Source organism: Poecile atricapillus, chromosome 2 (genome assembly GCF_030490865.1).
Source record: "Poecile atricapillus isolate bPoeAtr1 chromosome 2, bPoeAtr1.hap1, whole genome shotgun sequence".
Lineage (NCBI taxonomy): Eukaryota > Metazoa > Chordata > Aves > Passeriformes > Paridae > Poecile > Poecile atricapillus.
In genome coordinates this window covers 107,078,152-107,139,755 of record NC_081250.1, presented here as the reverse complement: position 1 = coordinate 107,139,755, position 61,604 = coordinate 107,078,152, and the positions used below count along the sequence as shown (strand labels likewise).

General features: G+C 39.4%; 1 protein-coding gene across 5 annotated transcripts; it reads left to right on the top strand.

The window, feature by feature from the left end:
- The first annotated feature begins 3,364 nt into the window (after nucleotides 1-3,364).
- Nucleotides 3,365-60,966, top strand: TMEM241 (transmembrane protein 241). Of its 5 annotated transcripts, XR_009276961.1 has the most exons (16): nucleotides 3,366-4,398; nucleotides 7,893-7,939; nucleotides 9,689-9,766; nucleotides 14,680-14,761; nucleotides 17,939-18,016; nucleotides 19,389-19,414; nucleotides 21,106-21,157; nucleotides 22,301-22,349; nucleotides 24,374-24,419; nucleotides 25,396-25,431; nucleotides 31,651-31,685; nucleotides 32,919-32,988; nucleotides 35,664-35,757; nucleotides 56,178-56,242; nucleotides 57,076-57,172; nucleotides 59,612-59,726. XR_009276961.1 is itself a non-coding variant. In XM_058832952.1 (15 exons), the coding sequence occupies exons 1-15, from the start codon at nucleotides 4,327-4,329 to the stop codon at nucleotides 59,670-59,672; spliced, it is 888 nt and encodes a 295-aa protein (XP_058688935.1). In that variant the 5' UTR covers nucleotides 3,803-4,326; the 3' UTR covers nucleotides 59,673-60,966. The 5 variants fall into 5 exon arrangements, 3 of the variants coding, with proteins under 3 accessions (XP_058688935.1, XP_058688937.1, XP_058688934.1); XR_009276962.1 differs by lacking the exons at nucleotides 57,076-57,172; nucleotides 59,612-59,726 and adding an exon at nucleotides 34,227-34,356 and having other exon boundaries at nucleotides 3,365-4,398; nucleotides 56,178-56,210; XM_058832952.1 differs by lacking the exon at nucleotides 57,076-57,172 and having other exon boundaries at nucleotides 3,803-4,398; nucleotides 19,392-19,414; nucleotides 59,612-60,966.
- The last annotated feature ends 638 nt before the right edge of the window (nucleotides 60,967-61,604 follow it).

Genomic DNA, 61,604 nt, shown 5'->3' with positions numbered 1-61,604 from the left:
AGGGAGGTGGTGGAGTCACCATTCCTGGAGGTGTTTAAGGAAAGACTGGATGTGGCGCTCGGTGCCATGGTCTAATCGACTTGGTGTTTGGTCATAGATTGGACTCAGTTTCAGAGGTCTTTTCCAATCTAATTAATTCTCTGAAATGAAACAGTTGGCATTTGTATTTATTTGAGAAAATAACTGAGAGAACAGGAAAAAACCACAACAAATTAACCAAACCATAAGCAAACAAATTTATTTTATCCCAATCCTCTAAGTCACTGTAGATAGAAATTTAAATACTTTGTATGTGACCTACCTTTTACATCTCAATTTTATATGTAGTGTTTATCTAGAAAATAGTATTTTGACTAAAATGCCCTATTTCCAGGACAGCAGCAACAGGATAGTGTTTTGCTACGGCACATTAGGTCTACTTCGGCAAGTTTCCTTAAAGGAAGGAAGCAATGCCTAGAAATCTCCCTTGGTCTGGCTCATCACCAGCTGTTGAAGGTATCTGTCTGCAGCCAGACAAATGCACTGTCACAGTCACTGCTGATAATCTGAAAACCAGCCTAGGAAAGCTGGGTGGCTGCAAGGGCAGAAGTAATAAGGGATTCTGTAGCCTCTCTGGCATCCCCCAGCCTGCTCGAAGTTCCCTGTTTTACATTTAGCAAAGCCCTGCTGCCAGGCAGGCCCAGTAAAGGCCATTCATATCAATCTCAGCCATGCAAGAATCAGCTTCATCGTCCAAAGTTCCTCTTATTTGTCCTTAGCAACCTGCAATGATGTAACACATTACAATCTCCTAAGACTCTGTTCCGGAGTTCATTATCCCAGAAAGTTCCCAACTAAAAGACAAACCATTTGGAAGAGGGCAGGGACCAGGTTGTAACACACAACCAGCAGGCATGACACAGGCTTTGCCACAAAGGCATTATAGGACCATAGAATCAGATGGCAAAAGACCTTTAAAATCATCAGGTTCAATGGTTACCACAGCACTGGCAAATGCTGGTGAGAGTGGCTTGGTCTGGGGATGCAGTACCAGCATGTTTCTTACCCCCTCCCTACTTAGCTCTGGTGAAGAGACATTATTTCTTTCCCTTTGCAGCTGCCTTTTGGGTATGAAGATTACTGCCATGCTCCTGTCTATCTTCTTTGTCTAAAATTAACAGTTTTATATATGAGCAGAATATCAAAGCAATGTCCTGCTGCCCTGGGAAAAATTGTTTTCCTTGCACAGCTGTACAAGCACTGATTAAGAAAATGAGTTTTGGTAGGTTTTGATTCAAAAAGACATGAATAGTGACTAAATATTCCTATGTCTTATTATTAACTTTTTAATTTTCAAAAATAAGTGTTCTGTTTTAGTCTCTTAAATATTTCCTGATTGTGTATTGCTCCTATGACCTCTTATATGAATGAATCAATCTTTGAACTGAATTGTGTTAAAAAGAAATGTTCTGTGAAATGATGTGTAAACAAAATCATTTGGAACACATTCATACCTCCCAATAGAAATAGTTAAAAATCTAGATAGAGCAGAAACTTCCCTTCATATTATCAAAAGAATTCCAAAGCTGCATAGTGATTGCTTTGTATGTAATTCAAGTCAGTTCTGATAAATAACATTAGCAGAAATTTGCATCTTCATTCTTAATCCCTCACTGTAAGCAGCCTACAAGAATCCAAACCTACCTCTGTATTTGGCTGTAAGAAAGCATATCATCTTTGGCCAAGTCTCCCACTTGCACTAAGAAATACTACCAAAAGCTCAGAGATATCACTGTAATATTTTGCATGAAAAATAATAATAAATGTATAAAAATGTAATACATGTAAACATGTAAAAACTAATAAAAATGTCAAAAGTACTCTTACTGCATGCTTACATTAGTCTTTGTAGATATCTGTAAACTTTACTTACTCTCTTTCAAAGCTTTACGGGCTGAATTTGTGGCGCAATGCAAAGTGTGCTTTTCTTTGCCAAATACGCATTTGACATTTGTACATAAACAGGTGCTCTGCAAAGCAGAAATGCTGTGTCACCCTGCCATCTATAACACATCCATTACAGTGGCTCATCAGTGATCTCTGTGGGTCTGGATGGACCAAACATTTCAGCACTGGAAATGGATGTCTGTGTTGGGCCATCGACTTACAAACCATATAGGATGATATCTGATGCACCAAAATACTTGAATTTATCTTGGTGGAGGTCAGCTGTTCAGCTGTTGCGCACTGTTGACCTCGGCTTTTGAGGCTAAATGTAGCATGTTAGACAAGTTCATTTTATGGCCTGGATTTGACCACTTAGTGCCTCCCTCCCTCCCTGGTTTAAGCCATGTTCATAAATAATGTTCCTTATTTATACTGGTTTGCTCTGTCCTCTAAAAAGAGGGTGTACATGTACAGAGAGGGCCCTGTACTTTGTGTTACCTGAGCAAAGTCAAGGTAAGAACTGCAAAGATAGGGCCTTGCTAATACCAGGTCTGGGAAAAACAAGGCTTACCTAGGCCATAATAGAAGATCACCCAGTAACCATGACCTGACAGGGCGTGTCTTTCACTGCTTCTCACCTGCCTGGGATATTTATAGTTCACAGGTCATCAGTGAATCATAGGAACATAGAATAGTTGGTTGGAAGGGGCCTTTAAAGTTAGCCATCTAGTCCAGCCCCCTGCAATAAGCAGGGGCTCTTGTCATGGGTGGGAGCAGGAGCTTCAGACAAAGCTTATTGGAGAAGCCTGTCATTGAGCCATGAGGTACAGAAAGGATCCCCTTGCTTTCTATGTTCCTTCTCAGAGAGAAGCCAAGGTGCATCTGGATTCAATCTTAGCCTCAGACTGTCAATGGTTTAAGAAATTATAGAGGTGTGATTGAACCTTTGCACAACTCTGTGCTGTAGGATACATGATGGCAAAGCAGATCTATTTATATGAAAATGAATGATTCATTATGTTAAATTATTAGACAAAGAGATCTTAATCAGAATTATTTACTACACACTATAGAAGATAAAACTGCTAGGATAGGATGGTACAGTGCACTTTATCAAAGCAACTATATTAAAGCAATTCTATTAAAACTAGCAAAAAGAAATAGTTCTTAAAGCAGAGATTGACTGATGTTACTCACCCATACCAATGACCATGGGCAAAATCTCTTTCACTCAGCCTTAAGGACTAACTTTAAGAGGTGTCCCCACCCAGTGGAGGAATCTTCATACACACTCCAAGAAGCGATATGTTAGAAGAACCTAACCACATGAAAATGGACTGGACTTTTATAGTGTAAAGTGACTGACTGCCAGTCATATTATCTCCAGGTCAGCTTAGCAACTTGTCTGCCAAACTTTTACCTCAGTGTCAGGATGTTAATTTGGGGTTGATGTGTCAGACTGGTGTTATCGTAACTCAACACCAAAACCAGCTTGATGCCCTCTCAGACCACCACTGGACTAATAGCCTTGTAAATAGGTCATTGTCCAAGTTGCTTGACCACATTCCAGGGCAGAGCATCCTGCTAGACATCTTCAACTAGATCAGGTTGCTTTGAGCCCTGTCCAGCCTGGTCTTGAACACTTCTGGAGATGGTGTATCCACCAACTGTTCCAGCATCTCACCAGTGCACCGTAAAATATCTTTCTTACATCTAGTCTAAATCTGTCCTCTTTCAGTTAAAAGCTATTCCCCCTACAAACACATGCACATGTAAAAAGTCCCTTTGCAGGTCTCTTGCAGGTCCCTTTGTCACTTAAAGGCTGGTGTAAGGTCCCTCCACAGAGTTCTCCGAGCTCTCTCAGCCTGTCTTCACAGAAGAGGAGCTTCAGCCCTCTGATGATCTTTGCGTCCCTCCTCAGGACTCGCTTCAACAGGTCTTTCCCCCGCCGAGTGCCTCGGAGCTGGACGCAGCACTCCAGGCGGGGTCTCACAAGGGCGGAGGAGAGGGGACAATGTCCTCTCTCCCCTGCCGGTCACGGTTCGGCCGCTGCCGCCCGGGCTCCGGCTGTGCCCGGCCTGAGGCGCTGCCGGCCGCTTCGAGCCCAGTACAGCCGCCCTGAGCCTGCTCCGGCCTCCCCGAGCCCGGCACGGCCTCTCCGGGTCCCGCACTGCCGCCCTGAGCCCGGCACGGCCGCTCCCGGTCCCGCACTGCCGCCCTGAGCCCGGCACGGCCGCTCCCGGTCCCGCACTGCCGCCCTGAGCCCGGCACGGCCGCTCCGGGCCCGGCCCGGCCGCCGGGCGGCAGCAGCGGCCCCGCAGAGGCGGCGCCCGCTGAGGCGACGTGTCCCCTCCACGGCCGATGGCCGCCGCCCGCCGCGCTCCGCGCCCGCGCTGACTGATGTATTTGAAGAGGCCGGCGGGCGGCCTCGCCTTCTGCCTCTTCTACCTGGCCTCCAGCTTCACCAACAAGGTGAGCGCGGGCGCGGGGCCGCCCCGGGCTCGGACGGGGCGCAGGGAGGTGCGGGGGCGCTGGCTGCCGGTCCGCAGCTGCGGGAGCGGGGGGCGAGGGAAGTGCAGGGATCCAGGAGCAGGAGGAGGAAGAGGAGAGACTGTGCCCTCTGCTTTCCGTGCTTGCCCTGCTCAGGGAGAGCCGGAGGACCAGCCCTTCCTGGACGGGACTACCCCACGAGTGAAAAAGTCCATGGCACTTCCAGCCCGCCGCCCATCCCAGTGTGCTCCCGAAACTGCGGATAGGGTGCAGGTTTCGTTTTGCTCAGTGTGTGACAACTTTACCTTTCCACGACAGAGAAGTTCCATTATTGTCTTGTTTAGGAGAGCAACGGGGTTGCCATCACGTCATTCCAATGAATGAAGTGTTATAGACCCAGAAGTTATGCTGCACTGAAAGTATCGCTGATGCTGTATATATTTCATTATTGGATGCCTGGCAACTGCACTCATTCCCAAAAGAAAATCTGTTAACTGGAACAATAATATCAACTATCCAAGGGGAAAATGTGAAATATTCAAAGTATTATTTTAGTATGAAACAATTAACTTCCATGGAAACTTTGTTCCTTTGTGAACTTAATTAACATACGAATCAACAATTGTTTTCCACTGTGTAACAATTTCTTATTAATGTTGCTGAAGTTTCTAAGTAGAAGAAATAGGCTGAAGATGGCCACATTGTGAATAAAATCATTTAAGTATTGCTTGAAAGTAGTTTTTTTCACTCTGGGAGGAGATAGAGCTCCGTGCTATCCTATTTGTCAGACAGCATGTCTGTATTTCTATTGCAGATTTCTGAAAGAAAATCATATTGGTGAAGCAATCAGGCTATGAATATTCTGAAGGAGGATTAGAGAAAAACAGCATTTTAGAGGTGAAAATGAAATATTTTCTGGGCTTTGGCCAGCGGTTTCTGTCCCATGATACATTTGCCATTAAGGATGCCCAGAAGTAGACTAAAGTCCAGACATGAGGCAAAGCTGTAGGGAGAGATAATGAACTTGATTTGACAGACTGCTGGGAGCAGTGATTAGTTAAACAAAGGGACTAAAAGAGCTGCCATGTTGCATCATGGATTGGGAAGCGTATTCATCTGGCTTAGCTGTGCTTGAGAAGTCATAAGGGACATAGACACAGGGCCTCCATTTTCAAACCTGAATGTAGGTTTTAGTGTAAAAATAACCAGAATGTAGACCTTTCAGTTGCTGCAGGTGGTGTACAAATGCAAGCAGGAGCATAGGCATGTAGGTAGATTGTCCTGATTTAAAATGCATATGGCAGTTCTGACAGGTGTATGTGTAAAAGGACCTGTTGTGAATCAACATGCCTTGTCTCTGTAAACAGATGCCAGCCTCTTAGCGACACCCCATAAATCTGAAAACTGGACCTTGCAAGGTGTTTAGCACAGTTTTCTCTCTGCTGAAAGGTTTCAGCTTCTCCTTTTGCCCTTGACAGCTTCTGCTGGCTCCTGGAAGGAGCAGCAACTACTTTCCATTTCCTCTGAGGAACCTTCAATCATTCTTCTCCTTTGCAGAAGTGGTATTTGTATATTTCATTATGGGAAATTGTTAGACCTGGAAGATATGTATTTATGCCTCACATTTGCATATATACATATATATGTGAAGAGACACTAGCAGCCATAGATGCAGGCCCAGACAAAGCAGGCTAAAGCAATGACACAGATTTTGCTTTTTACCCTGATCTATCTGATGGGTTTTATGGGCTGCTTAATATTTTACACAAAATAGTGTGTAAGCAGAATGTTAAGTCTGTAAGACACATTAATCATAGGGAGAAAATTATGTTAAGATTATTGCTCTTGGTTCTGCTAAAGTTTGCCTTTTTGGTACAATACAATTTTAATTGACTGGTGCTTATGGCTTTTTGTTCCTTTTAATCCTTTTCCATTCAGTGTGACGTATGGACTGTGTTCAGAAAGTGAAAGCACAATTCAGATGACAGCCTTCTCCATTGTTCAGTGTGTTCATTCTTCATTCCATGCTTCACTCCACTCATGTACTTTAGTGTCTGTTACCTTCCACAGTGATTGAGGCAGCATCTAGCAGTTCTGGTGTGGGAAGTGTCCTGAATGAGTGGTTTAGGTTACTCAGAGAAACACCAGCAAAGGGATGGGCAAAAACAGATTTAATATTAAGGTAAAATCATGATAAAGTTTGTTGGCAAGGTTCACTCTGCTGCCATCAATTACTACATTATTACATCATTAGATCATTATTACATTACTACAACACTACATCATTACATCTATGACATCTTTATTCGATGGTTAAAGCAGACAGAGAAAAATCAGACTAAAATCCATCAATCTAAAAACCAATCAACCTAAAATTATCTACATGGAAGTAAGAACAGGAAAGGGTAAGGATAAAAGGGAGTAAGACACTCATACTGAGTCACAGCACTCATAGTGGACCCGCTTGCCAAACTTAACCCCAGATTTGATCAATGGTTTAGTCTAAAGGTTTTAACAACACTTAAACATAGCAGCTAGCTCTTAATCAAAAGTTTAATTTAAACAATATAACTAAAGATTAATACAGAATTTAATATAGGCGTGACAGTGACTTACAGGCCTATCTTACTCACAAACCTAATGTACTTAAGAATCAAAGAGAGCAATACTTATTATGAATTTGCTACAGCACATCCACATTCACACACACTCAGACCTAAAGGAACATCTGTAAAGGTATATCAAGGAAAAATTTCCCTCACATTCAGTGAAGTACTCTCACTTTGAATGTCCTTGCACCTTCTTCATGGGAAAAGGGTTGAGTCTTGAGTGGATACTATCAGCCCAGGATCCATCACCATCCTTCAGAGATCTTCCAAGTGTAGTGAACTTGGGAGTTTGCTGGCTCTGAGAGGTGTCCCATGCAAAGGGAGGTTGCTGGTTGCACCCTGCTGTGGTCCAGGAGAACTCAAAGGGTCTCACTCAGGACTGCTGTTTATAGGATCACAAGAGAGCTGGGTTTAGACAAAGTAATTTTCCTTCCTGGCCTCAATGTGGGTTGGTAACTTTCAAAGAAAGTTCAATAACAAAAATGTTATTCCACTTGGGTTATTACACAGGCAAGAAAAATAAGTCTTCAAGGCTGTTAAAAAGCAGGAACTCAATGGACAGCATTAAGTTTCTTAGAGCAGACAGTGTTTCTGATAAGCTCAAGTGGAACTTAGCCCAGATGCTGTTCATCAAGATTGAGGCCTATAAAGGATTTCAGGGATCATAGTGCAGCCTGATGAGGGAAGGGGGAGGAAATACACAAAACTAGTGAAATAATTAAACACTTTTTTGGCTTTTCTACCAAACTAAAGCAAAATGAAACATACTTACTGTGTATGTTTTGTTTCTTGTGATTTTTTGTTAATATTATGAACTGTAGGTGTTTGATGTCCATTAATTAATTATTTTTTTTTAATGTTTTCCAGTATGTCCTGTCTGTCCTGCAATTTACCTACCCTACCCTTTTTCAAGGGTAAGTATGGTTTTAAGAATTGTTGTTTAAAAAATGACTTTAACATCTTGTTGTTCTGTGCTGAAGCTAATTTTACTAGCTCTTGTCCTTACTGGCTTTTGCTGTCTAGAGAACATGCTTCATGAAGCTTTAATAAAGCATTCATTAATGTGTCTTGGTTAATTTTTAAACATCATTCAGGTGATGTAATTGAGATATATAGAGTCCATAATTTCTCATTTTCCTTAAAGTCTTAGGCTTCAGCATAGAAAAATAGCAATTACAGTACAACCTCTCTTCTCTGGAAGAGAGGAAAATGTGGAAAATGTGTAGTTATGGTACATTCTTTTGCTGTGCTAGAGAAAATCAACCTTAAACGCATCTTTAGGCATTTGCAAATATCATGTTTCTTTTCATGCTTAGCCTTGTTTATAAGTCTGCATCACAAGTCACTATTATAGCTTAATGACTGTAATGAGAAATTTAATGTTTTGATAAGTGTCCTATATATCATCAATGCTGTTGATGCTAGTGAAAATCTGGCCTCTTAGAGCCAAGATTTCATCCATTTTTGAGATTATGTTAAAAGCTGCAGACACTGGGTGTCCTTACTTACTTTTCTGCTGCTTAGCATGGCTTACATTTTTGCCTGACTTGCAGTCTCAGGACTGCAATCAACTCTAGGAATAATTGCCTTGGGAATCTCCACTTCCAATGTATTCAGCTCAATTAGATATGCAGTGGATACTTTCTTCAGTTTCGGCACACACACACAGAGATTGTCTCTTGCAGAAGGCTTTTGTCATATGGGGAGAGGGCTTTGAGTGATTTGTGTAAACTAGACATGGTAAATGAACAGAAAAGCGTATTTCAATGGCAAGCAACTGCCTTACAGCATCTGTTTTACCACTGTTATTTCCTTTATCTATTATTTGAAAATGCATTTCAGCATCTTAATATTTTTCCATAAGTTCTGGCTTTTAAAAGTGACCTTTCCTTGAATTGTTATAAGTGGTTCAGATGCACTTTCATTTTCATATGATAGATGAGCAAAGAGGAAAACAAAGTAATTCTCAGTTCATGCTGTCACTGTTCATTGGAACTTGGTTTGGTTCCCTGCATAATCTAAGACTATTCTGCATAGTCCTAAGCATCTGAAACTCTCACAAACTTCTGTCCTTAAAACCTGAGACAAGAGGAAACTCTTCACAATAAAGTTGATGGGATTTCACTACTGGCTTGGATAGAGCATAGTCAAACCTGCAGCAAATGTCAGGGAAACCTGCCTTTTAACCTCTCATATGCTCTTCATCCAAAAAAAGGTGAAGTAAGCTGTGATAGTAGCATTGAATATTCACCACATCCCTGTGGAAAATGACCTCACTCTTCTCTGACAGTGTCCAACTGCGCTAGTACTGCACAGAGTGAATATTTATTTATGCATGTGTGAGAAAAATTTTAAATAATTGCTTAATACGTTGCAATGAATGGGAATGATAAATAAGCCCACTTCTAGACCTGTTATGGATGTTAATGTCATTTAACATTGTAATACAATATCTCTGTCTGAACTGTGCTAGATGTTCAAGGATTTTCACCCAAGAAACATGGAACACCTCTCTGAAAACCAGTAGCTTAAGGAAGAAGAAAGCTGATAATTCATTTTAAAGTGTAAAAGAAACCAGTGTGCATTATTTGTTACTTATTCTAAGTTATCTACACATATTCCCTAGGCCTCACATATTACTTCCTAGTGTCGTTCTATTTCAGATGGCAAACACTGGTGGGTGGACTTCTGCTTCACATCTCCTGGAAGCTGGGCTGGGTGGAGATAAACCTGTGCTCAAGGTACTGTAGGGTTTTTTGTATCTGCCAAACATTTATTTTCTGTAGCTGGATTACAACATAGTTAAGTTGGTCATGGATGTTACTAACTGGCTAAAATAGAGTTTGATGTGTGTGGGGATGTGGGTGTTCTGCTTCACAGATGTAGAAGAGAACTCACATTTTAGTTAAATGGGTGTTCAGTGACACACACTTAAACCAACTACTGATATAAAGTGAATTAAATTTAACCTTGTAAGACAACCAAAAAGCCCTTACTAAAAACAATAAGGATGTCTTAACCAAATATCTGTCCATGTATCTTCCCTTGATTGCTTCTTAGTATTGTAAGAGAAACCTTGGTAATGATAATTAAAAGTACTGACACAACCTTCTGCAAAACCCTCGGGGCTGTGAAGTCTACAAATGTGATCTGCCTTTTTTCTGAGAGCTGTGTCTCATAAATGGGGATCATTTACCTTTTCCTAACTGATGTTAACAATAAAACTCCAAATTAAATGGTGCTTTGTAGACAAAGATCATCTGCTTAAACTGAGTGCAACATCACAATTCAGAAGAGTAGTCATGCTGTACTCTGCTCAGGTGGATCCATTCTGCAGTATGGAATGCAGCATCGTTTTTACTGTGCAAAATGGTATCATTTAGACGATGTATGCCCACCACAATCATTGGATCTTCTTGGAGATACTAAAAACCTTCCTGGGCAACAACCTGAATAAAGTGACTTGACTCTGAAACTGGGAGAGTTTGGACTACATGACTGCCAGATATCCCTTTTAATGTAACTTTTTCTCAGTGATTCTCAGAATTCACAGAATTCACAGGATGACTAGGCTGGAATAGACCTTCAAGATCATTGAGTCCAACCCATGCCCCAACACCTTAACTAGATCATGGTACTGAGTGTCATATCCAGTCTTTTTTTAAACACATCCAGGGATGGTGACTCCACCTCCCTGGGCAGATCATTCCAGTACTTTATCACTCTTTCTGTGAAAAACTTTTTCCTAATATTCAACCTATATTTCCCTTGGTGCAGCTTGAGACTGTGTCCTCTCATTCTGTCAGTTGCTGCCTGCAGAAAGAGACGAATCGCACCTGCCTGCAGCCGCCTTTCAGGGAGTTGTAGAGAGTGATAAGGTCACTCTGAGTCTCCTTTTCTCCAGGTAAAGAACCCCAGCTCCCTCAGCCATTCCTCACAGGGCTTGTGTTCCAAGCCCCTCACCAGCCTCATTGCCTCCTCTGGATGCTCTCAAGCATCTCAACATCCTTCCCAAACTGAGGGGCCCAGAACTGGACACAGCACTGCAGGTGTGGCCTCACCAGTGCTGAGCACAGGGGGAGAATGACCTCCCTGTTCCTGCTGGCCACACTATTCCTGATACAGGCCAGGATGCCTCTCTCTATTAGCAAGTGACAACTGATGAAATTTCTGTTTGAGATTCAAACAGTTGGCTTGAAAAATTGAATTTCCTTACTTGGAATGAAATCCTCTGAATATGTCAGAAAAAAACAGGCTGTCTTCTGTTTTCATGTCCATACAAGCGATTACATCACCACAGAAATATAAGTGAGATTGTAAATAAAAACAGAATTCAGTTTCCTATTTTATAGCTGCAATAAACTGAGGATATGTTAAAAGCTGACAATGACTTTGGCAGAGACAGGATTAGGGTCCAAACCTTGCTTTACTAGCAGTTACTGATACATACATATATTATTATCAAATTTATATTTTTAATTCAGATTTTGTCTTCACAAAACAGTCTAGAAGAATACAGCCATCAGTAATGTCCTTTTATAGTTCAGCTTTTCATCACTAATGATTACTGCTGCTTCAAATAATGAAATTGAAGAAGTTGAATATTTTTTTCCCTGCTTGGAAAAGACTTTTGTCTTTTCAAAACTTGGGAAGATATTAAAGAAAATAGAGGACAAGAACCACTTGCTGATGTTGAAGAGGTTGTTTTTATCTAAGAAAGGCTAGGATGAAAAATTAGTTCATATTTTGACCCTGGAGACTTGAGGCCACTAGATGTCAGCACACTGTAGGGAAAGGGGTTGAAATCCTTCTTAAGAAACCTCTTCATTAACTTAGTTAATACAGAATACCTGTTCTACAATAGGCTGAATGGAACAACCAGAATTAATTGACATGCTTTGGCTATAATTCATCCAGCTATTTAAGCATGAGTTTAAACCTGCCTTTCTTCACAATGGTTAGGTACATGCTTTAATGCTTTGCAGAGGTGGATTTGTAACATTTATCTCCTGTATTAAAAAAACCAAATCAAAGCCAAAACAAAAAAACAGCCTGAAAACCCAAACATGTAAACACTCTAAACCTCCAAAGCACTACCAACCAAAAAACTCACCAGCAAACAAACAAGCAAACAAATAAACACAATGTGCAAAGGTGATTTTAATGTTACCATTGGGATATGGACATTTCCATCCCCTCTTACAAAATATCTGTCTCTGAATCTATCTGTTGGTTTGAGAGGGGGGTTTTGTCTTTGTGTAGGATCCTTAGGAATATCATAGCCAGTCTTCAGTCTTGTCATGCTTCAAATAATAAACTGCCATCCATTTGTTTATGTCCACAAAGTCTCGATTTTTGTCACTTGGACTGACCTAATGTACTTGCTGAGCCTGTTCATGTTATCCCAAAGTGTCTCAGCTGAATTGAATTATTACATAGAGATCATTGCCCTTTGTCTAAAGTCCAGAATACCAACCTCACTATAAGACCAAATAAAAATGTAATATTATGAATAATCTCACTCACGTTTTATGGCTAACCTGCTCTGACTCTGCTTCCCCGCAATACATCCTGTAAGAAGCTCTCTATCATTGCTTTTAAATAGCAAATGTTGACGGTCTGCAAAGCTTTTATCCGAAACAAGGGCTCTGTGGAGCACAGAGGAACATACAGCATCTGCATAATGCTTCCAGTCTGCTGCCCAGCTTCTCCCTAACCCTTATAGGCACATAAGTGTTCAATGATTGGCATTTCTTATAATGCTGCATTTCACCCACAGCTAATGTGCTGTAGCTCTAAGCAGCATCTCAGAGCCTTTTTTTAAGTGTTGATTGTCTATCATGGGATTTGGATTTAGCCCTACAACAAGCACAAACTCATCAGTTCTTTTCTAATTTTGCATGTACATCACTGTATTGCCAACATGAGAAGCTGCTAATTGGTTTACATACAAGACAGATTGTTGATGCTGACACGTTACATCAAACATCCGTGCATTCTTTTTCAGTCCTGAAATTCCCACTTGGCAGCATAAAATTCTACCCTTACATCATGGAAAAAGCATTGAAGTCCTTTTCCATTGCACTTCGCAGAATTGCATTAGAAATGAAGACATATTTGGGATTCCTACAATTTAGTGGTGGGGAACATGAAAGAGTGATTTTCTTATGTTCTAAATGAAAATTTGGTTTTCATCGTGTGTTCCTTTTATCTTCCCAGACCCACTTTCTTTTCTTGCCTCCCCCTTTCTTCAATTTGTTGTTGTTCCAATAGTGCGGTAGTATTTTTGTTGGTGTCTGATGTGAATTCATTGGTAATGAGGTATGACAGTATTAGATCTTGGTCTTGATGAAATTCCAGTTGAAGTCAATAACCTCAAAAGAAACAGTGTTTTTATAAAAATTTATGGTGGTTAGTCAAGAAAACCCAGAACAAATATTTATGCCAATGAAAGAATCTAAAGATTATTTTTGTGACCCTGGGATTTTGATTATCTTGGAAAATTACATACATATAATAGAGGAAAAGTGGCATTTATGGTTTTTTCCTTGTCTGTGATTACATGAATCTTTGCGCATGTTTTATCTTCCTTCATACTGTTCTGATTTTGTTGTTTAGTGGTCTGCTTTCTTGTGTTCCATGAAGTGTGATGATCTACCAGTATCTGTAATTACATTCCATGTCTTACATGTTAATTGGAAGTGTGATGCAAACTAAGGAACTAGAAGTAATATGGTTTTGTTTTGAGAACCAGCACTGCCCACTAATGTTTTCTCCACTTTAATTCAAAGCTTGGGAAGAGTGAATGGGGCAGCCATGTCTTCAGTCCTGGGAAGCCCTTGATTCAGACCTTTACCTCATGGCTATTCCTTTCTTTTCTTGCCCAAAATCTTACATTATTCTCTCTGAAATTTTCCACCTACCTGATCCCTTTCTTCCTTTAGGTAACAAGATCAAAAACAGAAAAAGTGCAAGTTCTGAAGCCCCTTCTCAGAACTGAAACCTGACCCTACTGCAGTAACCATGGCTAAAAAAAAATTAATCTGATCAATCTGATGACTTCATTCCTCCATTAGTTGTCAAACTGCCTCTAGGAGTTTGGCTTAGTCAAAGGAATATCATTAGGAAATCTCAAGAGATAGGCTTCCACAGAGACAATCTGATCTTTAGGAAGAATCTCTTTGTAAATCTGGCTGAGAAATGAATGTGTGGGTGGCCAAGTGTATTTGTACATAGTGAAAATGTGTGCTGTCTGTGCAAGTGAGCCATTTTATGCCTTCATTTGTCAGGTTTCGTTCCTTTTACAGAACATCAAGGAAACTAGTTGAAATATCTCTCCTTTAATAATAATGGGAGTAATTTCTAAGGGAGATTAAAAAAAAAAAAAGTTATTTTGGAGGGAGAAGAGCCAGGGAAAGAATAAAACAAAGAAAATATATCTGCAGTTAGGTCCTCACTTGGATTAGACAAAATGTATAATTTCTGACTTGGATTCCTTAGTAAATGGAGGAATACTGAACAATCAGATACTGACTTTAATACACATACGTCTGAAATTAATTTACATATATATATATTATCACATTCCTTTCAAGCAACTTTCTGTATGTAAACTGAATGTGGTGAAACAATGGGATTTTAATTGTTTTCACAGGTCTGAAATTCTGTCATGGCTCCCTGCATCAGTACTTTTTGTGGGCACTATTTATGCCGGCTCCAGGGCACTGTCTAGATTGGTAAGAAATGAATAAGTAGAAGTCAGTTCTTTATTACCTCTACTTTATAAAAAAAGAGCATTCCCTTCATACATGGTGTTTAATGCTGTTCCTGGGTTGAGGGAGAAGGAGGGAGGAGAGGTTTAAATAATAGATCCATTGTTAATGCAGCGGTCCAATCCTACTAAGTATCAAAAAGCATCTCTGTGACAGTCTGAAACACTCAGCATGTCTCTAGAGTAGGGAGAGATGGATCTCTCAGTGTTTTGCTTAACAGATCCTCAGTGGTCTGAACTGTACAAGTAGGGAAGAAGCTGAAGAAATCAGTAGCTGTAACTTTGCAATAGGTGGAATGGGGTTGTGGGATCTGTGGGAAATCCTTCCAGGAAATTGATGAAGACCATGTCAGTGAGAAGGTTTTGATTCTTCGCAGAATTTGAAAAAATAAATAGAAAGTTGGAAAGAGATTATGGGAAGGGCTAGATTACTCCATTTTATGATTCATTTACATCACAGTAACTTACCAATGTTTTCAGAATGTCAAATCTGCTTTCATGAAACTTGAATGCTTTATGCTTAAATTATACAGTCTTCCTTAAAAAAAATTAAATAAATTGGTGGAGTTTTAAATACCAATGTTTTGATGCTGTTATTTGGTCTGTAAGTTCAGATCCTGCACTATTTCCCTTCTGCATTCTGTCAATACATCTTAATGGATCTCCAGAGCCAGCTTGCTCCTGTTACCTCCTCAGCCCCAAGGAGGATCAAAAGGGACTGTTTTTACCAGATTCTGATTGTAGTGATCCCTTGAAAATACAAGTAGAGAGAGCAGAAAAGAACAGGAGGTCTCTGTCCTTGTAAGCAAGGTTTGGGGGCCCTATCTTGGACCCAAATAATCTTGGGAAAGCACAGGCATGTGCTCAGAAGCCCCATGCTCTCAGATTAGTTCTGTCTCAGGGTGATTGCATTTGCTTCCTCTTGGTTCCTTGTCAAAGGAAGTTCCATGAGGCTTGTTTGGTGTAAGGTAAGCAAAGTTCCCTAAGGAAAGCCCTGTCTAGAAGCACCAATAAAGCTTTGGCAGCAGTATCTTTTCTGCTTGCTCACCTGGGTGGTGGAGGAGGTAAGAATCGCATTCTCTCTGTTATTTCTACTTACTGCCTGGTCATCCTGAAAGTTACTGTATTTACCTCCTGTTCCTTCTCTGGTCATTCATGATTGAACAGCACTGGAGTGGCAGAAGGGCTGGGAAGGGTTTTGATTTGTATCCCAAGCCTTCCTTAAGGTGCATCTCACATTTCTTAATGGCTTTTGTTGTGCATGAATGGGGATTTAGAGATCTAATTCTGTGGCCATTTTACAAGGCAAGACAAAAGGACAAGCACTCTTAGGCCATAATTATGTGCTGCCTTGTAGTGGAGCTAAATTCAACCCTACATACAAGCTTTGCTTGCAATAACCGTGTACAACAATTTTATGGCACAGTGAGCATGAAAGTGGACTCTCCCAAACTCATAGCTGAATTGGCTCATCTCAACAGCATATTTTAATTAAGTGGGTTTATTCCTAAAGCAGAAATTATGTGTACTTTTATTATCAAATCCAAGGGGACCCACTTTCAAACACTCCCGTACACTGGCAAAGCTACAACTTTAATCTCTGTTTGTGTCTCTTCCTAGAGGAGCTGGCAATCTCCCCAGACCAAGAATTCGGGGCTAGAACTGGAGGAGGACTGCTTAGCTCTGGACTGTGATGATTAAAAAAAGTATGCAGAGCCATGAGGGGAGATTTTTACAGAGTCTATTCACCCTGCTTTCCCAACCAGTAAACCTTTCTTTTCATAATTATTAAGCCCACTCACAAATTTAAGAAATACTTGCATCAAAGGCAATAGACATATGGAGAAGGTTAACTGGGCTAGGCAAACTGGAGCCATTGTTGGCTCTAAAACACATTTGGAAGAGCCAAAAGCAGAAGGGAGGAAAGAAAAACCCAACAAATTTGCTTTCACAAAGGGAAGAATGTAAATTCTGCTGTCAACTTTCCTTGTTTATGGGTATTTCTTGTATTTCCTATTACTGTGTCGAGCTCAGAGTACTTTTATGTTAAATACTTCTGGGTTTATTTTCTCAGTTATCCAGCAACAGGGTTGAGTTTTCAGTACTAGTGAAGCTGCATCCAACAACTTTATGCCACTTGTGTTTGTGTGATTTTTCAACTGTTGTGACTATGGATCCGCCCCAGTTGTCATTGTGACTTAAAATGTTTAATGAGCAATGCTCATCTGGCTTTATGTTAAAGAAAAGAGAATTACAGAAAATATGCAAAGTCACATTTGAGAGATATTTGTTGCTTTTATCACCTGATACTTAAAAGTTTGGACATCACTGAGAAATTCATTCATTCTCTGCTACTGTGATTTAAATACCTTACACAAGTGGGGAAATACTGCTTCCTAAAATGGTTTAGTCTTTAGATTATCTTAATCAGAGCAAAGAATTGCTTCTGTTTCAGCTGTCTGAGAGACCATGGATCTGATTTGGAGGAAGTATTGTCAGCCACTAATTCTGGTTGGGTTTGCCCGGGGCAGTGGGTGCTTGATTCATTATTGTTATCACTGGGGTTTGTTTCTTAATGATTTCATGTTGGGATGGTGTCCAGATAACTCAGTGGGTATAATTTCAACATCATTTGTGTATGAATTATTGCATTTCTATCCTAATTTTGGGCAGCTCTTCCTAGCAGTAACTGAAAGCAATCACCTAAAATCATCTTGCCCACAATTCTGTTGCTAGGAGTCACACTGTATTCTTAGTACCAGCAGACAGAGATGGGACAACAAATGAGAACTATTTACTGTGGAGGCTGAAGATCCTAGACCAGAGAGGGAAAACTAGAGGCAAATCAAAACCTGGAGCAAATCTCACTGGGCTAGCTGGGTACAAACAGACTGAGCACAGCAGTGGGAGACACAACAAGCAGGTCTGCAGCAGAGTCTGCATTTGAAGATCCCTGTGCCCATGTGCTAGTGATTGGGATGTGTTAAGTCTCTTTTAGGTGACGTGGCATGGGTTTACAGCTTCAAAAGCAATGCCCCAAGCCACAGACATGTGGGACAGCTGTCTCTAGGAGGAGTGTCCCTTGCTATGTGTGTGACTGCTCTGGGTTGATTTGGGCACTTATGTTCTCTCCCCATGGCAGCCAATCCCGGTGTTCCTCACTGTGCACAACGCGGCGGAAGTCATAACCTGCGGGTTCCAGAAGTTTGTGCAGAAAGAGGTAATTGATCTATTAGTCAAGGTAAATCCTGTGATAGAACTGCCCCAGAACAAGATACCTAACTTCTATTAATACAGGCATTAGTGCTATGCACTTTTCTAGACTCACTGTAATAGCTACTCGCTAATGAGACCCAGAGAGGGCTTCTTGCTGTTGACAAGTATCTATACTGATGTTTCCTTTTCCCCTTTAGTTGGTGAAAATATCATATCACCAGCCTGATTTGTATTTTAAGAGACTGGTTTGGTCCTGCTTGGTTTTTGCTTTTGAAAATAAATATTCCCTCTCTCTCATGCCCCACATAAAAATCTCATTGTTTGAGCTGAGAGGAATGAGGACTATGTCCTTAGATCTAATCAGTATAACAAATCTCATGTATTGGTGGTTACAGATAGGTCACATCTCCACATAAAATGCAGGAGGAATGGTGCATTTTTGAATTTGTTTTGAATACTTGAGATTCTGCCCCTATGAAAGCCAGGAGACTAACTCCTGTACTCTTTCATAAGATCTGTGTGGTTTTTTTCTCACAAACTGCATTGGGAAGACTTCTTTTTAGTCTTTTTTTGAAATGTTTTTTCTAACTGACTACAGAGTTTCTGTGTGAATTAACACTGGGAAATCATTCATCATAAAATTGTTTCTACAGTGGCCTCTGGCTTGCTGTGAAAGGCATCTTCCATTCATTATAGCTGTTTTCTGCATAGAAGTCAGATAAATGAGTGTTTACTTCCTTTAACAAACAGAAGAGATCACTAAGGCTATGCCTTAGGAACATAGCTGTGTGTACCATGGCATGCCTCTGTGTCATTGTCCTCTGATTAGTGTCCCTTTCAAAGTGTTTAATATTTTCCTTCTATGTCACAAGCTCATGACTCCTCTATTTAAAAACAAAAGCAGTACAGACAAGGATAATACAAATACAGGCTTAACTGGAAGCTTCTAAGGAATAATTTCATATCAAAGAATTGGGAAAATTTGATGAGTGTAGATCAAGACTGATTTGTATGAGGTAGTACCCAGTTAGGAGAACTCAATATTTGAGTACATATGTACAAAGTTTTGGTCTAATTCAAATCAAGTTTGAGGAGTAGGTATAAAGTTCATGTCTGGTTTTAGGTTTATTTGCTGGTTAGTAATCTGAAAATATAAATCAAGGTGAAGTAGGCTGATCCATAACCCTAATTCTTCTTTATCAAATTTAATTTGCTAAGCAATGCTCAAATTTTGAATGTTGCTCCTTGACGTTTAAATGTGTGTGGTGCAGTAAGATCAGCTGTCATCACTTTCCAGTTTTTTGGAAGCTGAAAACACTATTTTACCATTTTTATCATTAAATTTTAATGTTTTAATCATACTTTCTCTTTTACAGCAGATCTCTCATCTGAAAATCTGTAGGTAAGCTTTTAAAACTACTCAGATTCAGATTCAGACTTGTTTTGGCTCCAGCTTCTGTATTTGCTTCAGATAATGTCACACCAAAACAATGAAGAATGTAAGGCACATTCCTGTGGGCGGTGAGCCTAAATTGCAACATAAGAGTAATTTTTTTTTTTTTTTTTTAACAATTGCATGAATAGTTTTATATGTTTTTTCTCCTTACAAAAATTAGATTAATGAAAAAAAAGTACCCATAACAATGCATTTGGAAAGTTTTGGAAGGTTTGGAGTTCCAGAGGGTAATCATGAACAGTAAGAGAAAAATAATTAATGTGTTAGAAAGTAGCTAAAAATTCCCTTCCCTAGAAATGAAAGGTAAATGAGATCCATCTCTGCTAGAATCATTCATAGTGAGATGGGGGTCAGTCTCTTCTCCTATGTCTCAAGTGAAGGGACAAGAGGAAGTGGCCTTTAATTGCACTGGGGAGGTTCAGATTAGATATTAGGAAAAAAAAAAAAAAAATCACTACATGAGTTGTTTGGCACTGGAATAAATTGCCCAGGGCAGTGGTGGAGTCACTATCTCTGGAAGTGTTCAAGAGTTGTCTGGATTTGGCACCTGTGGATATGATTTAGGGTGATTATGGTGGTGCTGGGTTGAAGGTTGGACAAATGATCTTGAAGGTCTCTTCCAACCTTGATGATTCTGTGATTCTGTGATATTAAGCTGCACAACTACCAACCCTTGTTTGCCCTGGTTGTTTAGGCTCCAAAAAGGAGATGGAAAGGGACAAACAAAAGTCAACCAGTCATGTGTTTAAAGTTTGATTCTATGGCCCCACATCCCTTGAAGAATGGATATTTACTGCCCTCCACATCCTGTAATCTTTAAGCTGTACTTAACAATGGATAATGTTGGGTTATTATTTAGTGTACTTAGAGGCATTATCTTCCTAATTTCTTCCTGTTGTTTCCATTATCTGACTTACTGTGGCATTGTCTTCACCACTGGATTATTGTCAAGGATACAATTTTTTTAAATAATCTAAATTCTGTCTTTTCCCATGCCCTTAAAGAGTAGGAAAATAAGCTGAAAAAAGTGTATGTTAATATTAATAATGACAGTCCACAGAAATTCCTTATCAGTGTATTCTATGTAGCTTGAAGAAATCCTGATTCAGCCACAGGTAAAGAATTTATTTAGCCTAAGTCTAGGAGAGGACTTGTGCTCTTAAGACATTTCCAGTATAAAACCAGTCACTTCCACCTTGCTCTGTGCTGTGAAGAAACAATGTCATTTGTAATGGAGTCATGCCTGCTGGAATTCTTCTAACAGGCAATTCATCTTAGTGAAAGAAGTTTTTGGTACCCATTCAGTCAGAAATTGGCTGATTTTGGCTTTCTGAAAAAACCTAGGGAAGCCAGATGGCTAGTGAAGAAAAATATTCTCTACCAAAAACACCTTGGTTTTATCACTTCTGAGGTGTTTCGTGCTTCTTCTCATAAAACTTTGTTGTGTACAAGTTGTGAAGAATGCATAATGTAAAACTTTTGATGGCAGAAATTACTTTTTAAATATGGAATAAGAAAATTAAACAAGTGAAGGGTCAGTGTAAAATTGACTAGAATTGCCTCTGTTTTGCTCTGTGTACTAATCCAGGTTGAAAGCTTTTGGTCTTGCAGGTTTTTTTTCTTTCTCTTCTCCACAGTGTGCTGCTCCTCCTGGCAGCAGCAGTGTGCCTTCCTTTGTGTGACACACAGGTGAGCTCTGTTTTGCAAAGCAGCTCTAGCCAGGTCTTGATGCTTGACATCTTGTTAGCATATGAGGGAAGCATACGAAGCTTTTACTGGTAAACTAGAGTAGGATTCCTGTAAGGCAATCGTAAATTTTTCCTCTTGCTGTGTTGTAGTCTTGCTAGGTTTACTGTGTTTGCATCATGGTAAAACCTCTGAGCAGCGTGGACATACAGCTCTTTGGTGAAGGTGTTGGCTGAGGAAACCACAATTTTACTTCTTAATAGGGCTTACAGCAAATTGCTTAGGTTTGAATTAATTGTGTGTGCTTTTAGGAAGTTCCTGAATTAGTTTTGTATTCACTGTACACACTTTCTGTAGCTACCTGAGAAAGAAAGGAGGTACCTCCAGAGACTGCTCCATCTAGCAAAGATCTATTCATTGGAGATTCTCTTTTGGAAACTTAGGAAATCTGCTTCCTTGCTTTAAATACCTCTGAAGTCAGATGAGTCTGGAAGTTGTCTGGATAAATCTGATCAAATGTGGCTATTGGAAATGTTGCACCTGCACTAGCTCTCTTCATAGTCCATGGTGCAGAGCAGGATCTCTTTGTACATAATTCACCTCACCTGAAAGCAGACACCTAAAATATGCCAGATGAATTCCTCTCAAAAATGTTTGATTTTCCCTACTGATTGTGAAGAGGGACTGATTTGCTAAGACAAATGTCCATTTGAAGCTCTCTTGGATACTCTGTTTAGTTGAAGCCTTGGGAAGAGACTGTCTAGTGGCTGCAGAGGCTCAGAGGGGACAGGAGACAAGACAAAAGCCTTTGTGATGGTCCTCTGCTTGCCTTACCGGTCCCTGATTGCCAATACAAGACTAAAGAGGCTGGGATCCATATGCTCAGACTGCTTAAATTGCTGTACATTTCTGAAATAGAATTATCCTTGCTGAGACAGGCTGAGAGCCTGCATTATTGGCATATGCCAGGTTTCTGAGTGTGACAGGAAGAATTTCAGTCTTCCTAGTCTTCTTTAGTCATCTTCCCTTTCTTTGTAGCACAGCTCCCACTCGCTGTACTTGCTTTGCAAAGCTAACTGCAGGGAAATTGCAGTATGTATATTTACATGACCGTGCTTTTATTTATATAGATGTTCTTTATTGCAGTTTGATCCAAATGGATATTCATGGGCTCTAATTCACTTGATCTGTATTGGTAAGTAATTTTCTTCTAGAAAAAGACTTACGAAGAGTAAATGTGTTGGAGAAACTGGGTTTATTTTGAAGTTACTGATATTTGAGACTCTATACATAAGAAACACTTGGAAAGAATGAAGATCAGTAAATAGAAGAAAGTGCATTCTTTTTATAGCTTTTATGTTGAAAACAACAACAGAACAAACTGCATATTGCAGTCTGTTAACAGGGGATGAGAAAATGCACATACAATTTTAATCAGCACTAAGCTTTTCTGGTTGTTTTTTGATGGTTGCCTACTGAGAGAGACTTCTTTCTGAGGGGAGAAGAAACATGAAAAAAACAAGCAATAACTTGTACTTGGAGCTTTGTTACACACACAGATTTTATTTAAAACTGACAAAAACATACTAAAATATCATGGACTCTTGTCCCAGAGGAAGGATGTTGAAATGCTGGGGTTTTTTAGGCAATCATATGCATTTTTAAAAAAATTTAACAATGAGTTGCATAACCTATCAGGTTTCCTTTTGTATTTTTTTTTTTTCAGACAAACATTGATTTGGATAAATTGTAGCTGTTCCCTGAAAAGCTAGAAACAGTCAGGCCCAAAAAATCTGAAGAAAACAAGAGTAGGAATTTTTAACTAGGAGATTTTTGTCTTTTGGAGTATTTTTGTGGATAATAAGGGACTTGTATTTGATTTTTATCTGTCCTATATACTGAGTGAGTGACTCATTTGTATGTTAGGTCTTGTCTGCAGATTAGGGATGATTCTTTCTTTATTTCTTCTATTCATACAGTAAAATTTTTAGGGCAGAGGTAATGTGTTTATATGTATTCCTGTCTAGGGAGGGCTAGAGATTCCCATTTGAAATGTTGTTAACATAAAAATGAGAAATAGTTTTGGGATTTTTTTGAGAAATATTATATGGTAAACATTTGACCATTGAGATAAAAGTAAAAGCTATGGATTGTCCACTTCAAACTCTTGTTTGCTGTAATGACTGATGTTCCTGCTTTCTCAAAGCCAACGGGTCTCCTTTGTAAAGCAGTGCTTGGTCACGGAGGTGGAAAATTGCTTAGAGAGTCTTCAGAATGCTTCTTTTGTGTGTCTGAAATGTGTGGGAAGTGCCAACATAATGTTTATGCTCAAAATATAGCTGCCTTCCATTTCTCTTGGTTTTGAGTGTTGTTGATATGGCTGTTGGGAGATATTTGTGTAATTAGATTTCCTATCAACTGAAATGAAGGTGCTACGAGAAAGGGCAAACAGATGAACTAACTTACTGCATAGTAAATCAAGACAGAACATTACAGAAAGGATGTGTGTTCTACCCTTCAACTTGTCTAATGGAGGCAGAATTTAGAACATCTGTTTCATAGTGTTCTACTGGATTTACTTTTCATTTTCTGGTTTTCTCTGTGAATCAAAAACATTACTTCAAAGCCTTGAAGAAAGGGTCTGAAAAAATTGAGCCTGAAGATGTGTCATTTCTTGAATGCTTACATTTTTAGCCAGGACAGAAATGGAAGCTAACAAGAGGTAGATGGGTGGGTCAAGAATGTAAAGGACCCGGAGACCCTAGAATGGAGAGAACTAGAGAACTTTGAATAAGAAAAATGGCTTAGAGCAAACAGCTCTATGTAGATGAACATATATATATATCATAGGACTTACCCCCAAAATGGTGTGGGCTGAAGAACCCATCCTGTGACACTTTTCTGTATGCATTTACACACAAAACCACACACACGCACACACACAATCTCTCCTTTGTTTTTGCTGTGAGCTGGAAGATGTCTTGTCCTCAGAAGGACTAGCAGAACCACAAAGCACTGTGCTCAGAGCTGATAGCACCTTGAAAACCATTAATTTGAAGCAATAGGTTCATTTTACTCATGGTTTAGGAATCCTTTGTGCTGTATTGCTAAACTGTAATTCAGAGGGGTTCCGTGTCGGCTAGTACCACGGCCAAACAAGCTCTTGTTTGTCAGAATGATTGCATGCTATGGCAATTACACGTGTCATTTCAATTACAGGGGCTTACAAAGTATTTCACAAGTTGTGGAAACCTGGATCTTTAAGGTAATTGTGTTTTCTTATTCTTCTTATAAAGAGAGATGACTGATGCAGGGAGCTCTGCATGATCAGCAGGAGCTGGGCCACTCCTGGTTAATCATTAATGACTTCTCTTGCAAGACGAGCCTTATTTATTGTTGGTAACAACAGCATGTGGTTATTGGTAGTTATACTGCTAACTGGAACATTGAATTAGTTTTAAACAATGTATTACCCAAGGGTGATGACTCAGCCCTGGAAAAAGAACCCCTAATTACTGGCACAGGTGTTAAGAGGAAATGTTTTTCTGTGTTCAAGTGGAAAGATGCATGGTTTGAGTCTGTTAGGATCTCCCTCTGTGACACACTCAGAAGTGTTCAGCAGCTGGTGACTTACTATAGGATGAGAATGGCTGGGTACCTTAAACACCTTGAAACCTTCCACTAATCCCATGTTCATGTTAGAACTGCAACCCCACAACAGAAATCTTGGAATCAGGTGGCATTGCATGTTCACAGCGTCTGTAATCTGCAGTTTTCTTTATGGATGGGGATGGATATGTTGACACTGCATATGATGTATAATATACATGCATGGATAAGCTTATGTATTTCAAAACCATTTTCCATCCCAGGTTAAAGGGTCTCAATTTTAATCAGTCTCACTTTATCTTCACGTTAAATGAAACTCCTACTGACAGTAACAACAAAATAATGTGTGGATCCTGTGTGAATTAATATATATTGGTTAACTGATCATTAATTAATAATTAAATAATCAACATTGATAAAATTATTACTATATTATATTTATAATGTATATAATTATATAATTACATTATTATTAAGTATTACCCAATACTAGCCTTATTAGATATTATATAAATTAATATAATGTAATATTACAGCATTACTGTATATTACTGGTTAATATACTGATCTGTTACACCAAATGAAGTGCATTGCTAAGAAAATCCCTTATTTTTCTTTCCCTCCTCTCACAGTGATCTGGACCAACAGTACATCAACTATGTATTCAGGTAAAATGAGTAAGTTTTTGATACACCATAGCTGGTTATATGTGGTATATGTTTTTATTTTCAGCCATACTTTGTTGAAGAAACTGACAGCTACCACTTCTTAAATGTATTTATTTAGCAGGACATTCACTGAAAGAACAGTGCTAAGTTGAATGGCTTAGCAGATTAATTTTTTTGGCTCCAGTTGCAGATGGATATGCCAGTATACACCTGAGAAGGTAACAAGGTGTTAATTATGAATTTTTAAGTCACCATGCGCACTAGAAGTGATCTATCCCTTCCAGAAATAATATTTACAGAGTAACTCCCTGACAATACCTCACTTCAGAAAATAAAACTTGTACAAAATTGCCAGAAGAGGAGGCAGTGATTACAAAAGTACTGTGTGCAGAGAACATGAGCAGTAACTGATTGTTCAGAGTGCTGTTAGTGGGATTGAGTAATTCTGACTTTCAGTTGTTTTTCTGATTTGGAGATATAAGAGTGGCTTGTTATTTTGTAGCTGGTGAAAGAGTCTGTGTCACTGACCAGATTCCCCTGCTTTTTTGAATCCAGTCCTGTCTTCAAAGAATGACAAACCAGGACATTCAGTGTACATGTCCTCTGCTGGGCTTTTGTGAGGCTTTATTTCAAGTAGGGCATCTGTTTCAAGTAGGGCATCTAGAGACTTGATTCAATTCTCCTCAATCTGAAATCACACCTAATATATGTTTGTCTCCAATTCATACCTAAAGTCATTTGGGAATACGATGAAGTATGAATAATAAATTCAAAGAAATTCCTTCTGTGGTCAGAAGGAATGAAAGAGACAGCGTAAGCTGGGAATAAGGTAACAAAAGTGAAGTTGTGGTAGTCTATTTGATTAGATGGATATATGCTCTTGTCTGACCACATGAAAGATCCTTGACAGAGGTGTATCAGGGACACCAGTGTAGGACAGTTGCTTCCTTTAAATTCCCGTTTATCTTGTGAGCATCACCAATATGATAACACTGTGTATCTCTTTCTATCTTAGTTCAATCAAATCTCCTATTTCCATAAGTAAGTAATGCAGGCCTCTGCTTTTGCCTTTATGATTCACCAGGGTCCCATTAATGGACAATATCTGGATATCAGTTTGCTTGAAGTAGGTTCTTGTTTAAGTCAGTTGTTTTCCATCTACTATGAAATGTGAAGCAAATCAATTTTGCACAAAGAAGGTAGATGTGTTTATTGAAACTTTGAAAGAATTAGTAATGGAATTTGCAAATATGCTGCCACATACAAAAATAACCTATGAAGTCTGGAATGAGATCTAGCTGCTTCTCTGTGTTGAAGGGAAATCATGAATGAAGCAGTAAAATCAATTGATTTTTTGTTTGGCAGCTCCCTGACTATCTCTCAGTTGTAATTTTAGTTGAAAATTGCATCTAGGCCTGAACCTTTAAATTCAGATTTTGGCTGAAGGCCTTAATTTTTCAGCTTTGATTGAAAAGTCAGGGCTGGGCTGCTTCTCTGTTAGTTTGTGATCTTGGTCCTTTGAAGTCTGTGAACTTGTGTCCAGCAGAGAGCAGGAGTCCCACATTACATGGAAAGTATGATAATTTCTTTGGAAGCTTTTGAAAGGGAGAAACTTCTTGCTAAGGAGCTGTGAGGTGCAATGGTGTATATTTTAAACTGTTCTTTTTACAGAAAACACACTAACAAACAATCCAACAATGGATGTATGCAAATTGGAAATTCAATATTTTCAGCATCTGTTTAAAAGCAGAAACTTGTTATCAAAGCTTCCAAAGTTTTTTCCCAGGAAGAGGCTTAAAGTTCAGCATTGCTTACAAGATGATGGTGCAAAGAAACTTGTTGGAAAACAGCTGGCTTAAGGGAGGTAGCAAACTAGATACGTATTTGTTTGGTTTGGGTCTGTGCATATCTATATGTTTATGTATCTGTATATATATACGTCTATGTGTTAGAAAAGCTCACAATTTATAGCATTTGAATCTCATCTTACCTAGGGGAAGCAGGCAGCACCATGGACAATGGGATAAGTGACATCTGAATTCTTTTAGAGTTTTGTTTTGTCAAAATAACTAATGATGTTTGAAAGGGTGTAAAATTTGGCAGGAGATCTCATTCGTGTGGCACCATGATGTGGTGTCTAACGGGACTAAAATCCTTCTGCTGCAGGACACACTGGCAGGTTTGTCTCTGTGGGATACCTCTGCACATGTAGTTATCTGAGAGATCACTGCTGCTTCCTAAATCTGGATGAATCTGTTCAGCGTGTTTGAGAGCTGTGTGGAGCGGTGTACACACAGCTTTACTGCAGAAACTTAATTTCTGTAGGAAACAATCAAAACTACTTTTAAATATCTAACAAAAGGAGTGGTCTCTGAATGAGCACTAACTCCTCACAGGCAGCTCTGGGTTAGAATTACTGTAAACATGGATTATCTCTGCCAGACAGCGCCCAGCACTAAATTTTGTGATTTAGAAGGTGTTAAGGTATATGCTGCTTCCCCTTCTCAGGCCTTCTCAAGGACTCTTCTGGCCATGACAGGATCCCAGTTCCACCTTGAGGACAGGACAGTTTAATGTGTACTAGAGGTCTTGTCTATACAAGCATGATTGTATGATTCTGTGATTTATGAAGGAACTTGATAGTGTGGTATCAGTGCGACTTTCTCCTCTTAACACTATTATCAATAGGTCTTTAAAGCTCCTTATTTCTAACCTAGATCAGACAGCTGACATGCAGCTGTGTGGGCACAGACAGAGTTTAGAATCATCCAATCTTTTAGCTTGGAGAAGACCCTTAAGGTCATTGAGTGCATTAACCAAGCTCTACCAAGGCCACCACTGAACCTTGGTCCCTAAGTACCACATGTCTCTTAAATACCTCTAAGGATGGTGTCTCAAACACTGCCCTGTGAAACCTATTACAATGCCTGATTCTAAAGCCTTTTAGTGAAGAAATTTTTCTAATACATAGGAAAATAACATAGGATTATTGTAATAGAAGCCGTTCAAAGTGTTTCTCAGTTCAGTATGAAAGCACAGTTGTATATTACTGAGTGTAGAGACTGTCTGCATGGAGCAGATTAAAAGATCTACCACGAATTACTGGATGTTATAATCTACCAATATGTTAGAGTAAAAATATATATATTTATATAAAAGAAAAAGCTCTGTTGGATGCTTCCAGAAGTGCAGCTGAAATGAGCAGTCTGCTAACATATGCTGTCCTTACACACCATTCACTGTTTCTTGTTTTAAAATCTGGAAATGTTTGGGAGAAAAGAACACCCTAAGTAAATGTACATGAATGGGAACTTTCCAGAATCAAACAGATCTGAAGAAATATTTGCTGATGTTGAAAGTCTGGCATTCTTCTCACTTCATCACTTCCAGCATGATTATTCAATGGCTTTTAAAAAGGGAGCCAGGCCAGGAACAAGTGTAGGAGGGAAAGCAGAACTGTGCTATGCAGAGAAGGGAGGGGTAATGTTGCTTCTCAGTGCCCAGCCCCATCCAGTTCATCCTTTTCCCTTGTGCATCTGGGGCAGGGAGGAAGAGAAGAGGTTCAGTGTACTTTCAAGATCCTGCCACTAATCCTCCAATCCTCTTGATCCCACACCCTTTTTTAAACTGCAGTATTGTATTTCTCTGTACTCTAACTTCTGCATTAGTGTTCTACTTCCTAGTGGTTTTTTCTCATAATCTTACATTTGCTCTTATGCTTTCTGTTCCCTCACTTTTTATCAAAGGAGGAGCCATATTTCTCCCCCCGAGCTGGTGAAGAGTAGCATGAGGGGAGGGGTGGTAATCCCTGCCTGGCATGTTGAGGGAGACATAAACCTGTCTTACAAGCAGGTTGTAGCTCCTCTTGGACTTTCTCCTATGCTGCGGCAGGTAGAGATATTTTACTTCTCGTGAGGAACCTGCAAGAAAGTTCCAGTACATTACAATATCTGTCCCTGTCTGAAATTTGCTCACAAAGGCATGCCCAGATGGCATAGCAGCATTTGGTGAGGAGAAAACAGATACAGGAGAATTTCAAATGGTGGATAAACAGCACTGACAAAGGTAGGACGTAAAGGCTCTACTGTATACAGCAAAACTACATCTGGCTTCTGGAAGAGCTGTTAATCTGTCACTTTTGTGAATTAAAAATGCTGCAGTAGATTTTCTGCAATAGGAGAGGGCAGCTTTGCAGGCATAAATTGCTGTTCTTGCTGACAAAACCTCTTTCTAGCCAGAAAGGAAACCACGAGTGACCCAGCCCTCAGTATTGAATACAGGGGAAAAAAGAGAGGAGCAGGGAAATCCAGCACATGGAATTTGTTTTTTGCTGCAGCCTCATATCCAGGCTGTCCTGCTAGAAAGCTCTGAATCCCTAATCTGGTTTTACAGCATCATCGTGTCTTTTTTACTGATGCTTCATTCAGAGCAGAGCTACAGAGCAGCTGTAATGCCATCTAATCCATTTGCCTTAACTTGCCCTGCACTTCATAATTAAGGTTTTGTTTTCTCCTGTTGTTTTGTTTGGACCAAAACCTGGGGTGTCCACTAGGGTTATCAATTCCTCTTGGCTGCAGAAGGAAGCTGCTCTCTGACTATTTCCCAATCTCAGTGGGTTTTTGTTCAAAATATTCAAAAATGCAAGTGGAGAAACATGGTTTAGCCCTACTTCTCATCACTGTTGATACAGTTTCACTTGCCCTATCAGTCTCCTGTTTTCTCTTATTCAGTCAAAAGCAGTAGGCCTTTGCTTCCTTTTCTCCATTTACCAGGAAACTGAGGATTTGGGCCTGTTTATTGTGAACTACTCTTGGCATCCATTTAGAGGGGGTCACCCATGTGTGGGGAGGAGGGGTAGGGCAAATTACCTATTGTAAATTATCTGCTTTGCCTTGTTTAATACCTTTGTGGCAGAAGCGCCTTTTAAAAACATGTACAAATATTGAGAATGTGAACGGACTGTATCATGTGATGCCTTTCAAATACTTATAAAATGTAAATCCTGAAACAGCTGCCTGCCTGTCCATCAAACACTTTCCTCCTTCAGTCTATTTTTTTCCGCAGCTGATTTCAGTGGCAAACTTCCCCCCAGGGTTTCCTTGGCCATGAGAATTCCATGCTTTTTGAAGTTCCTTTTGCTTCAGGTGACCCTGTGAATGATGTTGGATTTCACCAAAACTTGCCTAGGGCAGGTCACCAAGCATGGAAGCATGGTCATATAGAGAGCTGGGACCAGCTGTGAGTGAGCAGGTTTGGAAATGGTAACTATGTTAACACTGGAAAAGGAAGTTGGCCTGAAATGCTGGAGCATTCATTACATTAATGAGTGTCTTTTTACCTCTGGAAGGGCAGTGCTTGCTTCTTATCAAGAGGCAAACTCTTGAGATACTACTGTCTTCTTCTTCCACTTGTCCTTAGTGTTTGTCATGGATGCATGTTGTTGGTAACTGGAAGAAGCTGTAGCTCTACAGACATGCATGATAATCCAATCTCAGTGCCCCAGAATGTTTCTGTAGCCTTCTAACCTTAGAAGCAATTTGGAATAAAAAATTTGCAAAAAAAAAAAAAAAAGAAGAGAAATCTACAAGAAGAATCAGTAACGCTAAAAAAGTCTCTGTGCAATCTATACTACAAATTTAAAAGAGTGAATCTTTGTAAGACCTTAGAAAACTTAAGTGATAACATTTCTGATAAAGAACTGGTCACAGCTGGTTTTCTTGTTCACTTGTATCTGAAACGTGTGAATCATTCAGACTGGTACTTGTTTTTATTTTCATGTGTTTTTTAACTTGTCTAAATGCAATATTTAGCATAATATGGAACAACAACCATACATTGCAACTTTGGTGGTTTAAAAATGGGTCAGCAGGATAAACTTCTTTGCTAGGAGGGTAGAGTGGCCTTAGGACAAGTTACCCAGAGAGGTGTGTAATCTCTATGGTGGTAGATTTTTGACACATGCCTTTTTGAGACAGAACCACCGAGGGCATGATCAAATATTTGTGATAGTCCTGCTTCAGGTCAGAAATTTTATTAGGTGACCCTCATACACTCCTTTCCAATCAACTTTTGTTTTATTTTAATTGATATTTATATCTCAGTTATTCTACATAACTGGAATAAATTTCAGCATGAAAAAACAAACACAAAACTGTCAATTTATAGTCTCAGCTCATGTCATAGATTTTGTAGTATCAAATTAATTTTTTTTTTTTTTAGTGTAGTGCTGTTGGCCTCTGCATCCCATCCAGCAGGTAAAGTGAACTGAGTTCCTCCATTTTTAGGTTTCCATGTTGCTTTTGCTTTCTATGAATGTTTTTAGAGACCAGACCCTCAGGATTTTAGCCCTGAATATGACCAGAAATATGTTACCATGTAGGAAGGGAAGAGTATATAACTTGGTGTAAATTGCATGATATTTCCCAATACCATTCTTAGCTGTCCTTTGCAAACAAGCAGTATGGGACAGACAACAAAGAACAGCTTTTGAGGTAGTGCATGGTAAAGAAGAATGATTCTCTAAGTCAACACGTCCTCTTCAGAGCAAAGTCTCAGGAGTCCATATAGAACTGGGCTTCCTTCTCTGCATTGTCCCCATTGCTATGCAGAGTTTTTGTTTTGTTGCTTTCAAAACATGGATCCCACTGCTTGGATCCATGGCAGGATTTGAAGTAGCAGCACATCAGGTGGTAAAAATGGATAAATTTAATATTTTATGGTGGCTAATATTCTTGCTTTCTGGTGTGTTCCTAATTAGGAGGGTAAAGATGATCATCTGTTGCTTTCATTAGACATTTGTTCAGCCAGAAAAACAAAGAAGGAAGTATTTAAAGAAACATAATTTCACCCTTTTTCCTGGTGTTTCCTGGTGCAGATTGTATATATAGCAAACCCCCACCAGGATAAACATACATGTTAAGCCAAACAGTCCTGCATATCAAAAAGTGAGAGATGGAGCTTCCTGCAAATCTGTAAAGCCTGAAGGCCAAAGAACTCCTGGAACTGCCACCAAGAACAACCAAGGCTCAGGTTCCTGGAAGTGCAAGTACTCAAGAGCTCTACTTAGACCTCTCAACATGCTCTGTATTACAGAGTTCAAATGCCAGAGGGGGGAGCAGCCACCATATGTCTGTGTTTCCTGTTGTTTCAGTAGGAGCTATCACATGCTGTATAATAAAAGAAGTGCATATGATATATGTCTATCCACTGGCAAATGCTGCTTAAGCAAGACCTTCTGAATACTAGCAAAGAGTACTCTTAGGTATCCCTTTTCCCTTTTTCAAAGGCAAGAACTGGCTAGAAGCAAGGTCAGAGAGAAATCATTAAACGCACCAGAAATGTGGAAAGCATCATAAATGAAAAGTCAGCCAGCTGTAAAGGCTCAGAGGATGTTAAACTAGTAATGTACATGTAATTGCTGTTGCATTGCTTGTAACAGTGGGTAAATTTTTCCCACCGTGTACTGAGTATATTGCTTTGTCCCTCAGGTGATCTCTTCAGTGCCTTGGATTTTCCATTCCTGTACTTCTACAGGTTTCATAGCAGCTGCTGTGCCAGGTAACCTCTATAACAGGTCATGTAAACATTTTCAAAATAAGAGATTCAGTTGACTTCCTGCCTATACTTTCAGTTAAAAACTTTGCAGCATGTAAAGCCTTACTTATACTAGTTTCTGCTGCCATGCCCTAGGAGAATTGCAAAGAATAAATCTTTGCATGTCTGTGGGGTATGCATTTGATGGCCTGAGATTCAAATGTGCTGTGCGTTTCCTTGAGCAAGTACATTCTGATCGCTGGAGTTCCCAGTCACTAGTAAAACAATGTTTACCCAATGTAGCAAATCTTTGATACATAGCATCTCTCAAATGCTTCAGAAGTCAGATTAGCCCAAACTTGCTGTCGGCAATTGCTAATTATTAGTCTTCAGCAGTATATGGGTGTACATGGATCTATTTGCCTGTACATCTTGTTATTTGGCAGAATGCTGCTTTGGGTAAAGAGGAAAAGCTTTAACAAGTGGTCCATAATTTTCAGTAGCAAAAGTTCACTGCATGTGGTATAATTCTCACAGGACAACATAATAATATTTCCCATAGATCTTAATTTTTTAAAAAATCCTGTCTTTCCCCCCAAGTCTTTTACCAAGTTAAAGTAATTTTTTAAGAGTTGGAAAAATATATTTTCATGCTAACTAATGGCAAAAAAAAAATTCTGATAGGGATTTGCTGACTTGTATCTGGATTTTCTGTTGAAAGGAGATATTGAGAATGACTGTTAAATAATTTCCAATGTACTGTACATAGGTTTTTGTTATGTTTTTCCAAGTGTCGTCTATCCACACTAGAAGTAGCTCCCAAATAGGTATTCTTTAGGTAGGTAAAATCTATTTTTCTTGAAGGTGACATCTAACTGCAGGCACTAATTCGTATCTGTCTATCCCAGATACTCTTCTTGTTCACTCCATTAGAACTTTACCTCTGTGGTGGCTTCCCACTTCTGAATCCATTGGCCCATCTTCAGAACATGTATAGTAGATAGCACTCTACACTACAGGAAGGGGAAAGGAATGGTTAGATGGAGAAACAAACATCTCAGCTGCTCTCTTACATTTTATAATCTAGTGTCTTTGTAGATATGTGGGATTTGGTGGAAAACCTATGCAATGCAAGGTAAGGGCAATTCATGCAGCTAAATCTACTGCCTCTGCAGAATGTCTGAAGCATCAACAGTAAGGTGCAATGTACTCAATTTATTTAATGAAATAAATTGGTGTTAATTGTGGCATCAATATTTTAGGTATCATTATTTGCTGTTTCACTTTTTTGTCTCTGGAGTTGCACCAAATATCTTCAAATCTCCATGACTGAAAGCCCTTCACAGCAGGCCAGAAGATCTGGAATAAACTTAAGCTACTGGACTCTTGAAAGTATGGAGTGGTTCATTGAACTCACTCATTTCTCAGAGTGGCATTCTCTACTGCTCAGCACTCCATCCTCTGCAACAAGTTGCTGAATTTAGGCCTATCTTTTGTCATCAAAGCAGCATCTACTTCCTTGGCTTCAGACTTCACACACATCCCAAAGGATCTTGTGCTATGGCTCAGTGCAAAAATTCCTAATGCCTTCTACTCCTGGGAAGCTATCTTACCCTACTCTTTGGTGCCTGTATGGACACACAACTGAGATGGATCTTAGCCACCTGTATTGCGCAGGGAACAGCACTTAGAAGACATACTGGAGCCCAGCACTGAACTTCTGACCCATTTTCCACCCTTCCTGCTGCTGTAGAGAGGGGGGAAACTGCATGGCATCACTGTCCAGAACAGAATACCCTCTGTGAACACCAAGGCACTTTTTGCTTCACCATTTGTCTGCTGTGTTGATCCTATCTCCTTTCCCATGCAGCTTCCCACAGCACTTTGTAATCTCTTATGCTTCACACTAATTTGTGCCTTACATATTTTGAAGTCCCTTTCTGTTCCCTGCTTGCTGGTTTTCACTGTTCCACTGGCTCACAATCAGTGGGTTGTACATATGTCACAAGTGAAACAAAATCCAGAGCCAAATCTCATAAACTTTATAAGGTCTGGCGAGATGTGGAACAGAATTTCCTTAAGGATAGTCTTGGCCACAGGAGTGCTGGGGACTGCTGTCCTATGACTTGAGAATCAAACTTCTCTTAATTCAATTGTCAGCAGAGAACTTTGGAGTATCCTGTTCCCAGCACAACTGAGCCATCTACTTGTTAAACAGTAGAGATGTATTTGACTTCCTAATTGGAATTTAGGCTTCATGAAGTTTAAACAGCTTGAAAGCTTCAGGCAGAAACTTTCCAGTGGTTATTTTTTCAGTTCAAGGCTCTGTGGAGGTTGAAGTGAGTTAGTTGCCAAATATGTGTGGTTCCTGCTGAAATTAGCATTGCTGTTATTCAGAGCCATTTCAATGCCTGAAGTTAATATTTCCCCTCATGTTTTCAATAATCTCTACTTTTCTGATTATGCAAGTGCATTAGAGACCAGCCGTAAGAATGTCAGGCTTACTTTATTCAGATTCTAGTCACTGACTGAGCAAACACTAGATGTACTGGACATAATGTAAGCTACTTGTCCACCAGCTTGCTTTCTCCAAATGGGATTAACACTTCAGTTCTCCATCAGGAAAACCAAGATGCCTGTAAAAAGTTGTTTAGTTGAAATTAAGAGATTTTATTAACAAGTTTCCCCATCCCTTGCAGTGGACTGTTGGGATTCTTTCTGATGTTGCACACAGTGAAGCTAAAAAGCAGCACAACCTCAGGGCAATATGCAGCCTGGAGTTTCCTTGCAAAGGTAAGAGAAAGACTCCCACAGGAACACAGTGAATCTGTGCATCTCCCAGGATAACTGAGGAATTTCTTTGTCTTTCTAGTTTTTCTTGCTATTCCTCCTTGATGCTTTCTTGGTCTTGTCTGTGCAACCTGCACGTAGAGCTGAGGCAACAAGTATAAGGTGTATAATATCCCAGAATCATTATCTGAGATGAAATACTGTGTATAGGCTGAGTCTAATGGAACTGGGATGATTATTGCAGCTAAGGATTTGGACTACTGCATCCCAGTACTACAAACCTATACTTTCCAAAGGTGTTTTGGAGAATAACCTGTGAGTGTGTGCACCAGCCATTGTTTGCAGTGTGTCTTTCCTGAGCCAAGAGTTACAACTAGTTCTCTGAAGTTCAGTAGCACTCACTGTTTTTGTTGCAGGAGAGAGTTGAAGGTGTCATTTGCCTTTACATTACCAGGGCTTTTGATGGTATGTCCCACAATATTATTATATAGAAATTAAGAGTACTATAGTCTGGATGGGCTGACAACTATATGGGTAAAAAAATAGCTGAAGGATCAGGTTCAGAAGGTAGAGGTTAATGATTCCTAATCTCTCTCATTGGAGTCTTGTGACAAGCAGAGTGGCACAGGGATCTGTCCTGGGTCCTTTCCTATTTAGGAGCTTTATTGAAGAATGAGAAGAGAGTGCACTCACATTTCCAAGGGACACAAAATTGGGAGGACCTGTCAATAATGCTGGAGGATAGGGTTGCCTTCCAGAGGGATCTGGACAGGCTGGAGAAATGGGCCAACAGAAATCTTAGAAAATTCATCAAGGGCATGTGAAGCCCTGCACATAGGAAGGAAGAGTCAGTGGCAATAATAGAGCCTGAAGACTGCACAGTTGGGAAGCAAGTCTGGAAAAGGACCTGGGATTTTGGTAGACAGCAAGCAGGACATAATGCAGCAATGTGCCCTAGCAGCTAAAAAAACCCAAAGTATCCTGGGCTATACTTATAAGAGGATAGACAGCAAATTTGTGGAAGTGATCATGACCCTCTCCTTGGCACTTGTTAATTGACACCTGGAATAGGGAGCCTTGTTTTAGGCACCTCAGTACAGGGAAGATATTGATAAAATGGAATGAGTTTGGCAGAGGATTGCCAGGAAAGTCAGGGGACTGGATCACTTGCATTTTGGGGAATGGCTACTGGACCAGGCTTGTTCAGCCTGGAAGAGGGACATATTTGGGAGCACCTAAGAAACAGCAGCCACCCAGTAGCTATGGAGAAATCATCCAGAAGACAAATCCAGGCTATTCACAGTGCTGTGTAGGGGTGTGTAAAATAAACAGAGAGGTTCAGATTAGGTTAGAAGGAAATTAGACAAGGAAAAATTTTTTCACCCCAAGGATAAGTCAGGCAAGGGCAGAGGTTGCCCAGGAAGGCTGTGCTGTTTCCGTCTTTGAAGGTTTACAAGACCCAACTGGATAAAGCCCTAAGCACCCCAGTCTGACCTCCTGAGGTCCATTCCTTCTGGAATTATCCTATTATCTGTGGATCTGGGGTCTGGCTGTACTTGACTTAAGCTATTAACAACTCAGTTTTTCAATTATCGGTGGTGAATGCAGTCAAAAGAGCTTGTCAGACTCCATTTCCCTTGGATTTTAGTTAGTTTTGTCACTTTCAGCTAGGTCATCTGAAAACCACGACCTTACGGTGTAGTTTGTGATCTCACCTTTCCTACTACAGTGAATGAAGCTGCTACATTATCAACCCCCCTCCCCACCTCAAATTGTAGATTTGCATAATATGCCTCTTTAGAAACTGTATTCAAATGAGTCTGTTTTTTCTGGGGATAGCAAGAGTGAAGTGATATGACTTGGTTTGTGCTTTGCAAGCTGCTCCCCGCTGTACCTGTCACATGGCATTCCTCACTTTGAATTTCTTCCAAATATTCTGACTGTGCTGATTTTAGTACCTTAGCTTTCTTCTTGATCCTTGGTAGCAAAGTCAACTGATCTAAAACTTGGGTTTTTTTTCTTTTTTTTCTTTTTTTTCTTTTTTTTTTGTTTTTTTTTTGTTGGTTTTTTTTTTTGTTTGTTTGTTTTTTTTGTTTAACATTCTGGGTTGCAGATTGGAATAGCTGGCTCTGCTAGTAGGTGTTGTGAATGAGGGTAAATGGTTTTACATGTGGTATTTATGACCTACTGGGAAAAAATGCAGGCAAGGATGTGTTGTGAAATATATTTTAAGCAGATTTGGGTCTGTCCCAGCTGAAGTGGATCAGAGCCACAAAGTCTGGACTGGATCAAAGTTTTCCCAGAGTTCAAGTGTTTCTAGATCTGTGGAGGTTTGGCCATCTCTAGATGTAAGTGATACAAAGTTTGTTCTAGACACTGTTGTCACAGAAATTACGTGTCTTCAAAGCAACTAAAAACTTGTCCCTGTGTTGCTGGGAGAATTTAATCTGTTTGTTAGTCTTAAAAGTGCGTGCTTTTTAATGTACATGGTTTAATTATCTTGCTTGGAAGGTTTTTGTAACAGAGCAATTAGTCCTTTTCCTGTTGTAGCTTCTAACCCAGTGCTCAAATTATATATCTTATCTTGAGTTTGAAGAGGGCAATAATAATGAAGACATGAGATCTGCCTGTAGCACTAAAATTTTATCAACACTAGCAGTTTCTCTAATGTCTCCCACTAGTGTTTTAAAGCTTGTTATGTGATTTATTTTAGGGTTCTATCATACCCATCTAAGGATGCATGAGGAGCATGGAGGAACTGCTGCTCCAAGTGTGGAAATGCAGCTGATTTGGGGTTAGAAGTTAGTGAACGCTTGAAAAGTTTGAAGGCACCATACATCAGTTTTAGATCAGGAATCAAAGCAGAGACAGAGAGGCAGAAAGCAGGAGCTGAACTGGAGCTTGTCTTAAGGGTAGGAGCTGATCTACAAGCTCCCAAAAAACTCTCCCGAAGAACCTTGTAGAAGGATCTTTAAATTTATATACTGTGTAGTTAAGATTTGGGTTCCATCTGTCTCATCATTAATACAGCTTCCTGCAGGTGTTTGAAAATGTTAAAACTACATACTGATCCAGATCAACATTGCCCAGGTATGAGGGCTGTCAGTCACATCTTAAATCATCGTGAGTGCAGAAAAGCAGCATTTAACTAGCACTGTAAAAATCTGTTTAAGTCTAAGTGTCTGGCTCCCTTAAAAAAAAAAAAAAAGGAAGGAAGTTCATGTGGATAAAGAATAAAGATAGAAAGTATTTGTATCTGGGCTTGCAGAATGGGATCCAGTGGAAAAAATAAAACCACCTCTGGTCACAACAACAGCTTTGCGTTCCCACATGAGCATTTTTCTTGGATTGAGTAGTGCCCTAGATCATCCTCTTAATCTTTCAGACTGACTAGAGTTTTCACCAGCAGTTGGAAAGGAGCAGCGTTTAAGGCCAGAGTATGTTTATCTTGCAAATGAGCCACGAAAGGAGAATGCTGTAGTCCTCAGACAGCAGCACAGGCCTCTAGGGAGGTACAGAGAATCAGAAAATCTGTTTTCCATTTGGATGCTTTGTACCTATGTGACTGATGAGCTGGGGCTGAGATTGTTGTCACAGCTTCATTTCCAATAAATTAACAATGAGATCTGATTGGCTCTGCTTTGCACATCCAAGGACACATTCTTTGTGAAGCCCACATATTTGGCCTCCCTGCCCTCTAATTTTTCATTCACTTAAAAACTGGAGCTGGGTCATAACTTGTTTTATGATCTTTACTTTGGCTGCAGCAACTTAATCAATGCATGAGGTTTTAAAGTTCTTCCATGGAATGATTTCTGACATCTTTCATGTCAGAGCATTGGTTTGTACAGAGACAGATGAAGCACAGGTTTCTTCTGTGTATAAAGTCCTGTGTGATAACTATAGTGACAAATGCTCTCTACACTTTTTCTGTGAAAGCAAATAGTGTATGTGTTAGTCATATCTGTATAAATTCCTGAGAAATAAAAAAAAAAGAAAAAAAATCAGTGAAGTGATCTCTATTAAAAAAATGTTTTTAACAAATCCAAGAAATATGAAATGCTTTGTCATGGCCTTGCACAGATTTAATCCCCTGAAGAGCAAGGATTTGAAGCTTTACTGAGATTTTTTGTTTTAATTTGAAAGCTGTGCTAGTATCATGGGTCATGTACTGGAAAGAAAAAGCTGGAGATGTTCCTATATACTGACAGAAGCATCTGGTGAGAATGCTAATGAGCTCTAACAGTACTGTCAGTGAGTTTGTTTTGATTAAAGTTGCCAATCTATATCTGGTGATGAAGCCTGTTAGAGTCTCTAAAAGTTAAGCAGAAGAAATAATTTAAATCATTAATAGAATGGAAAAATTCAGCAAGATACTCGTTACTTATGAATTCATATTCCCATATTGTGTTTAGTGTTATCCTAATAAACTTGTAGCAGGGAATTCAGCTTGTTTCCAGTGGGAACCTATTGAAGCAGCTTGTTATAAACAGGAAGAACAGATGGGAAGGTCAGTGGATTTTGAATTTTATTTTTCTTCCTCCCTCACCTGAAGAAAGGAAATTGAATAACTGAAATTAGGTTTCGTTGAGGTTTATACTGATTTTCCTATGCATGGGTTGGAAGGAAATATAGAATAATCAGATCAGGAGTATGCAACTATTTTCTGTATAAACATCCCAGGCACTATTATGTAACCTATAATTTATCTGAACAGTGTTGGAGGCTTCCTAATACATAAAAGCATCCTCTGACAGCTGCTTTGGTTCCTTGTTTGTTAACTTTAGATGTGTATGCCCCAGGTCATCCTGTGTTTAATGCTGGCTGCCAGACATTGCGAAAGTAGCTTTGCAGGAGTGTCTGAAAGCATCTGTTATCTGTGGGTTCTGTGTACCAAATGTACTTATACCCCAGCAGGTTTAGACTTCCCCCCAAATATATAATGGCTGATCAGAATTCCTCCTGCTATTCAGAATGACTCCTGTAGTCTTGGATGTAATAGTTTGTGTCTGTGTTTTTGCTTCTTTGCTCCCCATGGTGTCTTGAAGAGAATGGATAGACTAGATCCCTCTTCATGTCAGCGCAAAAATAATGGATGATACCTATCGTAATGGCTGGAAAAGTACTGATGTTTTTATTAAAGCAGAAATTCTCTTTTTTCTGCTTCTCACAAAATGGAGAGGCCACAACTGCAGGTCTTTTGGGGCTCCTAGCCTGGTTTTGCTCACTGTACCTCTCTTCACATATAGCATTTCACATGAGAATTCTGTCTGCTGTAATTCCAGGGGTGAACCAACCAAGAGAAAAAAATGAATTCATGATTTTCCACATTGTTGCAATCTTAAAGCCTCTGCCAAAGCATGTGCTTCAATTTGTACACCTCTTAATCCCTCTCTCCTTAGCATGCAAGTGCTAGGAAATATTCTGCTGAGGGCTATTTACTTGCAGGAAATTTATAAAAGAGCCCCACCATGGGTACCTTCTGAAGTAAATGTCTCTCCCTTGTTCTCCTCTCCCTTAATGGGACAGGATTCTAGAATTAAAAACTCGGTTTAAAAATTCTATATGTATATCATAACCAGAAGAAGAATGTGTTTGTTTTTCTGGCACTTGTCTACTTGGTTGTATTGTAGACTGAAGTAGTGTCTTCTTTGCATACTGCTGGCTCAGGCAAAAGTGACAGTGAAATTCTTGGCTGAAAATCCCATCGCTTTCTTGGCTTGGACCTCATAAAGCTTTAGGCAGAAATGTCATAAACTCCCATTGAAGTTCCATAAACACGGTGCGTTTTCATGTGGCAAAGATCCTGCACTTTGTGTAAGACTGTCTCAAGATTTCTGCTCACCCAATCTGGAAAAATGGCAGCTGCAGTTGCATCTGCAAGCCAAAACCCTGGGAGAGAGGGAGAATTGTGTCCTAGAGCCATCTGGACTCTACTGGTATGAGCTCTTTGTGGCACCAGTATGGTTAGAAGTGAATCTTTAATCTGAGAGAGGGAGGTTCTGTGATCCTGAAGTTTTCACGGATTCCAAGAAGGGGTTCATAAAAGTAGAATTGAACTTGTTCCATCTACACATCTTGTGCACTGTCATACATGTGTATATGTATACATATATGGATAAAGACAATTAAAAATGGTAAAAATCTTCATTGTTTTGTTTGGTCCTCACTGTACGATTGGTCCTCACTGTGTGAAATATGTACATTTATTCTTGCTACAAATAGTTGATTCCTGTGAGTCACCATGGGGACTATGCAAATACCTTGGAAAAGAAAATGTGTTTCTCAGCTGAGCTTCAAGCAGAGAAGGCAATCAGTGTGAACTTCACTGCATTGTTAGGGTCTGTAAAAAAGACTAGCCACTGAAACCTTAAAAATACCGGTTTTCAGGTAGTTTCCATGGAGACAGCTTCATAGTTATGTTGTAGCAGCCAACACTAATTACACCATATAATTGCTGGGGAGACATCAGTCTCCATAACAACTTCATTGTGTGCTACATGGCCACTAAGCTAAGTGACACAGGCTCCCTGGGGCACTGTTGCAATTTAAGGAAGCTGTCTTACAAGAACAGCTGAGACTTGTTGGAGATTTTGAATCACCAGGTAATGGAAAATTTTAATATTGTGAGGGTGGCGTAAATGGATGCAGTTGTGTATCCACTGAAAAAGCCAGTTACACAGCTTTTGGGCATGACATGGTCACACGAAGTTATGTGTTGTGATTTCTGGATGGTATCACAGCACAATTTTCAGCTTTGCTTAATGTAATAAATCCAGTCTCAGCAGACATTAACTTTGAGCCCTAAGAGATGCTCTGAAATAGTTTGTTTCCTTTTATCCATGATATCCATGGATATAAATGATATCCATTTGAAGTGTATGTTTGGTACTGGCATGTCCTTTAATGTAAAGCTAAAGGCAGAACTGTGAGATGGTGTATGTCTTTGGAAGATACTTTTTCATTCTAGCCTTGACAAACCATCTCTATATGTTTGACAGTACAAAACAACAGTTCAAAAGTAATTTTTTCTTAATCTTATTTTGAATTGCAGAGAATGCAGGTTTATTTGTTCCTCTGCATAATAGATTACTAGTCTCTCATATTTTTATTTAGTCTCCTGGAGTTACTAGCATATGGAGAGCTGAGGCTGGGAGATGAATCATTATTGTGACAAAGAGAAGTGAAAAGAATGAGAACTGTTTTGGAAGTCATTTCCGTTGCTAATGCACTGATGAAAATGCCAAAATTACATGGGAGGACTGTGTACTCTGTAATAAACTAATGTAGAAGGCTCCAAAGCTAGCTAAGGCTGGGCTTCCAAAACCGAGAAAGATATAGCCACATTTTTCTGCTTTGCTGGTTCTCTGTTCTTTTCAGAATGTGTCCTGTTGATTTTTAAATACCTTCATGGGTGAAATGTCTCCAGGCTGTCTCACTGATCTTGAAGCTTGACCTCCATGATAGGCACTGGGTGTCACACTTCAGGTGGCTTCCTTCAGAAACTTCAGCTGCTGCTCTCTGAAACAGGTCTCTGTGCCTTTCTCTTCCTCCCCAACTCATACCAACTCTTTGCCAAACGTCAAGTGCACTAATTTCTCAGTCTGACTCTGTACACCTGTTTAAGGATTAGATTTTGACTTTCAACAGAAGTCAGCCAACAGCCATTGAGCTGTAGGGAAGGCAGACTAAATGGATTATGTTCTGTTCCTGAAATACGTGGTACTCAGGGAAGTCACATAGGCTTCAGACAATCTCAGGAGATGACTATGGGCTGTTCTTGACCTCTACACAGCCACCATGGAGCGGGAGAAGGCGGAGTCCAGCTTTCTCTTTATGCATGTTGCTGTGGATTGCTGTTCTAAGGGGCCAGAAAGGAATGAGTCTGCTTGCAGAGGCTTCCCCAGCTCTTTTTGGAGGAAAATGGGAGGCCAAGAGTATAGTCAGCTACAGTCACTTCTGTCACTGTCTTCCCATGAATGGGACACACAGAAACTGCTGAGGCCCACAGTGTGCAACCTTGTGACACTGCTCATAAAAGGCATTGCTCAAAATTGATCAGCTCTATAAATGTTTTTAAAAAAACATTTTTCAAGTGTCACATTTTTTAAAGTTTCTGATGGAATATTTTGACCTTTTGTAACATTTCATGGTTACAAAGCCCTGGAAAGGCTGTCATTTTTAAATGAAAAAATAAAACCTAAAAGAAAACCAGTTCTTCCTTGCAGTCCTCAGCATAATAATAGTAATAATAGCATGTCACTTTCTTTCCATTACATCATTACTAAAACAGCATAAACACACCAAAGCATGGCAATGCAGAGACTGTGCTCTGTTATTATTATTGGGTAGTATGGAAAGGAGTCAGTAGGCAGATTTAGTTAACTTCTCTGGGAATTGTTTGTTTATGAATTAAGTTTTCCCAAAGGAGCTGTGAGATGGGAAATACAATAGGAAATGGACTTTACATGCATAGAAATACCAAAACTGTGTCATCTGGATAGAGGGTGATGGAAACTTGCTATTTTTACTAACAGATTTTTGTAAAAAAAACTTGATTACGCATTCCAAAGTTTCCTATGCTATTTTGATACTGCTGATATCCTCCACAGAGTTCTGAATTAGTCATGACAGAAAAATGTTTTACATCTGACAATGTTGACAAGGAACATAGGCACTTCAGGTGTGTCTGTAGATTTTAACACTGGAAAACTGCACTGCATTTCTTTTCAATAAAATATTCCCCTTAAGCTGTGCATCCTCATTGTCTCTCACAGCCTCCTTGAACCCTTTTGATGGCGTTTGGGCTTTCCATACATAAGAAAAACAGCATGCACAAGGTCTGTTCTCTTACAGCAGAAAGAGGCAGTGACACTGGGGGCAAGGAGGGGTTGAAGATGCACTCAAGAAATGCACGGATCTTGAACTGACAACAGTCTCAGTCTGCAGTGTTCAGCATGAGATCTTTGGGCAATCAGGCATGGAAAGCGCAATCTCTGAGAACGTGTGCAGCATGCCACTCAACTCCCCCCTCCACAGCAAAGGGCTCCAGATGTGATCAGTCTTGGGCTAGTCCTTATCTGGGTCTTTGGGCCAGTTATGGCAGTGACTTCAGAGTGTACATTTGGGTGGGCCATCACCCTCCTGAGGCCCATGTGGCAAAGAAAAGTTTTCTATTGGATTCCTAGGTTGCTGAGGGTGCTTACTGCTCACAGGCTTCTGGTTTGTTTTGTGGATGTTATCTAGTTAAAATTATCTAGTGTACATGCTGTCTGCTGGAACCAGCTTTTTCTTTTCTCCTGAAGGCCATCTGAGACACCACTGAGCTGCTGCTGTGGTGGTCATGGCTCACCTGTGAGGAGTTTGGAAGTGCATCCTATCCTGCAAGGCAGTCATAGTAACCGTTCCTACTCATGGGCATCCAGCACTTGGGAAGAAGATAGGCAAAGGCAGATTTTGAGCTCTTTCCTTCCCAAGGAGCCAGCTCCTTTCTTGCCAGATATACGAAGCAAACTGTCAGTTTGGCTGTTAAATTCACCACTTAAGTGTGACAATGAAAATAATGGTGGTTTTATCTGAGTTATCTTCGTGATCTCATGAGATGAAGAATAACTTGGAATTCCAGAAGGCTAGCTCTTGCTGAGCTTAAGATAAAATGAAGTGTATTTTATTGTGGTATTTTGCGGCAGAAGAGGATTAGTACAGCTGACGGCTGCCCAAAACTGAAAATCAATACTTCTCAAAACAAATAGAAAAAGTAATTGTTTCACACAGTGTACCATATCAGTAAAATTCAGTGTCTCAAAGAGAAGATAATTCTGAGACTGAGTAAAAGAGAGGTGTATATTTTTTACAGGCTTGGATCTGCTTAAAAGGTTCCAGGGACTGAACAATTTCAGCAATAGTAGACTTTATATGGAAATTTTTCTAGGACAGAAAGGGAAAGATTAATAAACTGCATGCCATGAGATGTAAGTTTGTATCAACTAAGGTTAAGATACAAATACCTCCTTTTCTCTGATGTGCATATTGATGCCAGACTTGCTGCGTTAGGGGAGAATCATGAATTCTCCCGAATTCTCTGCCATCATCCAATACTTGATTAAACCTTATCTTAGTCCAATCCAGTTTTTGTCTGTGGTCCTAGTAGGTAGAACACTTTACAGTTGTTGTTGTTGTTGTTGAAATTCTTATTCCATTACACAAATATTTAATAATTCATAAAATATAAACAAGATGACAAATCACACTGCCCTGTCAGATTCTGAACTTAGAGATTTCAGGGGAGAGGCTAAATATCAGAGGCATTTAAGGCCTTTGCAGTAATGAGGCAGCATATAAGCTAAAGAGACTCCTTGACAGGATGAAAAGATACAGGAAAAGTACAGTTAAGCATTATAATGCATGAAGCATCTTCAGGAAGCAGGGGGTGTCGGGTCTTAAGTTTGGTGAAATGGTAAGAATGGGCAAAATGCTTCTTGGCAAATTCAAAGAAAATGAAATTTATTTGGTATAAAGGAGCCTTCTTGTGTCCCCGTTAAATGACTTTTGTTGTCCTCACTTCATAAAGTTTCAGCTGCATGGATTGTGCCTCTCATTTGCAGAACTGACCTGGACAGATGCTGTTAGGCTGGTGCATGTGCATACACCTGTTTGAATCATGATTGATCATGCTTCCATATCAGCAAAGCACACATAGGGACGACGATTGCAAGAATTGTGTAGGCTGTTCCCTTTGTGTCCTTAGAACTGGAAAGTAATAACAGTATCTGGATTACAGATGGGCACATTTAAGAGAAATATTTAAAGTATGAGCAGAGGTACTCTTAAGTTGGGTTCTGTACTATAGCCACTTTATAGGCTGAAGACTGGTGTCACTGCTTGAGCTCTTAGAAGGGGAAATGGGTGCTTTGGCCATTATCTCCAATAGCAAAGTTCAATGATTCTTCTTTTGGCTTTGTCCTTGATCAGAAAGTCTGATCTTTATGTCTGAATGAAGGTAGTGTGAAGTGGCTACTCAATATTCAGAAAGAAATCACTGCCATAATTTTCAACCCAATGTGGTATTTTCCAAGGAGCAAAGAGTTTTGATTTTCTTTAAATGTCTCACTTTTTTTTTTTTTTGAGGAAAGCAGAATAAGTTATAATGTGCTTGTATTAGTTCAGCCCTATCATACATCAATCATGTATGTCTATGTATTTCTGTGGTGTGTATATGTAGTACACTTTTATTTATAATTGCATATATAGATACACGTTTATACATTGACACATGTAAGTCTTGCTGTAAAGGAAGATTCTTGCTTTGCCTTGTTCCTCTTTGATAATTGTAAATATGAACATGATATCCTGTTTCTCATAAGAGAAGAATTCTCTTACATGGATTCTATTAATCCTCCATAATCCACATATCCTTCTTTCCTTACTGTACTTTAACATTGTAAGATGTTTCTGCAACATAAAATAATCATCATGTCTTTGTGGTGGCTGGCGTAAAGTTTAATAAAGAGAATGACAGTGGAGAGATAAGAAAATTAAGGCCAAGAAGCAAAATGGCTATCCATGACTGAAAGCTGTTAAACAGGTGCCACATACCTCAAAGAGGTGAAGGCAGATGATCCTCTAGAAGTGATTCAAAGGCAAGAAATTAAACCTTAATGGTTCATTTTCTCATGCAGCCAAATTGCTGATGAGATGTATACGGTGCAAGCACAATAGCTTGGCCACTTTTGTCTTGTATGGAATTCTAAAAAAATGAAGTTAGATGGCAGTTCAGCAATTCTTTTGATATTCACATGATGCTCAGGGTTAAAAACTACTTACTGTACATATTAATCTGAAAGGACTGTACATTAATCATGTATTAATCTGGTAAGACAGGATGCTCAATGACTTTGAGGAAGCTCTAAGCATGCAACCACCTGTTGGTCCCACCTTGCACTTGCAGGAAAAGCATCATGGTTGTATTGGTCATCAAATCCTGGAAACAGAAAGAACTTACAGAAAACAGCACTGAAAAAAATATTCATAAATATGATAGAAAATAGAGGATTCTTTATTTTTATATATATATATAAAATATATATATTAAATATTCTTTAAATACTGGAACTGCATATAGGTACCTAGCCACAGAAATGCAGATTATTATCTTCCCTCTAAACACATACCAGGCTAATTAAGAAATCTTCTTTCTTAGTATCAAAAAGCTAATATATATAAATACTCATCTGCAGTACAGAGATTATTGGTTTAGGTATTTGTAATGTAATAAAGAAAAACCACCCTAAAATATCTGATGATTTTTCTAGAGGCAAGCAATTGTCCTGCTTTTGTTGTGAAAATATATTCAAGGACAAGTTTCTTATTGTTTGTCATTTGATCTACCCTCTCCCTTGGTTTTTAGTATGTTCTATGTTTAAAACATTACATGTTTTTTAATGTTTTACAATTTTAAGCTTTGTCAGAATCTATTGGCATGAAAAACAGACTCATTTATACTAAAACTAAGTTTTATCATTATCAATTAGGCATTTGACTGCTAAGGCATGTTGGAACTCTGGCTGCTTTTGAGTCACAATACATGGAATTAATTGTGTTCTTAACCCCTGGAATTTGCCATCATTGCTTTTATAATGCTAAAAAAACATTAAAAAAAGAAAGATAAAATATAAAGAAAGGGCAGAAGAGGGTGACCAAAGCCTCTGAGAAAAGAAGATGCTTTAGAGAAGATGGAGATGAGTGCAGCCATTTAGGCAAATATGAAATAAAAATTCTCAAAGCAATTTACAGCAGCTGAAAAAACTTCTGTGTGGCTGGATCAAAGCTGTGCGGATCATGAAGTTACTGACTGTCACTGTTGCCATGGTGCCACTGTTGCCATGGTGCCAGCATCACTGGGTTGTCCTTTAAGGAGCAGCTTTTATTTCAGAAGGGTTAAAGGGTTTTCTTCCCTCAGAAGAGGAAAGCAGAGTCTTTCTATGAGCAATGTGCACCTAAGTGTGCTGTAATGCACAAACTCCTTGCGTTGTCTGCTGATTTCATAGACTGACAGTCTCCAGTTAAGTCTGTCAGGGGATGAAATCACTCGGGGCATATCTGCAGCTTGGTCAGGCTGAGGGTAACACAGCAGATGTGCTTGAGCTAATGTTAAACTAATGGGCAGAATTAGAGAACAAAGCCTGTTTTGCTTTCTCCTTTCCTCCAATTTATTTCACTTTGAATTGTTTCTTTCCCTTGTTTGGGCTCCTCAGCTTTTCAGGCTGGATCATGGCATTGCTATTTCTTTTGGGAAGAGCCACAGTTTCAGTGGTTCAAGGTTAAACCTTTCATTACCTTGGAAAAAGTTGTGCTGCTGATTGAAACCCTTCCTTGTCAGTGGATTTATTAGTAGTGCTCCTGCAGGAGCTGCATTATTACCTGAAATCCTTACATTAAGCAGCATATTTTGTCTTGCTCTTTGATTGGTAACAGACCCTCAGAGCAGACCCTCAGAAAAGTCTCAGACTTTGTTTCATTGTATTGTTTAATACAACTAAATTAATATCTAGGGAGAGGAGACTTTAAAGGAGAGTTGGTCAGAGGAATTTTGACCGAATTTGCTGTATCTTTTTTAACCAGAGATTGATCTTGGTATTGTAAAAATGGTTTGTGAAGAGCCTTTGAGCTTCTAATGATTTCAATGAAAGTTTTGTCATTACAATAGGCAATATAATTGAAAGCTTACAAGGAAGTTTTTATTTCTGTGGTAGATTATCCCCATTGCTGACCTTCTGCATGCAGGATTCATTCAGATGCTTAATTCTGCTCACAATATCCTGTGCACAGTATCTGCAGCTGTTAAGAGTGCTTTATTTTTTTAGATGACCATTGGAAAAAAATAGGCGGTTTTTTTCTACACACTTTGTTTGTATTTGTTTTTTCCCTGCCCTAATTGCCAGCAATCCAATTAGACTTGACATTAGTTCTAGTCCCATCCTCTCTTTCTTGGGAAGGAGGATATGTACCATGTTTGTCATCTTTAGCTGGGATTTTTGCTGCCAACTAATGGCACATTTCCAGTGACAGTATCAGCCTTGCACAATCAGTGAGCTTACAGGTGGTCATTGGTGCCTCTCCTTGATCATTGCTGACTTTCTGCAGTTAGAAACCTCACAGTCAGCATCTGTTCCATAAAAATCTCTCATGTCTGGATTATTTCAAAAAGACTTGTCAGTACATGCTGGACCACTTCAGCTGGGGTTTGGACAGAGGAGATCCCAGTCCCTCATTGTTCTTCCATATATTTGGCTGTCCCAGTCAATGCTTTCATCTGTTCATCTGGTTCTGTAGCTGCTGGATGTCTGGGAATGAAAGTGTTCTTGGTAAGGTGCAGAGAATTTACCCATCTGGCAGTGTTTCATTGTCTTAAATTTGAATGCAGGAAAGCAGAGGAGAGCTAGATGGAAATAGTCTGTAGACCACCTGAGATAGAAAATGTATGTAAACGAAGAGAAATGGTATTAGAAGACTAGAAAATTCACGTGAATTAATGAATACAGAGAATGGCATTAAAATATTAGTTGTTCTTTTTTTTTTCTGTTCTGAAGATTTTGGGGATTTTTTGGTCATATTTCCATTCCTGGCATAACATTTTGTGTGCACAAGTTACATATGTTTACTCTGAAGTAAACATATATACAAAAGAGATGTAACTCTGAAATCTGGGAAATTATATCAGTGGCTCTCCCTCAAGAAAAAAAGTATGTGTTCTTATTGATGTTTGCCAGCTGTAATTTTTATCTTTTTGGTAGTACCAGATTATCTTGATGTAGCTGTTTTCAGTGGCACTAACCATGATCCATCTCCCTGGTGATTTTTGATGATTATGATAGCAGCTGGTTAAACCACGCAGAAGAGGGACAAAACAAATATTATGTCTATAAAAAGCCTGATATTACTTTAATTCCAACAGTAGAATGAAAACAAAGGTTACGTACATCAGAATCTTTTTCCTGATGTTTTGAGAAGTTGACCCCATGGTAAATAGAATGATTTATTTTCAACAGTGAGTGAACTTGATGAGCTGTTTCAAAACACCCTCTTTGGAAAAAATACGGGTTTTTGTAAGGACAGAGGTTTTGGCAGTTTGGGGAAGTGAAGTTACAAGGATTGGCTCTGTGTACACAAACTAAAGAAAACTTTTGTAAAGTATTCTGTGTTCACAGTGAGAACTATGACATTTAACTTCTTAACAGTTTAAAAGTTTCAGAGAAAACATAGTTTTATATGGAATGTACAAGTAGAGTTGTAATATTAACAAATCATGGTCATGTCAGGACTAAATCCCCACCACATCTTTCCATTCCAGATAGAAAGATTAAATCAGAATCTAACTTTTGAAAATGTCCTCATCTGTGTTCTTGACTATATAAACAACATGTTCCTGAACAACTCAGAAATGCTAGATATTCAAAATCTACAGCCAGTTTCTGCAGCCTGAAAATCTTTCTCTGAGGCGATTGTAAAGTCAGGGATGAAAGGAACCCATGATAGCTTGGTCAAAAATTACACTTTTATCTGGCCAGTGATGTCTGGTTTGAGCCAATCAATATTGGACACTCCAGAGGCTGTGGTAAAACCACATCTGGTCAGTAGAGAAGGCAGAAAAGAATGCAGAGTTCCACATTCCTCTATCTCCAAGGATCCTAATTTGTGCATTGCCAAGGACCAGGAACCCTTAGGATGCCATCTCCTGTCCTCAAGCCACACGTCAGAGTTATCAGAGTTTTCTGATGTTGCATGTTCAAGAAAAACTTCTAACAGGAAACTGGCTCAATAGTTATCTTGCCTGTTCTTCAGGTCTACAGCAAGAAATTCTCCAGTCTTTATTTTTTATTTTGTTAACTGTAAACTAAATTAATCCCTTATTCTAAAATTCTATTTCCCCCCCTATTTTCTTAAACCAACATTTGTGAGACAAATTGTACTCTCTTTGGAATTTTTTTCTTATCTGACCATAAAGTGGTAGGGAGAAAGGAGGAAATTCATGTCACAAGTTGTGCAGCCATCTGTCTATCAAAGTTCCTTGGGAACCCTTTACAGCTAGAGGTAACTGTGCCTCCCTCCACTCAGGGAATCACTAAAGAAGATTTAGAAAAAGCAGACGCATCAGAGCACATTTTTTCCTATGCCTACTTTTTTTCTGTGCAAAGGTGATTTTATGTGCTTTGTCCCTACTTGTGCAGCAAGTTCTTCCAGACATTGGGATATTTCTGCTTCATAGATCTTAGTCTGTTACCCAGCATTTCAATGATGCCACTGTTTTTCTAGTTGCCAATAATTCAGCCTGGTAAGGGGCAAACTCTGGAGCTCTGGAATTGAATTAATCTCTTTGAATCCTGAAGCTGAGTGCTGTGTTGTCCTTGATAGGGGCTTGTTAAATGTGAATGGCAGTGTAAGCAGTGTGTGAAATGTTTTATGGCACCTGAGCCTCTCTCTGGTTCCCAGAATAATGGGGACAGCTGAAGTTTTCACCTTTTATGTGGGGACCTGCATTTAGGAATCTCCTGTAACGAATAAGTTTGAAACCCCTAAATGGTTGAGTTGCTCTCCGTTTTTCCTCCTGGTTCCTGTTCAGCCCTTGTACTAGAGTATTTATATGAAGAATACCAGAGTATTTATATGTTTTGTTACCTGACTTTTCAGGACCAGTCTCTTGTGTGGAGGAGATCAGCCCTCTCTCAGACCTAATCCCATTACAAGGATACACTTATTTCCTGCAATGCTGATACACATTGTATAGGTTGTAGAGAACTAGAACTGGTTTTTCTTGAGGTAGGAAGCATAATTTGAAATACCAAGATTTTTGAGAATTTTTTTCATTACTTGTGAATAACTCAGAGATTGGAACTACAGAAATAACAGGAATCAAGGCAAATAGGTGTTAATGAAGTGTTCCTTTAAAATGGGTCTTGTTTTCACAGTGCAATGGAATGACACAATAAACTCAGAATGATTTATTTTAAGTAACAATCTCGAGGAGAGGTTATTTTGTTTTGTTTTGTTTTGATTTGATTTTTCATGCAAGGAAGAGTTTGAAATGATTTCTCAGGAAAAGTTTCAGCTCACATGGAAATGTTTTGTTAAATTATGCTATGCTTGAATTTTGTCCTAATCATGGAAAGCTGTGTCAGAATTTTGTAAGAAAATTTCAGGTTATCAATGTTTTTAAAGTAGCTTTTGTAATACTGACTGGTCACAGTTCCTTTAAAAGTAGGCAGGGTCCATGGAGCTATTCCTGTTTCCAAAATAGTTGGCGTTCAACCATCCAGCCTGTAAAATTTGATAGAATTAGTGACTGTATGTCAAAATCTTGGGAAGCTTTGTTCAAAATAGGCATATTATAGCTAATTAAAATTTCTCTTTCCACCTTCTAGTTTTAAAAAAATTCAGCATTAAAATATATTTGGAAATCATTAACTTGAGTCTGCCCTTTAACTTGCTTTCTTTTGTCTTGAAAGCTCATTCCTTTTAGTAAAGCATTTGAATGCTGGGGACAACTGACCTTTAAAGTGAAGAAAGAGAGATTACTGCACTCAGGTTGTTGTGAATTTATTTTGTTGGTTTTGTTTTTTTTTTAAAGGCCATTCAGAACATCAGTGTAGGTGGGTTTGTTTTTTTTTCAAACTAAATGCACACTTAAACCACTTCAGATAATACTGAAATGTACTTAAAGGAAAATTACCTTCTCTACTGTGTCCCTAGGATTTAAATTCTTCCCGTGGAAAAAATTACATTGTTAGCTTCCCTGAAAACTTGTTTTTCATTTTTAAACAGATTCTTCTTTTAGATAAACCACCAAAGGTAGACATTATAGCAATGTGTTTTCTTTTGGTTTGTTTGTGATTTGTTTTTTCTTTCCTTACACACACTTACTTCATGCGCTCTTCCAACCCACATTTTGTTTGTCTTTGGCACCGAGAGACTCTTACATAATTTCTCAAAAATACAACAGTGTTCAACTATAATAGTCCAAAAGGCTACAGCCTGCATTTTTGTGGAGGTTTGGGATGATCACAGTAGAATGGTGTATTGTTTCTGATAGAGCCCGGTTTTGGAGGTTTCTTGAATGCCTGTTTCTCTGCTCTTGGCCTCTTCTCAAGTGTCTAATAAACAGGACTCAACAAGGGAGTGGGTGACATGACTTTAACTTGTGCCACTTCTCAAACACAGCACTTCAGTTTCTTTGAGGAGATGAGCTTAAGTAAAAGAATGCTCTGTACATACCACAGATGCCATCTTTCGTTAGTTTCTGTGTACATGGTCAGTAATTCATATTGTATATTTTTATGTAATAAGTTAGCATTAACCTAAAATAAACTCAGTACAGTTAATTCCACGAGCATTCACACCAGAGTAAATGAGAAATGGTTCCTTGTAGGTCAGTGCATCTGCTGCACTCTTTGTAAGGGGAGAGCCCAGCCCACTAGAACAAGATGCAAACATATTTTAGAGCACTCTTTGAACTAATGGATATTCAGCCTTGCAGCTGGTTTTTAGGTAAAGTGCATAAAAGATTCCACTCCTGAATAGTTAACTTCCACTGTTTGGAGTAAGTGTCAGCTCTCTCTGGCTGCAGATAACTATAAAACAGGCCACTGAACATGCACAGTTGCAATACGATTTTGAATTTTGAAGTATAACTCTCTGTTTGTGTCTTGTCCTTGTCCTCTGTCAGTTTCTTTTGGGTATACATGTTAAGTTGTATGTTTGCTTACATGTATAGATACAAGGCTACAGGAGTAGATACATCTTTTATTTTAGCTAGGAGTAGGAGCTCACTTTTTCTGTTGGCTTAGAGCTATTCAGCACTGTCTGTGTAGGACACTGCTGTGGCTGGCAGTGTCCTGATGAAGTTTGTATCAGGAGGTGTGTCTGTGGCTGTATTGGTACCAGCAATTTGGTTGCTGATCAGGGATTGATCAGGTCTGCAGTCATGTGTTATCCTGCCTAGATCAAGTCCATCTCATGTTCATTTCCTCTGAGAGGGAGGGGCCTGGGCTATAGGCAAATGCAGAACAGTCATGGTGTGAGTTATGGTAATGTCTAAGAAGAAAAAAGCCACCTGCATGCCTGAATCTCTCTCAAGTAGAGAACATCCCCAAAGAGGCCAGAGAAGGTACTCCTTGTGTAGTTCCCACTGAACACCTTTGCTCCTCTGCCATTGCATGGTCTCAACTGCTGCATTTAGATTGTTGTCCCCTCTCTGCCTAACTCAGAGAATGGGACTGGAGAGAGGACACACAACCTTCTCTTCTTTGTCTGCCACTCTTGCATGTGATCCTGCACTGATTACACTCCAGGCAGATTCAGAGCCTACCTTTAAAGATGTGGCCATAACAAATGTAGCAAGTATTGACTAACACAGTCTTCTGTGTGTCTTCTTAGTTCTTCTGGTGCACAGAATCTACACTGAAATGCATTTGCTTCCCTGCTGCACATGTAGTAATGCTTTAACAAGTAATAGATTACAGAATGAAGTTTCTGCTGTCTCCCCTGGGAGTCAACTAAGGCAAACAATGATTAGGAAATCTTAGCTGATAATTGTTTAAATGTTTTGTTTCTTAATTTTATCTTTTTCCTTGGGCAATTTTGTATTAACCTAAACAGTTCTTTTCATTCTTCAGTGCTTGTGTTTCCCAAGTTTTTGTAAACCACTACCAAGCCTTCCTTTCCCACAGGCATTGCTTATCCTAACTGTTGACTGAAAATCAATCCCCCCATCTAATGACTCTGTCACTGTTCTTTGAACTCTTTCCATTTTACATTATCCATCTGGCAGCAAAACATCCAAAACTGCACGCAGGCTGCAGATGTGGTAGCTCCATAGCTGCTGAGGCAGGGATCTGTTACCATTGTATGTCAGGATTTAGCTGTTACTAGGATCAGTACTCAGAAAGTATAAAGTCATTTGTCTCTAGTTTCTGTACCCAGGATACATGGGGGGAATGTGAGATTTGCAACATAAACCTACTGAAGTTGTGTTGTTTCTCTTAACCCTACACCCTGTTAATTTTTGTTTGGTTTTTATACACCTATAAACATATTTCAAGCTCTTGTTCTCCTCAGAAACACAAAGCTTTCCAAACCCAGGATCCAACTGCTCTCCAACAAGTAAAAGCCAGCAGACTTCTAGGCCAGGACAGCTAGGATATGTGACAAGGGGTCCTCTGCTCTGGTTCCCTGCCCTGCCTCTGCTGTGTCCCAGGTTCTGTCAGAGTCAACATCAAATTGTGATGTGTGGCTGTCATACTATCTTCTCCAACTAAAAGAAGAAGATGTGACTGCACACATGGAAATTAAATTTCAGCAGAAGTATTTTAGTTTTCATTTGTGATATCACAAGTTCACAAAGTGTTTTTTCCTTCTTTTCAATTTAACAGGTTATCACTGCTGGCTTATCACCGTTCTTCTTTGTCATGACTGCCAATGTACTAACCATTTCTTGGTAAGTGTCTACATGAGCTTTTTGCTTAAGAGTAAAGATGAATTTTCACACAGTTCTTCATGTGGAAATATTTTTAAATGTCAAGTTCTATTGCTGTCAGTATTATCTTGCATGTAAGGAGAACCAGGTGTGCAATGATGGATGCAGTAAAGTAATAGAAGAGTGTTTCTTCTACCTCTGTGGGAGAACATGGACATTTTGGACATTAAGTTTCACCACAATTCACTCAGCATATTTTACAGTGAGACAAATGGATCCAATAGGCAAATAAATGACCTATTCAAAGTCATGCTGCAATTTAGTGGCTGAACTGGAAGTAAAACACAGGAGTCAAGGTTTGGTGACAGCATCTTTTTAACCAAGATGGTTCATTCAAGTTTCCCTAACACACTGTGAGCTGTGGATGCATAAAATGACACTGGAGAAAAATAATGATAATAAATTTTTCCCAAAGCTGTATCTGGATTTTGTAATGTGTGGCCACACAGTACAAATCACCTAACCTGAATTTTTTAGGTAGTAGTATAAAGGATTGGGGTTCAAGCTCCTTCCATCAAAGGCAGTGGTTTTGATCTATTTTGTATGGCACACAGTGAAAGGGAATCACAGAACATGGCTGGTGAACCTAAGTGATTCTGCCATGCAAATAACATCTCAATGTGGGGTTAGACATGTGTTTCTGAGGACAGATTTGTTAATGGAAATAAAAATCTACTTACTTTTGAAATATTTTAAGCTTCCCTTTTTCCACTTGATTCATGATTCATTCAGTTTGATTGCCATCCTAAAGATTCAGCTCTGCACTGAATGGAATTAACATATCCTTTCTTCAGGTGTGAAAAGAGCCTTATATAAAGGAGAATCTCCAGTTCAGACTGGCCCCATTTACTTATGTGTGAATATGCATTCCTATCTGCATTTTATGCACAGGTAATCTCAAATGCTAAAGTAAGCTGTGCATTTTTTTTTTTTAGTTCTAGGAAATACACACAGCCTGTTCATGTCAGAGATGTAACCAATATCAAAGAACATACAAAGCACTCCTAGTCTAGGCCATTAACTTGCTGCTCTTCACCATGTTTTGTGCCGGTCTGTCATGTGTGTGCTAGAGGCAGGCTTTGATTATACGTCTGTGTTCACTGACATGTGCACTAAAAATGAATGTGTACCTTTGTTAATGTGAGCACACAGACCCATATAGTTGAACAATGTCACCTGCCCTATATGGTCTGAAACTTCTATACATGATGAACTCATCTGTATGTTTAAAAGATATTTTGCTTTAGCTCTTGGGCCACTGTTACACTTTGAATGTCATCATTCAAAAAGAAAAGAATATAATTTTTTTATTATGTCAGTGCTTGTGCATTGGCAGTGCCTTGGCTTATCAGCAAAGCTCTGGAAATAGTTTGTTGAATGATAGCAGCTGCAAAGCACTCATGAGAACATTAATCACTGAGGATTTTAGTATTGCTCCAATGTGGTCATGGCCAATATCATAGGTTAATTTTTGAATGATGGGCAAGTGCAGTTAGCTGTCACCCCACTATAAACAGAAGCTGGAGGATTTACCAGATGGTAAATTGAAGGTAATATCAAGGGATGGCATTTAGCCATGATTTTTGCTCTGCTTCATCTTGAAGATATAACAATGGATTCCATTTGCCTAGTAATTTGGACTGCACGGGCATGTGGATGCCCAGGATTTCAAATCCTTCAGAAAGGGGTTCTTTTTCTGATGTAAGATATATGATATTAAAGAACAGCTCAAGTGCAGGCATCTTTTTACAGAACAAGGCTGGGAAGTTTGCTGTATTTTGTACATAATTTCTAGTCTGACTTTTAGAATGGTTTCTTTTTGAAAGTCTCTGTTAAAAATTTAGAAAGCAACCCATCTATAGAAACAGGAAAAAAAATTCTAAGGCTTTGTTGATTTTAGGTCTTCCATATGCAGTGTTATGGGGCTTGGGTTTTTTTTTTTTAGGATAAAGGATATATTGTCCAACCTTAGCTTCCAAAGGAATTGATGCATAGGGTGTGTTTATAACTGGAGCTGAAATAAGACATGGGGGTTACCCCTCTCCAGAAAAAAAAAAGCACTCAGAAGTTGTTACCAATTGCAGGTGACCAGACTCAGTGGTTTAGACCCTTTTTAAAAAGCTTGCAGGCTTGCAGACTTTTGCTCCTTGTTGGTAATTCCACACCAAAACTATTCTGTGGACCACCAGCACCTACTTTCCAGGGCTGTTTACTGTGTAATTGGTAATTGTAAGATGTTGTGCTGTTGTTATACAATATTTTTTTCCTCTCAGGAACAAGGGAAGTTACGTGTTTTTTAAAACAGCTCACCAAAGCTAAGATTTAAGTGAATGTAATGCTATTAGACTAAAGAGCCTTCAGCTTTACACACTTTTTTTTTGTAAGAAAAAAAAAAAAAGAGTACTCTTAGAAATGAACTTAACAGAAGTTTGTTTTGTTTATAAAGTTCAGTAAAGAGCTTTTCTGTTTCATAAGCTAATTAAGCCATGGGGCTAAGACGAAAGGTCAGTACACTTAGCTTTGCACTGTTATAAAAGGGGAGAAGAGTCAGCATCTTGCCATATTCCTGTCAACTGTGACAGATAACAGAGGAGGCTTGGGGATTGTTAACTATTGCATGCATTGAGTGGGCTGATAGCATATTTCAGTGAAGGTTTTTGTAAAACCATTCATCCTGACTTGGAGCCCTGCTCTTAGGCTGACTCTTGGGGAGCAGCCTTAGTGCCACAACTGCACTGTGTGCAGGACAGGAAAAAAGAACTTGGGCCCGTTAGTGCCTTTTCGGCTGGGGCACCTCCTTTCACCTCACCAAGAGAGGCAAACACAAGAATTTCTGCTGGCCTCACTATGCCAGTGGGATCACCCCAGTGCAAAAAGATTTTCCCAGATTTCACCTTGTCCACAAAACCTAGGCTTTGCATCTCTTCCTGATGTTGTCAAGTGGCGAGTTTTCACAACAGAACACAAGCAGAAATTGCAAGAAAGAATCATTAGGCTAATAAGGTTCAAACTCTTTTGCCTTCCTTTCCTATTCTTGCTAGTGTAGGAGTGTGCAGCTATTCTTGTAACTAGGGGCAACCTTCTCCATTTAGATTCCTGTCTGTGCATTTTTACTGAATACCACCAACCCTAAAACACAGGAAAGGTAGTTTCTGATGAGATCATTTAAATAAGATATTTTGGGTTACAGAATTTTCTTTGTGAGACAAATGAAAAAAATCACCTGGGTTACTGTCTCTAGGTTGGAATGTGTTTAGATAAAATAAGATCATTTTGTATCGAGTAGAAGGACTTACATGATGCTAAATTTGTGATATGCTTTGTTTACAGCCTTGTGATCGGTGGAGTTGGAGAAGCATTACTTGTTTACAGTGAAAGGACAGGCACATAAAGAGGAACCAGATCTCACCAGCTGGGAAAGAGCTGACTTGCAGCCTAGAGACACTATCATGAAAAAAAAGTGGCAGCAGGAATGAAGAAGTGCAACCAAACATGAGGAAAGGGATCTATTTTTTTTTTTTTTTTTTAATTAAGAAAATAACCTATGCTATTAATAGTGCTGGTAAAGGAACAGCATAGTTGGCAAAGATGGTAAGGAGCCTTTACCTCAAAGCACAAGACAAACTATGTCAGATTGATGTGGTAAAAGGAAAACTGGACTGTCTCATGCTGATGGCTCTGTGTGAGCACCACTCAGTAGCAGCTTCTTGCACAGGGAACTAAACTCAGGAAAAAGCAGCATTCCCCACTGGATGCCCCCAGTGGTTTTTTTTTTGTTTGAAGCAGACAGCAGGTCATACCAAACAATGTCAGAGCCCAGACCCTGCCATAAATTCAGGATCTGGAAGGACGGATTTTGCCTCCAACTGTGCTGTAAGCAGCAAGCTGCCACACACAAGTCTCTAGTCATGTTGTCTGAATGGGCACAGGGACTGAGGCCAAGGGGCTTGTGGAGATAATCCCCTTCTGGAACTCTGACAGTTTGACAGCTTTGCAGAAAGGGAAAATCAGCAATAAATCTCAATATCTGTAGTGATTGCTCTTTGTGAATTTTTTTTCTCTCCCATTTGCTGAGATTTCTCTTGAACCCTGCCAATTTTTGTCAGCTGAAGGGGGTGGAGGGACACGTACTGTTCCCAGCAGTGGTTTGTCTCTTAAATTATTGCAAGAGGAAACAAAGAATGAATGTCATAAAGAGTGTAAGGAAATTAATCTCAAGAGTTCTTAAAATAATTTCACTTCTGGTTGCTTAATAACTGTTAAAAATTAATCTTGATATATTAGAGCCTGCAGTCTATGTGAAAGTAATATTAAATGACGGGTTTATATTGTGGGAAAGGTCTACATGGTAAAAGGAACTCGATAGCAAAGCTTCAATAAGGAGAGGGACTTGTCTCACATGATATTAGATATGTAAAGTGTAGTCCCTTAATCTAAATTGACCAACTTTCCTTCATAGTCAATGGGAAGAGGGTTGCTCTCACAGAGATATCCTTCTGGATAGATTACTGCCTTAGGAAGTGCATATCGCTCTGTAGATAGAAACTGGACAACTAGTCTAAACAAGATACATGGTTTCCACAAGGCTACAGTTACCAGAGGAATATCTGGTTCAATGTAAAAAATTCCACGAAATGGGCTTGAAAACATGGCTACATTTTCATTTCAAATAAAGCACGATATAGTGAAGGTAAATTTTACAAATGCTTGCAGTCAATTTCTATGACTGAGGAGCTTTAGATAAAGTTGTTGTTTGTTTGTTTGTTTTTAAAAAAAGCACTGTAGTTTGAAAGAAAACTAGTCTGGCCTATATTGCAACTAAGTTTATGTCAGTTTATCACAAAAGGTGTCTTTATATGGGCATGTTGTCTGTGTATGTTGGGTCCCACTCTGACTCGAGTTTGGAGTGAGCCATTTTTTTGCCAGGTGGTAAAACTCAGGTTTGGGAAGAAAGGGGGAAGAGAGGGACAAGCATGAAAAAATAGATGTCCAAACTGTCCTGAAACCAGCATGAGCCATGTGGGAAGCTGGGCCCATACTCACACCCAGTGAGCCATGACACAGCCAGCCATGGATCCTCATGGCATCCTGGTCTGTAAACTCAGACAGTGCTGGCAGTGATGGCTGCAGCATTCTGGCTTTCCCCAGAGAGCTTTCTCAGCAGCCAGTTGTGGCAGAATCCTTGCTGTGCCACCTTTCTGCTGACTTTGAAGTGAATAGTGACCCTAGGAGACCTCATGGAAGAGTCCCTGCGTGATTGCTGAGGTTTTGCAATCATAGCTGGAACCTTTGCTGTGGGAAAAGCTCATCGTGTACCTCTCTT

Coding starts and splice junctions, on each gene's coding strand:
- TMEM241 (XM_058832951.1), top strand. CDS start 4,327: ATGTATTTGAAGAGGCCGGCGGGCGGCCTCGCCTTCTGCCTCTTCTAC. Junction 25,432..31,650: donor TACATCAACTATGTATTCAG/GTAAAATGAGTA, acceptor TTTTTTTTTTAG/TGTAGTGCTGTTGGCCTCTG. Junction 31,686..32,918: donor CTCTGCATCCCATCCAGCAG/GTAAAGTGAACT, acceptor TTTGTCCCTCAG/GTGATCTCTTCAGTGCCTTG.